Below are 72,089 nucleotides of genomic sequence, written 5' to 3' on the forward strand. Positions count from 1 at the left end.
AAACCAGGTGCACTGCCAAACAGAGCCTCAATATAGGCTGACAATCCACATAGGGGTTACTAAATGGCCAATCACAGCCCTTATTTGGGTCCCCAGGAACATTTTTCATGCTTGTGTTGCTCCCCAACTCCTTTTACTTCTGAATGTTGCTCACAGGTTCTAAAGGTTGGGGATCCCTGTGCTATAGAATACATTCAATACAATACTGCTAGCTCTCCATGGCTTCTTGTGAACCATTGCCCTTCACACAAGCATATTGTCATTAAAACAGAATGATTATTTGGTTTACTGAGCAATAACTTTTGAACTGAACATCTCATATCCCTGGGGATAAACTTGTATTACTCAACAAGAACAACCCTGACCTAAAATACTGTTCTTTTAAAGGAAATTGTCTATTTCCTTTAAAGCCAATGGAAGCCAGGCTTTGGAGTGCATAAAATAAGCACCATAGTCACCCCACCAGGAGGAACAGTGAGCATTGTAATAAATATGAATGTCAGCAGTGCTTGTGTAGGGGCTGAGTGAGATGTCATTTTAGGTGATAAAATCATATTTTATCTTGTTTGCTTTTTTTCTTTTATCTTCCTGGGGTTTTATAAATGATTTCCATCATGTTGACATGACCTTCTCCACTGAGGGAGTTATAAAAAAAGCCCATAAAAATGGCCAAAGGAAAACAAGCTATGTTTTTGCATCCGTGGATGTTCCAAATGCTCTTTCAGAGAGTTCAAGAAGCAGAAAAACAATCCTGACTGTGGGTAGGAATGAGGACTAAGCTTACAGGCATTCGCTGTGCTTGTATCCATGGAATGACTAACTCCTATATTTACACAGCTGCTTTGAAGCATTGTAGCTACTGGTCAGCTCCATGCTAAGCTCCAGTAAGAATCCCATCCTCGTGTTCTGGCCTTATGATGACTGTTTTCCTTGAACCAAACCTTCCATGACACGCAAGAAATATCCTCTGTAGTTTTGGCCTTTGCAAAGATGAACTCTGTAACAAATGTATTTATTTATTCTATTTATGTGCAAGGCCTACACATATTACTTGTTGATGATATAGTGTTTATAAACATAGCCGAGCAATGTGGGGACTTTACACAAGAATGGCCTTTTTATTTTTGCTATTAACGATTTCACCATTGAATGTTAGTCTTGTGTTACTCATGAGTTTATCAGTTTCCATTCTAAATACCTGTTACATGAAAAAGGGACACTATGCACCTACACTATATACACCTTTTGTAAACACGACCAAAATAAAAAGGTGAGGTTTTCTGCAAAATACAGAAGTAGGAAGACTTTCATGTGGGGGCCACACAAGAGGGTCAGTGGGCAGTTGGACAGCCCTGCACTAGAAGATTTTGGTTAAAAAATTGAATTTCAGCTCTCAAAGTTAATAGGGGAGGCTTTTTGTTATCCCTCGTCAAATGTCCTGTCACAGGGATTTAAGTTCCCTTTAAGTTCCCTAATAGAATTTATTAAACCCAATAAAAGCTGAAGATCTTTCTTTTGAATTAATTGTTAAGTCAATTAATTCTCATGTAATAACACCCCCTAAAATATGCAACTGTTTGTGTGAGAATGATTTTCTACTAGGACACGTCCCTAAATGACTGGCTCTGTGTGGGCACGATGCCTATTATGCATAACATACTCAGCTATAATCAGTATTACTCAGTATTCACAGCTTACAAAGTGAGCAGAAAATAATAAATGTCTTGTCAGGGAAATATATATATTTATGTCTTTATTTATATCTTGCTACACTGAAATAGTGTAATAAAGTCTGCCAGAAGGTCCCTCAATGGGGTAAATACAGTGAAACCTCAATTTTACAGTTTTCCCCTCATTTTACATCTTTTATTTTTATAGTCCTGCCAAAATATAAGGCATAATACATTTCCCTGATTTTGCATTTTCCTGGATTTTACACCATTTTTTGGTCCCCTGAAAAACGTAAAATAGGGGTTCTGCTGTATTATAATAAACTCAACAGGTTTCCTCAGGGGAAGCTGATTGGTCAGCGAAATGCGTCAGGTGGAGGTGAGGTCACTGCAAGCTGCGGGGGAGAACCACGAGAGAGAGAGAGAGACGCCGGCAAAACTTTTCTCTCTGGACTAGAATCGGGGGAAAACCTACTAAAAGACTTGCATATGGGTGACTATCCTCATGAAAACTAATGTGAGTGTAATATTTTTTTATTTTTTGTTTTATCCGTAACAATAAAACAACATTACGCTATGAGATCTATACATGCAATAAGGAAATTGCTATCTTGTAAGTAGGCAGAGTTGGTGGAGGCTTTCGGAATAGACTTACCTGCATGCTTTGGAAAAGGAAAAAGGCTTTTTAAAGGGGAACTAACACCATTTTTTTCTTGTTTTCCAACACACAGTGTCATTCAAAAAATTTCTTTTGAACATACTACACCATATTTTTGTTCTGCTGTCTGTTTTCTCTGTTGTCTTAGGCGCTGATTCGCTTTTATACCTGTGAGAATTTTTGTGTACAGCTGAGAGGCTGGAAAAGTATTGTAAGGGTTAACTAATCTAAAGGGCTATCTTTCCATATTGTTTTATATATTTTTGATATTTGGAATAGCTGTTTATTTAGGTTATATATTTACTCTGCCATTTGACATACGAACATGTGGCCTTTTGGTACAGTCAAAGGGAAAAACAGTTTGGGCCCCATTCTTTAAGGACACACAGAGCGTATGATTCCCTTCTCTTTGTTTTGTATGCAAGGAGACGGAAATTAATTATCTCCTGTGTTTAGCTCTATTGACAGGCAAAGCATTGGCCTGAGTGCAGTTACATGGAGCAAAGATCAGCCAGAAAAACACCAAAGCATGCATTAATCATCATCTGCTCTCACTTTGTAAGCTGTAAATACTGGGTGAAGATGAATGACGAAAAAAACAAATCTGCAATACTGATTATAGCTGAGTATGTTATGCATAATGGGCAATGTGCCCACACAGAGCCAGTTATATAGTAAACGTTCAAGTAGAAAATGCTTGTCAAACATTAGTAGCTATGTATGTCTGTGCCACTGGACTCATTGCTGCATCCCCTTCCAGGAATTCCAGCTGCTACCTCTGTTGCTCCCATTAGTACCGATCATTTAGAATATCGTATTCCTTATGGACAAAACAAAAATGTTGGCATCAACCACTGACATAGGAGCCAGCCTGCATGTTGGGATTGTGCACACATGAGCACATAGCAATAAAGCCTTACACATTGAGGCCACAGTCACTCTTTATTGAAATGTCATTAGCAGAATGTAGCACAGTTATATTATACATACTGCATGGATTAATACAGAACATTCAGTAGTACAAAATACACAGTTTTTACAGTACGTGTCACTCCAATGTAATGGTCTAACAAAGAGCAACCAAGAATGGTCACCTCAAAGCTATGTAAAGGCTTTCAATTCCACTGCAGATAGGGGTTCTCCTCTCCTAAACTCTACGTACACCCTCACTTTTCTGTTAGAGACAGCTTCATCATAATCATCATCATCATCATGTGACTTGATTTGGATCAATAGTTCAGTTTAATGAACCTGGGACGAAGACTGTCAGATTCAATAAGGCCATCTCGTACTGTGAGTGAGAACCAGTATGTGTGGGAATTTAAGAAACCTCAAGTCTCTGCTGAATATTAACTTTATTGAGACTTTTTGTTATATGAAACAGTCATTGGTCAAGCATCCTGATGATTTGTATAGCAATGATACATCTATATATTAGCTGCTAGCTCATTAATTCAACCCCCTGCTGGTACAGTTGTAGTACAACCAGATACGAAAGTGTCCATGAATTAAGAATTAAGACTTGTGTAACTTTGGTGCTGAAATCTTTTGTGGAGCTCTCAAAAGCCTTTCGTTGGACAGGTGAAGAGCACAGATAAATAGTGCATATAATTCCCCACTGAAGCGTACTGAGTGCAGGACCCAGCTCTTTGTACTGTTCTCTCCGCACTGTTGTACCATTACAAAGCTGCAGGAAGGAAAATGACAGAAAGAATGTGGCTCATCTGAAGACTTTACTCAGAAAAAGGGGGGAACATCCCAAGGTCAGCGAAGTCTTCAATGTTATAATTGCCAGTTCCTTGGGTGGGATCACCAGACATTGGGAGCATGTCCTGCACAGCAGAGGGAAGAGAGGCAGTTAATTACATTACACTAAATAGGACCCATTTGCAATAACTGTCCAAGTACACAAATTGTCCTCAAAGCATTGTCGTTTGTACCTTGAACCAATCATATTTGTTGTGCCTGGGAGGCACCTCTTTGTGCACCATGCGACACTGCCTACATTCTGCAACACTGCAGCATTTTTCAGACACAGAGCACCTCCTACCTTTTCTTATTAGGACCATTCTTGGTCGATGTCCAGTTCGCAGACACTTAACCTAAACTTCTCCCTAAAACTGATTATGGTGTCACTTTTGGGGAGGCAGATAGTATCAACAACATAGTCTTACCCATTAGTAACATCCCTTCCAAGATGTTATTCGGTGTTACAGGTATTTGCAAACATTTTTGCTTTATAAATCTTTATATTTCCTGCACAGAAAAGTAAAAAAAAGTTTTTTTAAAAAAAAGGACAAGCTGGAATACAGTGTTTTGGCATTTTTGACTGGCTCTTTGAGGAACAGCAGCAGTTATCATCACGTATTAATGATCTTCATTTTTATAGTTTTTTTGTATTATTTGCAGTCTTCTTCTGACTCTTTCCAGCTTTCAAATGGGGGGGGGGTCACTGACCCCATCTAAAGATAAATGCTCTGTAAGGCTACAAATTTATTGTTATTGCTATTGCAGTCTCTTATTCAAATCAGTGCATGGTTGATTTGTTTAAAATGGTTGATTCTAAGCAACTTTTTAATTGGCCTTCATTTTTTCCTTTTTATAGTTTTTGAATTATTTGCCCTCTTCTTCTGACTATTCCACCTTTCAAATGGGGGTCACTCGCACTCTGTAAGGCTACAAACGTATTGTTAGTTCTACTTTTTATTACGCATCTTTCTATTCAGGCCTCTCCCATACACATTACAGTCTCTTATTCAGATCAATGCACGGTTGCTAGGGTAATTTAGACTCTAGCAACCAGATTGCTGAAATTACAAACTGGAGAGCTGTTAAATTAAAAAGCTACATAACTCAAAAACTACAATGAATAAAAAATGAAAAACAATAGCAAATTTGCAGAATATCACTCTCTACATCATGCTAAAAGTTATCTCAAAGATGAACAACCCCTGTAACATGCTCTAAGCTGAATATGACTGGGGACTATCTTTGCTCAGGGAAGCCCATTTAAAATAAATGTCTTGGTAAAGACATCTCATTGTTGTCATGTATTACAATGATAAAAAAGAGCAATGTATACCCTTGTGAGCCCCCAAAAACATGTGTTAAACAAATAGAGCAAAGAAGTACATATAGATGATGTGGTTTTTAGGAATAGCTTGACCTCAAGTATGTGTGTTCTCCCACATTCCCCCTATGACATAGGGACATGAAAATGTAATGCATTGTGTATGCCATAATAAACAAGATGCCATGCGCAATGTTGCAATTTGATGTGATGTGGTATGTTCCATACATTTTCTACACTGTTTTTATATACTGTATATATGAACTACTCTCACTACTCAACTATGTTGCTATTACACAATCAAAATATCTATGTCTCTGGTGTGCTTCTTTATATTACAAGGCCTGGATTTGCTCAGGGAAATTTTTTTTTTTTTTCAAAACTGGATAATCCCAGTATCACAAAAATACCAGCCCCTGCCAAGTTGAAATATACCGCTATTTACTACATTATTCGTTTTAACTTGAAACTGTTGTTTCTGATAAATCCATGGAAAATTTTCTTTTAAACTGCAGTGTAAAAATTAGGAGCCACGCATACAGAATATCCAGTTGGAAGCTTAACCCATTTATCAGCTGCCAAGCAGTGCAATTAAGCAGTTTTGGAGGGGGTTGTAGTCAGACTGTTTGGCACCTAGTAAATGTGATAAGCCCTAAACTGAATAATATGTGTGTGCAAAACTCTTATTTCCATTGCATTCTGGTGCATAGTTATGCATAGTTATGCTCTGTCAGGTATTCCAGGAGCAACTACTGGTCTGTACAGCACCGGAATTATTGGGCAGGCTCCCCAAGGCCTCGCAGTCTTGGTGCCCGCTCGCTTACCCCCCCCCCCACTTATCCAGGCCTCACCACAAATCCGGGCCTTGGTCTGTACAAAGGCCAGAACTAGGGGTAGGCAGAAAAGGCACATGCCATGTCGGGGCGGGAACAAAGGGGCGGGCCGTGATGCAAAAAGGGACAGAGTGACGTCGCACGATGGCCAGAAGGCGAACAAAAGGTACGTTTGGAGCGGAGGGCCAAGGGCTTTTGTTGAGGGTATGCCGGCCCCGGCCTTGGCAGGTGTTTTACTGGCTAAGCCGGGAAAATACCGTCCGGGGTGGCAACCCTACTAATAGAGAACATGGAGTTGTAGTGGGGGAGCACAGAGGTGGTGAGTTGAGTTGCATGGAGTAGGTGTGGGGGTTAGCGATGAGCGGGTTGGACAGGCATCCTTGCCTAGGGTGCAAGTGCCTGTTGGCCAGCTTCTGGTCTGTACATTGTATATAGGAACTATTTACATTTTATAAAACCACACAGCACACATATTTTGGTTAAACGGCCTCTACTACAAAAAAATTCTGCTGAGTAGAAAGTGACGTCTTTGCCCCTCCTAGTCCCTACATCCATTTCTTTTTCTCTGGACCATACCTGGAACACCTCTGCTTGTGCTGGTTGCTGGTGAGGATGCTGTTCGCTGCTTGGTTGATTATGATGCTGACTTTGCCACTGGGACCAAACTTCAGAGGCACGGCCCTGGAACTGGCTGCTGCTCTGTCCTGTCTCTGCTGTGAGGTTCAAACACAGAGAAAAGAAGCACAACATGATTATTAGAAGGCAAGAGTAAGGAGAAACAAATGCTATATCCTATTGCTAACTTGGTTAAAGCGGACCTGTCATCTACACATAAAAATCTGTATAATAAAAGTAGTTTGCAAATTAAACATGGAACCCTAATTCTTTTTTTCATTAAAACATCCATACCCGTTATAAAGGTGTTTAAATGTCTGAGTTGTCAATCATATATTGCCTGTCCCGCCTCTATGTCTAAGGCATAGAGGTGGGACAGTCAATTACTTTCACTTTCTATTCGGCACTTCCTAGATGTTACTGCTCTCCCCACATTCCCCCTCCCTCCTAACAATCTATAATTGTGTAGGCCACTGTCTATGGGAATTCGGTCCCCCATTCTGGTGCATAAACAAGATCTTGTGCTAAACAACAGTGTCCACAAAATGGCTACTGCCTGCATGCAGTGATTGTGTAATTCCTAAGGAAACAAAATGTAAAAAATAATTGTATTGTAAGTCAATTTTATTTTGCTCAACTAACTTGACAGAAAATAATTTGGAATTATTTCCTAGGGTGACAGGTCACCTTTAAGTCTTTTTTCACATGGGAGCACATGGGGGTGTTACTGAGCACAGGAGTGCCCATACTTTACTATTGCGGGGTCTGATTTTAGTGATGTTGTCCCATTATGATCCACATCCATTAAGGTATTCTTAGCATTCTGTTCCATGGAAAATATTACTTAAATAAAGATTTATGAGAAAATGTATATTGTTATATTTTACAAACAACTATTTCTTTTGTAACCTTAATTTGATAAGCATGAAACAGAAGGGTAATTTAGACAAGCTGTTTGTTGGCAGTGTCTTGAGATCTACTGATCACCAGCTAAAGGTCTACTGGTAGATCCCGATCTACCTTTTGGGCACCCCTGACTTAGCAAGTCACTCTTGTATGCACAAATCATCACTTAGACTTTTCCCTAAAACTGATTATTGCACACATTATTGCATTCTAGAATTGCATGATAATGCCTTGTTTTGCACATGTGCATGGGGGAAAAAAATTGCAACTTTATTTGCAAAGGTGGATGCTAATTTACTCCTTCATTCAGTAATGGAACTGGGTGTCGGGCCTGGGTGCAGACCGGGTAGCTGGGCCTCCCCACTACAGAAGCGTTTTTTAGTTCTAGTGCAAACTGCCGATGGGCCCTGGTACAATTGCGCCCCTAGTTAGTTCTGCCACTGCCTTCATTAGTAAATTGTGCTTTGCAGGTGTATTATTATTATTAAACTTTAATCTTGTACAAAATCACTTTACTCTGGGTGTGAATTCCGCTGCAATCTGCATGCCTTTTTTGTGCCTACCACTTTGCATTAGTAAGTGAGCCCAATAATACATACAATAAATGATAGACTAAAATATAATCATTATCTCTATTCTAGGGCAAGGGATAGCCATAGTTGTTGTGGCTTACTGGGCTGAGGTGAATCCAGTACCTGCTGTGTCCCATGCATGTTAGACTTACTAAATGCGGCACTTCTTCCTCCTAAACTTGAATAGGCATTGCCACTGGGGGAAGATGTTGCCGGGCTGGACAGTGGGCTGTATGTGGACGGATCTGATGTATACGTGTGACTTGTTCCAATTCCAAAAGGGGATGATTGGGCTTTGCTAGTCTGAGAAGGGATTTGCTGAGAAATGTAGAAAAATTACATTTTCAAAAGACAAGTGGTGAAATATCAGTTTCCAATGCATGCACTCCAGCGATCACGTCTCTTTCACTTCAAACATATATCATGCTAATTCTCACGTTACCTGCCCTTGAAAGGGTGGGCGACTTCCCGTCCAAACCTGCCCAGCATTCATCTGCCGAGAGATTTGACTTAGAGTCTGCCCGGTGGCTGAAGGAGACTGAATTTCATTCACTCCAGTCACATGGACCACAGAAGAACTGTAAGGACACAGAGAGTTCAGAAAGGATACTACTTGATGAGTATTCCAGAATATCTGTCTTATCCAAGTACCTGAATGACTTTCCACTGTGTCCGGTCTGGAAGGGGCTGCCTGTCGAATAAAGCTGCTGAGCCCCACTGCCTGATGCTGACAACATCTTTTTCTCAGCTAAAAGAAACAGAAGAGATACAGAGACAATAAAATACCTAGATAGACATGCACAATATAAAGTATTTATACAGTGTATATCTTATACTATATAATATACTAACTGTGCTGAAATTCACTGAATTGGCATCTAAGGACACACACACATATACACACATGGATATGGGATCCGTTATCCAGAAATCCTTTATCCAGAAAACACTGAATTACAGAAAGGCTGTGTCCCATAGACATTTAAAAATGATTTCCTTTTTCTCTGTAATAATAAAACAGTACCTTGTACGTGATCCTAATTAAGATGTAATTAATCCTTATTGGAAGCAGAACCAGCCTATTGGGTTTATTTATATATGAAATAAAGTAGCACACGTTCAGTATAGTAGGGTGCACAAAAAAGTCACATACAGATTCACTAACAGACAGCGAATTTTAGCTCAAAATGCAAAGTCTTGCATTCCGTCACTGAAATCCACCGAGTTAATTCGCACTGGAGCTGACACAAGGCTTCCGGACGCAAACAGACAAGAAGATTCGGCTAGCGGTTGTGGGCTAATCAGCTTGCGGGTTGTAGAAGGCTGATTTCTGCCCTGTCTAACATTAGCCTAAAGCACATAGCCAAGAGACAACAGTTCATTTTAACTAATGCAAATAAGAGCAAAGTGCAAAATGGCACAATTTTTCATGATCTTGTTTTACTAAAATACAATATTCTTTCCCAGAATCCAAGCATACTGCTGTCACCATAAACTCTGCCAGTGCCACATTTTGCACCTGATGTGTCTGGCAAATGAGTTGTGTTGTATTCTATAAATCAGCTGCAAAATGCATTCATATATGCATTCTGGAGGATGCTCCACCACTAACATGGTTTACATGCAGTTCAGCTGGTACAAGTTGGATCTAAAATCGGCACACCATGCAAACAGAAATCTCATCTGCCTGCCCAATGCAGGTGTATAATACAAATTCACTTGCCCAAGAGTGCACTGCAAATTGTACGAAATTCTGCTAAACAGCTGCAACCAGCAAAACAGCACAGAAAGTGCCATCATGCTAGTACCACAGTCCATAGCAACTCATCAACCACTGCAGTTAGAACAACAGAAGTAGATGTCTGATTGGTGTGTATGTGGGTTAATAGATTGGCACAGATCCTCCCTGCTCCCCCTAATGATGCATTTAGTTTGCTACTCGCCTAGGACAACAATCCACATTCTCCAAGTTCCAAAGTTACAGAAATTAAACAAAAAACCCCCACCCTGCTTAGATTACAACACTGGAGCCGCAGAAGACGTCCTGTCTAATACTGTATATGACATGCAGGCACTTTTTACCCCTATAACTATACCCTTGTGGCGACAGGCAGACTAGAAAATCATTTTCATTTGTTAGAATAAAATTCCTTTCAGTGGAAGAATCTGCATTTGACCCCACCGTTTGCTCCATTTACAAACATACCTAAAGAATTATTGAAAACACATACCGAGGCTCCCTGGGGTTCATTAACTCAGCTCAATTCTCTGACCTGTCCTGATCTGAACTCTGTAGTTATCAGAGAACACGTAATTCCATCTTGGAATGTTAATGCATTTGTTGGAAGTAGGACCAAGCTAATTAAGGACTTGGTACCAGTGAACCCAGATACCCCATGTAGACAATAAAGGGATCAGGGACAGTTATTAATAATGATTCTTTGCCTGCAAAGAGCCTGCAATGTTAACGTGATGGTACATAATAACTGTTTGCAGCTGTGCCACATTAATACTAAAATCTTACAGGCAGTTATTCCAGCAAACATCTCGGCAAAACGAGGATCCCGATCCTGCGAAAAGATTGGATCTGGCTTATCAACAACAGATTTTCCTCCTTCGTGTACATTTGCTGCAAGGTTAGGAACAGGCACCTGCCAAGAGAGGTAATTATTGGACACAAGAACATAAGCTGCAACAGCACACAGCAAGATGCCACGTTGGGCGGAATATGCCTGGAATACTCACCTGCGACAAGTCATAGGAGGATAAACTATCCCTTGGATGAACTTCGAGTTCAGCCTGCTGCTGTTGAACCTGCCTAGGAACACAGAGACAGCTGCAGAAATACTGTAGGGCATAGGATTATGTGTTGTTGGAGACATAAAGAGCAAGCCCTCCCTGAGTGTCACATCTGTGCAATAGCCTCTTATATAACCAATTAATCACATACGAATATAGACAGGAGTAAATCATCTTTGCCCAGAAAGCCTTCTAATAATTTGTTCAGGCAGGATTTACATACTCACATGTCATCACTTTGCTATCACTGATGGCCCCAAAAGAAGCATCAGCTGCTATTTGCTTTTTTCACATTGGACCCATATTAAAGGAGTAGTTCTACTTAAAATTATTTATACAACAGTATCCTAAGACAATTTGCAATTATTTTTTTTAAATATATACATTTTTGTTCTGCAACAATTAGGCCTGGTGATTCAGATGCTGTATTATTGCTAGGGCCCAATGAAGTCAGAATGAAAAATGATATATACTGTATATGAATAAGAATAACATTGTCTTTTTTCAAATGGATCTACTATGTAACCATGTATGAACACACTCATTATATTAAAAGTCATCATGTGACACTTCATGGTGTCCCTTTTCACTGCTATGAATCTCGTAATGTGCCTGCATCGTAGAACACAGCTTCTATATTACTATAACTAAAACACTGAATATGCATGAAACTGCTTCTACAACCCTTGTTGTGTGCTTACTTTACATTACTGTTGGTACAAATAATATACTCAATCTCATCTGAATATGGGTTCTGGAAGGTGAAACTGCTGGTACGAAGGAGCATCCAGTCCCGAGTCTTGGTGTGGAATCGATACATAACTGATAACACCTGGCCTTTTAATTTCACCACCTGGTAACCACCAAACACAGAAGCATTAGTAAGTGTTTAGAAAAACATCTATCTTTTTTTATATAGTACCAGCTTGAAACTTTTTGTGACTATACAATCAAAAGTGAGAGCTAGAATGGATTTAGATAAATAGAAATAAACAACTGATTATCTTAATATATGTATGGCCTGCATGTAAGCTTCAGTAATGGGATAGAAATGTGGTAAAATGATGGAGTCTAGTCAAAAGGAGATTAATGACCAGTGCTGTGGAGGTCATTTTAAAGTTTATTTATGAATGTGTTTTGAAAGTTACCTGGTTTCCTCAAGAGAACTGTAAGTTATGCATTCAAGATTATAATATACATTATGGTGAGTTCTTAAAGGAGACATATATCATAACTAAAAACCCTAATCCTAATATTGTAATTAATATTGAATAATATGTGCTCTTTTCACTTTGTTTTCACTTTGGGCTAAAAGTTAATATTATCTTTAAAAATGGAGCTCCTTATAGATCTGCTACTGTCCCTGTCCATGTTTCAAATTGAGGATGGGAGTGTCCTAACAGTCCCTGCTAGAAGCACAGCAGGAGGGGGATTACCAATAACAGCCCTATCGGGTCAGTCTAGCTGCTTACTGGTTCCTATCCTCCAGCAAAGTGTGCCGCCAGTTCCCCTGCACAGCCTGGGTAAGCAGGCAGCAGGAAGTGGAACAGATGTGTGGGACTAGTAATGTTTTTGCAGGAATTTTCAACAAATCAGCACGGATACACTGCTTGTTTTTTTTACATAATATGTCTCCTTTAATGGGGAATCTCTGAGAGGAAAAGACAAAGTATAACGCTTTGAACTGGCTGTAGGAATGTGCCTACAAATTATTTATTAGATCACAACCTTTCATATCACAAAGGAAAATTTTTTTCTTGCAGGAGAAATAGTACCTGTTGAAAACTTTCACGGAGATGACTCTGGTCTTCTGGATGACAGAATTCAATTATATCTTTTCCAAGAAGGTCCTACAAGATTTTAAAAAAAATGTCCATTGTCATGTAGTATGATTCTATACTAATTCTTCAGCATTAGGAAATTGCATCCAGATGAATTATTCACCTTCCATGCTTTGCAAGGCTTACCTGGCATGCTTTTAATACCTCCAACAAAATAACACATAATCTATTAGTCTTCTCCCATTCTACATATCCAGAATTCTATATATCCAGAAAATAAATTATTTGGGGATTCTCTGGACAGACTTTGAAGCCACGACACTGACCTGTGGTTGATAACCAATGATGCTGATGCACCGGGGGTCAACAAACGTGATGACTCCTTCAGTATTGTGACGTGATAGGAATTCAGTGGGAAGAGACATTCCATTCATATCTAGGCAACCTGGAGAACTTGTCACCTGCAAGACAAAATATTATACCGGAGCCTTATATTTATAGAGACTTCCAGTTATCACTTAACAATGCTTTAGAGCCAATACATTCTGCAGAGTTGGCCATGGCCATGAGTGATGGTCACTATGTATAGTAATTTGTAAATATAAGCCCAAAAGAAAAACAGTGAGGGTTTAATGTCAAAAAGCCTACCATTAATGTTGCTTCTAGACTTACAAGTCTAAAGACCTAGCGGCAACATTAATGGTAGGCTTTCTGCTGTCAAACCCTCACTGTTTTTCCTTTGGACTTATATTTACAAATGACTATACATAATGTCCATCACTCACCCATAGCCAACTCTGCAAAAAGCTTTGTTAAAAGAGATAATTGGAAATAAATTAACATTTCATTGGGAAAGATCTAAGCACAAGTATCACTTGCAAGGATTCTCGGAAACATAACAGGTTTTTGTCTTCATGGAGAACATTCTGTCTGAGGAACACATTGTACAGAACACAGAGAAGATGGGACCAACAGAACAATGAGCATGTTGCTATGTGACCATTCCTTTTCTAAAAACACTTTCATGATGAGTTAGATGTGTTTCCTGTCATATTTCATTAGCTTTATTAATCATATTTGTATTCAAACCTGTAGTCTCCCAATTGCCACCAAACAGTATTTGCTCCCTTGGCCCACATCAGCGTCTTCTTCGGGGATCGTCATTCCTGCAACATATTATTAGACTTTCCATTATTTCTTATTGGACATATATTGTATTACTATGCCGTGCTTGTATCAGCTGATGTGGGAGATAACGTTAATTGCTACCATATTAGTGCCTAAATATAAAATTAAAAAAATATACGTTCTTCGCACACAAAAAAAAACATTTCTTTAGCAACATTCCTTTAGCGCACACATTTGCAAAACTATTTTAAGCCTCCTATTATCCCTCTGATGTGAAAACAGAGTGGATAACATACCCTTAAAAACAGCTGGCCAGCAATGCTGGTAGAATTAACTCTTAAACCACTGTATTGATGTATGCTTGCTCAGTGACACCTATAGGGTTACTTCATTCTGTAAAGCCCATAAGATCTAATCATGGCTGAAACTATAACTTTAAAGCTTGCATCTTATTGGCAATAAAGCTGACTCAGTCCCAGATCTGTTATATCATACGGAAAGCATTTGCTTCTCACTTAGTGGGTTAATGCAACCTCTGTCGTGGATATGTGAGTAGCTGATGTCCCTGGTTCCCCCCAGCTCTGCAGACACAAGGCACAAGAATGTTGTTTACTGGTAGCGATTCAGAGGCGATGGAGCACATTTGTGTCTCATTAAAGGTATTTTTATCACATGCAGTTCAGCGCTGTTTGAAGTCATCCAACTTCCTGTTATGAATTTTGGAAAAATGCGGCTGATCTTGCATGGAGATGGTTTCAGATCGTGTCCCAAGGCAGAGTTGAATGTGGCAGGATAGGCTTATCTTTAAGAGAGCTGTTTGGGACTTGCTTTTTAAAAAATATTAAGACATATAAAGCCTATTACATAAAACTGTTTGCTGCCAATCAGCCTATACTTATACCGAGATTGTCGGGAGATATATTAAAGCCTTTGTGCTTTGGAGATGGGGAAAACACATGTTCAAATGTGATATCAAATATTAATGGGTTTAACAGTAGGTGCAGTAATACATTAGGCCTTCAAGGGCTGCTTTGGGAATCCAAGATTACATGGGGCCTGGTGGGGGAAGTTTGTCTTCTCTTTAATTTTTGTTTGGGGCCCATAAGAAATTTTGCAGTGGGGTCAATTAATGTCTAATGATGCAATTAAGGTTTAATGAGAACTTCTGAAACCATAAAAGTTTGGAACTTTATCACATAAATGTCTCAGAACTTGCTTAAAGAACAATGAGTCCATGACTCTTGCTGTCCTCAGCAGCAAATGATTTTCCAAAACAACAACCCGCAGGTGTGTTTAAAAAGGGGTTAATGGAAACCGGCCGCACTTCTGCATTGTTGCTGCCAGATTTGACTTCAGTTACACTTCCCTTTTATGGGGCTTTCTTCAGGCTACTGCCGAACAGATCCAGAATGTTTAAAAGCCAATTTGATGCAAAGGATTTGGCAGGAGTAGAGCTGCTAGGAATCTAGGATTTAACACCAGGCAATGGAAAATCTACAGCTTGCTGCCTGGCGCACGCTCCTCTGCATGGGTGCCAGATAGTTGCGGTTATTGTAGTCCAAAGATGATCAGAATGTAAGAAAGGGCTTTTATAAAGGTTACTGAGAGGTTGCTTTATGACCCACCTGGAGTCATGTGCAATGGTTTACTGTTCTTAGGAAGGAAAATAAAAGGCTTTATCTAATGTAAATTATTCGCCACAAATAACATCTCACTGGACTTGAGAGATGGGCTCACAGAGGACCACAAAGCTTTGTATGCTTACTGTACATTACTTGTCATCACAGACTTTTCCCATGTTACTTACAAGGCTAGGCCTTATTTGACCCTTATTAAAATTAAAAGGGTACATTATTCACTCTGGTATTATAATATTATTTTATAATAATACAAGATTATAATACATTCCTGCAAACAAATGAAAAGCATAACTGGCAAATGTTAGATACTGAGTAGAAATACTATAATATATGGTCCTAACCCCTTCCAGTCAAAAGGAAAATGTTTGTAATGACCAATTTCTCAGAAAACACATTCTGATCTTGGCAGTGTTCTTATTGGACTTATCAAGTCAAAGGGCATATATGTTGTTAAGACACAAATTGGCCTTAGTGCCAAGACAACCAATTAGAATCATTATAACAAGTAAAACGTTTACTCCAGGTCTAGAAACCAGTAGCAGCCAATCACTGATTTTTCTGAAGTTTAAACATATAATTGGTTACTATGGGTTTCCAGACCTGCAATAAATTGTGTGCACGTTGTTACATTGCCAACTGGGTATCGCACATTTATTTTGTTGGTGTTACTGGTTTAGTGCTATCATATAGCCATCATTTGAAAGTAGCTGACCCTAATCTTGACCCTCAGCCTTTCAAAGCCCACTCAAATAATAAATATATTCAGAATGCCTTCACAGCCCAAGATTTTCAGTGAGTAGAAGGGGCATTCTCGACAAGCACTAGTATTAAACTATCATAGTTATATGATATAGGAAAGCTACTGTATATACTGTATAAATGATATATGTTCTTAAAATTCCAAAGCCTAAACTTGTCCATTGTACATAAAAAAGCAGCCTTCTGGAAGCCATGAACCATTACTCTCTAATTTAAAAGAATTTTGTAAGATGATCAAATATTCTTGAAATAGTTTCCATGTTCTGATGTGCCATATAATTTGTTTTTCAGCAGAACTGTTCACAATCTGTAGAGTCTGCTGGTAGTAACGAGGATAAGCTAATGTTTGAAAGATATAAAAAAATCTTTCACAAATACATCAAGAGGATCATAGAGGAGATAATAAAGGTATCTGTATAATTAAGGGACCTGTCTACAGCTGCCTACACTTATGATTTAAAACATACAGATTGCTGAAATTCATCACAAGCCAAAGACTTTCAGGCTCACTTTCACATGGGGGTGGCAAGTTGCAAATGGCAAATGACAGTTGTTTTTTGTATTTTAAACCTGTCACCTCCACCTCTTTGTGCAGCATAGCAAAAAAGCATCACTGAGGTTGAACATAGGTGTCCTCAGGAATGCCCCTAGTTTGTACGTCACTTAGGACATGCAAGACAGGCAAGCCATTGAAAGCACTGAAGCCCTATACCCAATGCTAGCTTATGGTTCAAGGCAGATAATGCAGATCATGCTGCACAAGGGCTAGGTTCAAGGGCTTTTCAGGTGGGGCACAAAGGCCTACTGGACTTGCACATGACCCATGGTAAATTAGCTTGTTTCTTATGAAAAGGGGTAAAGCCATCTCATTTCTTAATGAAACCATTTGCATGTCACTGGAATGTTTGTATTTTACATTTTTTCATTATGAAGTTGAGTTACTCCGTCTGGAGGTCATGTTCTTCATTACCTCCCATCTGAGGTCCCCTTCCAATCTGAACACATAAACAATCAGGAATAGCTGATCCTTTGCATGCGCTGGGACGTTCAATTCCCACCTGCCATACATAAGCGAAGGGGCTGCTTGCTGCAGGCTAAACAATTCTATATATAGGATTTTTCAAGCATAATCTCCATCCCCACAAGACAAAGAAGTGTGTGCAAGAGCTCTGGAATTTACACAGGTTAGCGAGGGGCAGCAAAAATGCGCTCACGCACATAACCATAGAGTTTCTTTAGGTCATTCATAGTGTGCATTTAGCTATCTGCTGTGGTATTTTATTTATAAAGCATCAATATTTTCCATAGCTAAAGACAAAAAAGGAATTTTAAGAACTTACAAAGCAACAAGCTAAGATAAACAAGGCTGTTGAAATGTTATGGTCTAGAGATGTTAAGGAAATATCAAAGACATAAGTAACAGGTTGGAAGGCAACACTATACAGGTACAGATGATACCAACAATGGAGATGCCTGATAGCAGAAGAACTGTGGATTTGGATAAATACAGAAAGGGAATAATCAAGGAATTGGCTCCATTAGGTTTAGCGATTAGTGATGGGCGAATTTGCGCCGTTTCGCTTCGCTGAAAAATTCTCGAATTTCGCGAAACGGCGAAAAATTCGCGAAACGGCGCCGGCGTCCCGTTTTTGACGCCGGCGTCCGTTTTTGGAAAAAAAAATTTGACGCCGGCGAATTTTTACCGCGAATTTTCGCGGGCGTTTCGCAAATTTATTCGCTGGCCGCGAATCGCGCAAATTCCCCGCGAATTCGCGCCTGGCGAATAAATTCGCCCATCACTATTAGCGATATGATTATCAGGGCCATCTAACTGAGTGCTGAAAAGGCCTTGGCTAGAGGAATATCATGACAGGTAGTTATAGTTTTTGAAAACTCTATACACCAAGATGGATGTAAAAGTTGACCCAACATGAACAGAGTTGTCAACTTTTTGAAGGCAGGCGGAAAATTTCCATGTCTGTGACATCACTGTATGTGACTGCAGCAGATGTTATGTCATGTACAATACCTCTTCTGAAGCCACAGAAATGTTCTGCGCATGTGTACCCGGAATCTTTGCCTGATATTAGTTAGAAATTGTCAGAGATGATCAGAAATCAGGGGAATGCATCAGAGGGACTGGAGATCGGGGGACAGACTGGAAAATATGTTAACCAATAAAATCGGGCAAGTTGACAGCTCTGCATGAATAATATAATAATAGCATTTAACTATTAGCTGCATTAGCTATTCCCATTCAGAGAACCATGATTACTATTCAAGAGCCATGAATATACTGTTAATTATATCCTTATAAACAGTACTTAGTGATGTCATCACCTATCTGTGCTTAGTGGTATAATTTCTGTCACACGACTCACTGGAACTTTATCATAATTAATAATGAACCGCCTGTTGTAAAATATTAAGATATTCTAAGTCCCTAAGGAGTTGCATGAGCTGTATAAAAGCACTCGGCCTTTGGCCTTCTGCTTTTATATGGTCATGGAACTACTTGGGGACTTAAATATATCTTATAGTGGGTGTACATACCTTTTATCTTTCTGTACAGATGTTATTAACGGTTCTTCGGCTTGCTAGTATTATAGATTAGAAGAACATATAGGGGTTCTTGATTTATCAGATATTAGGTATATATATATATATATATATATATATATATATATATATATATATATATATATATATATATATATCTGCAGCTGCTTGGAATCAAAATCACTTCCTTCATCATCATGCCGGGTCCCACAGCCACTGAATATGCATAGCACAGTTTGTGTGTGGGAATAGATAGGACTTTGTAAATAAACTGTATGTGGTTACATGTGTGGCGGATATATAATAAAACATAGGGAATTGGAATTAATGAAGGAATCCCTGCAGCAATGAGCTGTTTCAGTACAGTACAATTTACTTATAAATGTCCTGTTTGCTTCCAACAACCATATGTAGAATTAAAGAATGCAAATAAATATCACTTGTTACAATTAGGGATGTAGCGAACGTCGGAAAAAAAGTTCGCGAACATATTCGCGAACTTGCGCAAAAATGCGAGCGGTTCGCGAACGGTTCGCGAACCCCATAGACTTCAATGGGAAGGCGAACTTTAACATCTAGAAAAGACATTTCTGGCCAGAAAAATGATTTTAAAGTTGTTTAAAGGGTGCAACGACCTGGACAGTGGCATGCCAGAGGGGGATCAAGGGCAAAAATGTATCTGAAAAATCTGCCTGTGTGTGCTTGGAAGAGATAGTGTAGGGGGAGAGCTGTTAGTGATTTCAGGGACACCAGTCCCACTCCCCAACACTGCTAGACTAATAGCACTGGGCTCTTATAGTAGTAGTAGTAGTAGTAGTAGTAGTAGTAGTAGTAGTAGTAAAACAACAAAAAAATAAATAAAAGCAGTCCTTACAAGGACTACTGTTATTGCAGCAGTCAGCAGATGAGATCTGAAGCAGGACAGCTGCCCACTGCAGCTACATACAGAGCACTGCAGTAGAAGGTAGATTACTAGCCAGCAAAGCTACCTAAGCTTAAATGTCCCTCAAACCCCTGCAGACTTCTGTCCCTACAATAACAGAGCAGTATCAAAACGATTACTAGCCAGCAAACTTTCAACTGTCCCTGAAATCACTAACAGGCAGCAGCTCTCTCCCTACACTATCTCTTCAGCACACACAGGCAGAGTGAAAAAACGCTGCAGGGCTTCGGTTTTTATAGGGAAGGGGAGTGGTCCAGGGGAGAGCTTCCTGATTGGCTGCCATGTACCTGCTGGTCTGGGGTGAGAGGGCAAAAAAAAGCGCCAACAATGGCGAACCCAAAATGGCGAACGTCGCGCGACGTTCGCGAACTTCCGGCGAGCGCGAACACCCGATGTTCGCGCGAACAAGTTCGCCGGCGAACAGTTCGCGACATCTCTAGTTACAATGTGCTCAGAGGCATGTGACAGGCTCCCATCCCAAAAAGCATATACTTCATGGCTGCCATTGCTAAGAAAAGTCAGGATGCCAGTCTGACAGCCCTTGGCACATGCTTTATATTTCCAAGAGTACTCAAGCGCCAGATCATTTTTTATGAAAAGAGTCACTTCTCAGATTGGAGAGAGCATTACAAGCTGCCAAAATCATGTACACTGCTCATACTGAACTACAGCCTATTGTAAATAAAGACTAAATATGTTTTCCTTCTAGGCTGTAAAATGCCTTACTTACCTTGTTCTTTCAGTTCAGTACTGCCATACACAAAGCAGGACTCTCATCCTCTGTATGTTATATGTGAGGGTGGGATTCCTTATGCTGGCCTGTTTTGTCTCTGCACAAATCTATGAGACAATCAAGACCAGGCCCAACCCTGTTGATGATATTCTTACCCCCATAAAGTTAGTCCATGCCCTTGCCATAGACATGTAAAAATAATAGGCAATAGGTGGCATTAAGTAAACTTGGCACCAGCGAGACAATGGTGCTTAATTACTAACCATGGGCAAATTTACCCATAGCAGTAACCAAGCAGAGATATTTTTTTCACTACTGAACGTTCATTAGGCTGATTATGGCAAATTACTTATTACTGACTCCTAAAACTTCAATTAGACAAATACGATAGCATATTATTTTTCTTTATTCCTAGTCAAACAATGGTACTTTGGCGGCCAAGATGTTCAGTTTTTAGAAACAGTCACTTGCCAATGCAATGCTTAGCTTCTATTATTTTTTATGGCTACAAAGAGTTCAAAGTTATACTGGAATAGCTGGATGACATTTTAATTAGGTAAAATAGAGAAAAAAACAGTATGGCAGCTCTCACTGACATATATTAATTGCAAAATGCTGACCAACTGAACTTCTGGAGAGGGGTGAACTATTCCAGTGTGTTTTGCAGAAATTTTAAAGAAAATAAAGAAAATCTTAAACTAGAATATAAGTATGTTTTGCTGTTTACTGGACTATAACATTATTGCATTAAAATAATCAATTCCAATAAAATCAATTCATTAAAAGATGAAGCTTAGTTCCATCTCATTTTATCCCCAATCTTAGCCCATTATAATCTAGTGACATAAAATCATTTTACTGCCTTATAAAGTATTTTAGTTGTCTATTGGGTAACCACTTTGTTTAAATGACCCGCATTGCCCTTATGAAATAAAGCTTTCTATAAACAATATTTTGGTGATAAATGCTGTTGGAATTCCTGAACGGAGACCAATGAATTATATTAAGAATTTACTTCCTGGGTTTTGATTCTATAACTTCATACTGATAATATGAAAAGCCAAAGTGAGAGGCTTTAGAGGCACTAGCAACGCAAACTAGGCAAAGCCAAAAAACTAACCTTGCTACAACTTTTCTCTTTGGGTTCAACAGACAGATGAGGTCTTTTGTTTGTAGTGGTTTAAAATGTAAGGCACCAGATTGACTTCTCTTTTATATTGGTGTCTGGGGTTTCCTAGCTAAAGGTGGCCATACATGTAAAGATCTGTTGATGTGTCACAAATGAAATGCTGTTCAATGTATAGTACACAGACCAATGAGGTTCCTGCTGGTTCGATTTTCTACCAAGTCAACTTAACTTCCAAGGATGTGTACGTCACAAAGAAGTTCTCAATATGCATCAAGAGGATACCTCAGCTATTTCTCAACACAGAGAAATTCATTCTATAAGGGAACATACTAGTGTATAAGATACAGGGTTGCAAATAAACCATTTTTAAAGAGCTTATGGCTTGCGCCATGTGACTAATGTAATATGCCAAAAGTGGCATTGCATTAAAGATGAATTTCAGAGCTGATTAATAATTTAGTGGGGCTCATTGATAAACAGTGGGCAAATTTGTACCTGGGTAGTAACCCATGGCAACCAATCAGATGATTGCTTTCAACCTGCAGCTGAAAAAAACGAATAACTGGGTTACTGGCCAGGTGCAAATTTGCCCTTGTTTATAAATGAGCCCCAGTATTTCCTGCGTAAGAATGATGCCTTTTTCTAAGACTTGTGTCTTAAAATTTGATATGTCCTTGAATTGTCTTCAATTAAATCAATGTCCACTCATATAAAAATATGCTTCTTACCTGCTGGAGGCCAAGCTTTAATGTACCCAGTGCAGTGAACCACAGAATACTGTGCTTCTCCCTCCTTCACTGGTCCTAGGCCATTCCTGAAAAAAATAAAATGTACAGTGCTGTCCATTTTGGCAAGTTTCTCACAGCACAGGTAGAGGTATCATTTAGGGTTTTCAGAACTCTTTACCTGTATCTTTTTCTCATTGTGCTAATTCTGTTCAGAGGTAAATGATCCAGGGGAGCATTGCCACACCTGTGGGAAAACATGTCAGTTAAGCACATGAAAGGAGGCAGATTTGTGGCAGAATGAGATATATTCAATGTAATTTTCTCAGAACAAATATGGTTAATCCCAATCTTATCAATATTTGCATCAATATAATAGTATGGTGGGGGACCAGATGCAAACACCCTAGACGTTTGTTTTAATAAATGGAATAAACTGCTTCTAGCTACTCACAATTATATCCTCACATGATAGATTTATGCATTTCATGCTCTCTTAGATCCTTTGGGGCACAGAACACATCATTTTAAAACATATATTCCATTTGGCAGAACAAGTTGTGCCACCTAACCCAGTGCTGCCCTTAGGCCATTGCCCAACTGGTCCCCCCTGCAGAAAAGCAAATGCATTCTCTTTCGTCCTTCATAGTGATGGGCAAATTTGTCCTGTTTCCAGTGAAACGGGCGAAAATGTTGTGGAAATTGAATTTTGACGCGTCAAATTGGACGTCAAAGTTGACACCGGCGACAATTCGCACATTAAAGTCAATGGGCGTCTGTTAATTGTAGTCTGAGTCAAAAAACCTTTGACGACAATTTAGAGAGTTTATTCGCCGGCAGCGAAGCGCACAAATTCGAATTCGCGCCAGGCAAATAAATTCGCCCATCACTACTCCTTCAATATGAATCTCTTTTGGGGGTAAAAGTTGTAACAGATACACTTGAAATCAATGTCATTCAAATGCAGCCTCATCTTGTTATGAACCTATTGAACACCTCTTAGCATCCACTGACCTGCTGGATCCTGTAGGTCAATAACTACATGTAGGTTAGATTATAATGTCCCCACACAGGGCGTTTTGACTGTGGTCAAAATAAGGGATAGCCTGGTGTTTCATATCTCCTTCCCCTCATTAGGAAAGCAGAAAGCCTTCACAGTTCTTTTCAGCACATTTATAAGTTTAATATATTACCTTAAAACAGCCGTGACCAGCTTGGGTCTCGGCCAAAACATACTCATTATCATGACAAGCTTCTAAAGCACAACGACTGGAATTGCCAATAGCAACAAAGATATTTTAACTTACACTTATTTGCATCCACAACTTCATAGAAGATGGGGGGGGTTCTAACTGACTAATTAAGTTCATCTGCTACTACAGAAATCTTGTTAGTGTCATATCTTGGTTGAAATGCCTCCAGAAATGAGCTTCGTAAACTGATTCAGTAACACCCCTTTATGTTGTTTAGGTGTCCACACAGTGTTGCATTTTATATAACATTTCTTTTTTTAATATTGCACATACCAGGGTTATGTAAACACTTTTTAAATTTAAGGACTGTAGAGTAGGAATTGCCCTGGCCCACAAACATTGAGTGGGTGGCTATTGAGAGAAAATGCCCTGCACATGAAACAAATGCAATTTCATTACAATGTGTATTGATTGTTATTTTCCTTTTGTATATCATGGATATCAAAGTTGTAGGTAAGATGTAGATCAGCAACAAGTGAAAGACTGCTGGCTGCTCAGCTCTAACCTGCATGTCCCTTAACATTGATCTGCCAAATAACAGATAATTGTCCCTGGCCAAAATTCCTATACATATGTACCAGGCTGAAACTGTAATCGCTTTAATGGGGAGGAATTGTGATCAGCAATACTGTCATTTTTACATAAACATGATTACCTCAACCTGCAGATGAATGAGCGCCTGGAGCCCATGCACATTCGCATAGAAGACTGCTGCCCTTCCTTCTTCACTGTGCCTGTTTTAAGGTCTAGGATACGGCCTAAAATACAGAAGGTTATGACATAAAAGTAAATTCAGATTTCACTGGTTTAGCAGTGCTGTAAGAAAATAAAGGGAGTAGTCAAATGTCAAGTAAAACACTTCTATATAATGAGATGTAAGCGAGTGTTTCAAGGTCTGCAGGGAAGAAATGAACATGAAGAATCTTTTAGGTGAAAGATGGAGAAGGTTAGAGGGGATGGGAGATATATATTAGAGGTTGCACTTTGGAAGTGATATGAATTAGTGGCAGTGAAGTTTAAGGAAACCGAGTATTGTACAAGTTGATGGCAAAACAGCATTGGAAAGCAAAAGTGTGTCTCAAGTTTAGAATATTTAGATTATTTATTGCTGTATAAGTACCATACAGCTCTAGTGATGGTCCCAAATTATGTTTGCACCTACATTGGGGTGCAAAAGAGATTGACAGATGAATCACAAGGAGAGTCAAAGGTTGTAATGTAAACTCCAATCAGGAGGATGTAGATAACCAATAATGTGCAAATAAAAGGAGAGAAACTGTAATAAACTACTGTGTAGCATCTGGTGCAACCATTCAAATTTCATTAGCATTGCAGTCATATTACAGATATGTTGTTTGAAAACAAGTACATACAGGGGTTTAATTGCATTCACAATTCTTTATGCACATCTAAAAGGAAAATATTTTATATTATATGAAATAAAACTATTGCTGCCAAGATATATTCTATACGCTGATGCTGGACAAACAGTGAGTGTTTTCTTTATATCTTCTTGGAAGAATGGGCACATTTTGGTAACACTGGATAGATGGGAATTGGCAAAAGAACAGAAGAATGGAGAATTAAAAACTGATCCTTGGCAGAATGTCTTGGGCATTTAGAAACAGATTTCTACTGAAGTCAGATGTGATTTCTGAGTGTGCAGCTGTGCTGAGGGTTGACTCGCTCTCACACTGTCACTTTAATGCAACTGCACTCAGAAATAAGGCCATAGTTGCAGTATCTAGGTATAGGTACCTTGCAAGCCATCATGGTAATAACATACAGGGCACAACAGAGGCCATAAACTAATAACGAGAGTAGCCATGACATTGTGAAGAAAAGTAATAAATTGTTAATAGGAGGTGTTCTAGTGAAGTTATTCCTTCTCAACAGCACTTGAAATGAATAATCCGGCATGAATAATTCCCACCTCTTTTATTAATACTGAGTCATTCTGGATAAATCACATTGTCTCCCGCTGCCTTCAGAACTGCAAAAGGGTGGCAATAAAAACACCACCGTCCTGTTCCACCCTTTCCTCTTTGCCGAGAAGCGAAGGGACTGCAATAAGAGCAGCAGATCATTTGCTCTGGTGCTGACTGGGTGTATTTATCTAAATATGACCATATCTTAAAGGATGAAATCTACCTTATAATTACATTTTAGGTGATGAGGGACAAGCAGTGGTACACTCAGGGGGACAGAAAAATGCCCAGTCCTTTACTTCTCTGGAACCAATTTTTTGGTGTACGATCAGCCAGCTAACACCTAAGCCACGTGCCAGTAACTGCATCATTGTCATGGTGCATTCTGAGCTTTATGGCTTGTTAACTTTTATAGTCCTGTGGTGCCAATCATAGCTGCTCTGGTTACAGATGTCCTGTATCACCTTTCTCAGATTCCTCTCATTGCATTCCTGACACTTTCTTTTCTGGCCACTAAGTGAACTGCCACATCTGATTTCATTCATCTTTTCAGTAGCTGAGTTCATACAAGAGTTCAGGTCCATGTTTTCTTGATTAATTAGCAGCGGATAATAAAACCAAGGCCTGGTGACATGTGGCTGGTAGGAGCAAGTGCCAGCTCATTCCCGTTAGTTTGGAGAAAGCAAAGTGCATAGCATGGAAAGAACCATCTGTGACTTGTTAGAGGAGTTTAATGAACAGTCATTAAAAAGCTACAGTTTATGGCAGGGACTGTGCTCTATAACCAGTATCATACTGAAATAGCACACAACACTTACATGTTAACCTTCTGCAAACACTGTCAAACTCAAAATGTCCATATGTTGCAGCTTTAATACAATAAAATAGATTGAGTTGTCACTATACAGAGGTGCAAAATGAACCATTTATGCGCATTGGGCACATACATATATTGCATTCTCTGCTATTCATTAGATTAAAGATGGCAATACAAATGTACCTTTCCCTTTTTACCTGCCACTCTGGTTGTTAATAGTAAGGCTGCAGCATCCCTTAAAGGGAAACTAAAGTCTAAAATAGAATAATGTTAGAAATGCTGTATTATGTATACTAAATATAAACATGAACTTACTGCACCAGCAGCCTAATAAGACAAATGATGAGTTCTGGGAAGTAAGGTGGGGGGGCTCCCCCTGCCATTTGAAAGTATGATTGTTTACCTGCACAGCAGTTGGGGACCATCTGACAATTCCTATCCACAGCAGTAAAAGAAGGGGGAATTGCACTGCATACAGTCAGGTTTATGATAAAAACTGTAGATATATTTTAATTAAAGTATATTGGAGATAGATTTCTTTTTCATTAAAGAAAGTAAAAATGGGATTTTATATTTTTGCCTTTACATGCCCTTTAATAACTTCGAATTCCTTCTCCTACTCTAACCCACTCTGCCCCCTCCCTCAGGAATGTACTTTGGTTGTTGGCTCATGAGCATGCTCAGTTTTTCTCAGCTCAGATTAATAAACACACTCTCCAGTCTAACAGCCAATGAAAAGACAGCATTACTGGTTCCCATAGAAACTCTAGCTGTCTGATCCTGTTTTGTTTTTCTCCTAACCTCCTCTCCTGAGCTCAGCTTAACCATCAACCCCAGTAGAACTTTTAATCAAAGCATGTTGTGCCTGTGTAAGCCTGCATTCTGCACTGAATGAACTTTGCAGCATACATGTCCTGTTTGCAGATGTCAATGTTACTGATGATGTATCAGAGAGAAAATGGCCACTGGGTGAAAGCTGTCATTTGTTTTAGGAAAATGTGATGGTGCTGGCAAATAGAGGGGGTATATGCAGTACAAATGACGTGGAATGGGTGGGGAAGATATGCCCAACTTAAATACATGGTAGGAAAATGTAGCCTTTACATGTCATTTAAAGAATGAAGGGTGATTGTTTCCTCCCAGTTCAACTGGAAATCAGCCTATAAAGTGCTAAAATAGATATGTTATCCAGAATGCTCGGGACCTGGGCTTTTACAGATAATTTGGATCCCCATACCTTAATTCTACTAAAAAATCATTTAAACATTAATTAAACCCAGTAGGACTGTGATTAATTATATCTTAGTTGGGATCAAGTACAAGGCGCTGTTTTATTACAGAGAAAAAGGAATTTTTTTCAAATGTGAATTATTTGATTAAAATAGAGTCTCTGGGAGATGCCTTCCTGTAATTTAGAGCTTTCTAGATAAAAGGTTTCTAGGAGAATGGATCCCATTCCTGTACAAAAAAAGATTGTGGAAATCTACTTATGGAGACATTTGTCCTGACATTATACAATACATGCTAATGCTATTTTACTGACTGTTGGACTAATCAAATCTGCCCAGTGCCAGAGCCAGAACTAGGGGTAGGCAGAAGAGGCACGTGCCTAGGGCTCAGTGGAGGGGGCACTAGGCATGTACCTCTTCTGTTGCCTAATTCATGTCCAAGCATTTGACCCTCCACCGTCAGTACATCTTGTACGTTACACCTCTTCTTGTCAATGTTTGAGTGGGGGTAGGGGACCAGCTGAGTTGCCTAGGGCACCAAGCACTGCCCACTGCAGATATTCACAGCAACCATTAATGATTATGATTTCATTATTCTACCTAAATTAGACTGATCAAAGCTAATAGCTGATTTTAGCTAATTGCTGTATAGAGAGACTAAATTAGACTGATCAAAGCTAATAGCTGATTTTAGCTAATTGCTATAGAGAGTGGGACAAATTTGGGTACAAAATTACATCCAGCTCTTGGTACAGCTCTTGCACCGTGCCCCGAGTGCTTCTTGCACAAGGGGCAAAATTCTTATCCCCAGTCAGCCCTGTAGCTAGTAGTATAGTACAGGTATGGGACCTGTTATGCAAAGCCACTTAAGTTACATCAGTTTTCAAGATTATTACCACCATTTATTTATAGTGCCAACATATTACACAGCACTTTACAGTGATTTCAGTCTAACCCAGTTTAATTTACAATCTAAGGTCCCTGTTAGGCTGGTGGCACATAGTAAGATTCTGTGGAGATTAGGTGCCCAGTGACTAATATCCTCTTCTTCGGGCGACTAATCTCCCCAAAATGCCTTCCCGCCAGCAAGAATGTGAATCACGGTTCGGATCGCTTCGGTTTTCTGAAGTCACCCGAAATGTCCTCGGAAGGCATTTGGGGAGATTAGTCGCCCGAAGAAGAGGAGATTTGTTGCTGGGCAACTAATCTCCCGGCATCTTACCGTCTGCCTTCCACCACCCTTATATACTGCAATCAATTTCTTTACAAAGATTTGTTATCACTTTTGTACCTGCAGCAACCATAAACAGATTTCTTCTTGGTTAATATGTGTCTATATACAACAACAGCTTCTGGATGCATATTCCACCTCTGGTCTGATAATTTTTTCTTGCAAACCTCAGATCTTCAACACAATACTCTGCAGCCTTAATTCTCTGCTGTCTCTAACTGTCAGTAGTGCTAGAATGTCACAGATAATCATAATGATAAAACAAGCACTGTCTATGCTAAGCATGCCACCAATGTGCTTCTATAGCAAACAGTAATGTGAATGCACATGGCAGATTAAGGGCCTGAGCTGCAACCCCATTCAATTGCTACTTCAGTTTCTAAGAAGATGCTTTCGGGAGGTTATGATTAAGATAACTTTTCAAGTTCTGCCACCCTTTGCCCTACAGGCTGTAGTAACTCTCTTAAGGTGCACAGCCACGGTGATTTATATAACAAGTGCCTAAGTGTTGTATGGACACATTGTGCTGTGCTGATAGGACTGGTAGCATTTTGCACTTGCCCTTTTTATGGCACTGATGTCCCAGAGCTAATGGATGAGTAGGATGGACAGGGTTAAGTGGAATAGCATCCAGGTAACTGCCTGGGGAAAACTTAGTTTTAATCCATCAACAGCTTTCTGTCAATTTGTCAGCAGAGTTGTTGATGTATCTGCTACTCTTAATATGAAGTGACAGGAAAGTCCTTGTGGCCATAAATGATTGCGCAGGAGAGGTTGTAGGTCAGCAGTTTTCCAAATGGAAATTAATTCATGTCCTAAGCACAATGATTTGAGACATTTCATTCAGACCATTTGAATACAGGAAAAGTTCGGTCATTGCTTACAGAAAACCTTCCTAACAGAAAACAAAGACATGGGACAGATGAGGGCACAGGAAAACAACATGGAAAAGGAGAAGCAGTGCCCACAGCCGCACTGCCAGACTCTAGGCCAAAGCAGGTGTTTGATGTCAAGCCAGCAGTTTCTCTGGAAAGACCTCACCACTACACAAACGTTACTGAGTGATGCCAAGGCACATGCAATTTATTCTTCTCGCTAATGAGACAGACAGAATAGTAAGGAGAAATGGCAAGGGGCAAGAGAGAGGGCAGAGAGAGAGAGAAGAAAAGAGATGATGAAAGCAGAGGGAAGGAGGCAATAGGAATTAGAGAAAAGTGGTTAAATAAGGACAACAGACAATAATGGAATGAAGATGCTCGTTCAGCAGGCATTTTAAGGACATATTCGCATGCTTTTAGGACAAAGCAATGTTTCACAAAGTGCAAGGCTGCCCAGCGTCGGGTAGGTAAAGTAGTGGAAAAGGGGCCCATCCTGAAGACCAATTAAGTTGAAAATTGATACTGAATTCTTATTTACTGTATTGAATACCCTAGTAGTGCGGGAGATTTGTTGTTAAAACCATAATGTTGGAGCTAATAGGGATCCACATGCTGGACTGGAAGGGAAGCCCATGCCCTCTGAGATATATATTACAATAACAGCTGTAACTTTACAAAACCTGAAGGGCCAAATATTGCCCAACCCTTCTCACAGAGATGTCAACTAACCCCACATCTTGAGCAGTGGCATAACTAGATATTACTGGGCCCCACAGCAAATAATTTTTCAGGCACCAAAATGTTTAGCGGTTGACTTGTTTTAATAATATTTATTAAAACTGGGTTCCCCTGCAGCCGCAGGGTTTGCTTCCTCTATAGTTATGCCCCTGGTCTTGAGGGTAATAATCATCCATTTTTGAGACCATATTTCATGACATTTGGAATTCAGAGGAATTCCAGGATTGGAGCATTAGCGCTCTAATAGCATGGTGCATGACGTGTATGGGTTACATGTGGAGTACAGATATGTGGAGCACAAAGAGTCCTACTATTCTGCTTTCAGAACATCCAGCTGATAAGGAATTCTGTCCTGCCCTTCCACTCAAGCTCTGGAATTTTTCAGGGACAAGTTAAAAAAAGAATAATAAACTTAAGGTGATTTTTTTTTAAATTTTAATCTGAGAGCTCGGAAGTATTACAAGGAAAATAAAATATAGCCAGGGAAAAGTTGCTGAACTCCAAACAATTTTGAGTACCAACAATTTGGGAAGCAAAATAAGGCAGGGCGAATAAATATTTTACAGAGCAGAAAAGCAGAACTAGCTCCAGAAAAACATCTGCCATAACAAACTGCAGGAAGAAACTGAGAAACATTAAAACTGGGCTGTTGGGAACTGTCAGGAACTATCAGTTGCCAGGGACCTGCTGAGCACGGTGGGAATGAGGTGAGCATGCTGTGCCGAGGGTGTGCTCTGCTGGTATAACACACCCAGCTGAACCCCATTATTAATAACAAGGCCTTTGTCCAAGTGATAGGCCAACAGGTGTTTTGATTTGCTTGCAGATTCAGAACAGCTAATGAGTAACGGAACTCAGGTTGGAACTGTTCCAGGATGATAAAGTATCCACACATCTCATGTTTTAAAGAGATACTGTCTGTCTTTCAAGGATCATGTCACAATGCAACATTTGGGTTATGTTTTTTTTTGCTCGCATGATAAAACTATTAAACTATAATTACTGTGCATCTCCACTGATTTTTTTTTTTTGTCTATTGGTAAAAATGAACACATACCGTTTGGAACACAGCTTTTCTCATTTGACAGCATTAAGCTCATGTATTTTTCTAAGCCCCAAACCAAGAGTTCCTCAGCAAAACCAATCAGCAATTCTGAATATGAAAATGAATATGCAAGTCCAATGGCTTTTGAGTCAGCTGTTGCTTGAAACCTTGGCAGTTTACAAGTGATAATTGCCTGAAAACCCTTGCTTGTTTCCTTATGAAAATTTCTGACATACAGACAATGAGAGGTAATGTATTTCCTTGCACAGACCTGTCATGGAATTCTCTGATGTGCACAGCTGCTCTCGGAGCTTCTCAATGTCATCGGGGTGTGTGTGCTCATACAACGTACTCCCAAACCACTCTGACTGCGGTTGGTTCAATACAGGGGTGACTGAATCCGACACATAGATGACTCGGCCAGTCTCGGTAGCCACCACAAACAGGAATCCATCTGCAGCCTCCAGTATGAGATGCTTCAGCTCCTTAATAGAGATAATTAGATGGAGAGAATGATACATGTTTTCTAAAACTGAGATATCTGTGTGGATCACAATAAAATGGAACCGTTATCAATTTTTTAGTAGATGTGCCTAACATTAAGAAAAAGATAGATTCTTTAAAGGAAAGTTATGTTATTTATAAGTGAATATATGTGTTTGTATTAGTTGTATGCAAAATCTACGATAGTGCCTCAACAATGCACAATACTAGCAATAATATGGTAATGGCTCATGCGAGGAAGGCAATATGCCAGGTGCCACTCATGTGTAAAAGCAAACATGCATAGTAGTAATGTTGCATGCACGCCATATGCTATGCCTTCATAATCCATTGTTTCTTCTACTACAGGTATGGGATCTATTATCTAGAATGCTTGAGACCATAGGTTTTCCGGATTAAGTTTTTTTCCATAATTTGGATCACATTCCTTAAATCTGCTAAAAAGCAGCGATACATGAAATAAACTCAGTTTTTTTAGTCCTGCCAATATATAATGCATAATGCAATTTCCCTGAATTTACACCATTTGAAAAATATGAAATAGTGGTTCTATAATATTTGCTTAAAACTGAGTCTATGGGAGATGGCCTTCCAGTAATTGAGCTCTGGATAACGGGTTTCCGGATAAGGGATCCCATATCTGTACAAGTAAATGTAAATCAAGGCCTACTGATAAACAGGGTATAGATTCCTTTTGAAAAGCAGATCTAACTTAAGCCCACTGAGCATAATAATAATAATAATAATAATAATATGTATAATAATATATTAATATGATTTTTTTTCACTGTCAATTTTCAGCCAGAACTGCAGTCATCTATAGCAACCAATTAGCAGAAAGCATTTACTGGTTGACTGCTTAAAAGCAAACATCTTATTGGTTGCTATGGGTTACTGCACCTGGGGAAACCTGGGGGGGTTATGTAATAAAAGAAGCAAAGTTTGCTACATGTCTAATGAGCTATAATAACCAATAAGAAGGTAGTATTCACAGTTATGTGTTTAAAAGCATTTTGTTTGCAGGGGATTCCTGTACACTTATAATGACAAGTCTAGTAACAAATAGCAACCACATGTAACCCATACACTTCAGGTGTTTGTTTGCAAACTGCTAACCAGTAATCGCTACCTGCTGATTGGTTGCTATGGGTTACTAGACCAGCAAACTTGGCACCTTTTATTATTGTAAGCTCTTTGGTAAGGAGCCTCCTCTCCTTTGACATCTACACTTATCTGAATGCCTATTATTTATTTACTAACTTGAACTGTGTTATAAAGACTTACCCACTTGTTTGTATTATAAATCAATTGTTCAACTGTCCAGAGCTGCATACACAAGTAATGTAATTAATACAAATATATGCACACAATGCTTAACAGCTAACATTCAGTGGACTATTTCCCCCATTATCATCTCCATTGTCACATCCCTATCCCCTCCCTTCACCCGCATACCTTGTGCATGAGTTTGTGGGCCCTAGCTTACCCTGTGCCCTAAAACTCAACCCATGGAGTTGCCGGCAAGTGTGTGTGTGGGTTTGATTGCTCGGAGTGTGGCAGCACCTGTTCTGTTAAGAAGGAAGGCTTATAAGCTCCGTCCGTGGATTTATTTCCTGTCCCCCTCATGGACTTCATGTGGGACACAGCCATGCGCAGGATGGTGAGCTTGTCAGGTTTGCGTGCGAGGGCACTGCAGGTGGGAACCATGTCGGACAGCTCTGTGATGTACTGTGTCATCTTATTCCTCCGACGTCTTTCAATTTCACTGTGATTCTCTCTGAAAGCAGAATCAGAGCAGGAGAAAAAAACGGAAGAGTATAAGAATCAGCACCAAGCAGAGCCGTCCAGAGACACGGTCCCCGCTACCCAACACACACACACGTGTGAGGCGCAAGGAAGGACAGGATGTATGTACACAGGAGGCCATTTTGGTAGCCTGTATCTGCTCAGCTTCCATACTCTGCGATTTCTGAATTCTCTCAGGTCTAATTATTTGCTTTTCCTTGCTCAAAACACTCTCCAACTTCTGAGCGGGACTTCTTTTCAGTTTTGTTGTCAAGAGACACAAAAGTGTGTTAATTTTGTGTATGGGAAGTGGTTCATTGATTGTTTCACTGGAGAGTCAGTGCGTCGCCAAGTAGAAAAGGTTCAGCGACAGGCAACACTGCTCTGCTTTGCACCAACCTCTCTCACCAGCCGGCTACAATGCAAATACCACTGAAATAATCAGCCTGTCAAAGGGTCAGTAACAACAGAAACGTGACACAAAGAGCTCTTACAAATGAAATGGAAAATATACTACTATTTGACGCGAGCTACCTTATGTAAAAAAGGTGCATAAACACTATCTGAACTTCCAGAAATAAATATAAATGTCTTTTTACCCAGACATACCTGATTTCACAGACTGAAAGGAAACCATGACAATCAGTTCTGACTTGCAGGCACCGTTTTCCCCACTCCTCCTTAGGTTGTTATTCATTACCTTGTTCCATGTTGATGTGATGGATTCTGGGATTTGAAATCCCTCTGCTTTCCATAGTGGGTGATGCATAGACTTTCTGTAAAGCAGAAGGACTGCAAGTCTCACTATCATGGTTTCTTCTCAATCTGAGGTATTAGGTATATCTGTAAAAATATATATATTTCTGGAAGTTCAAATAGTGTTCATGCACCTTTTCTACATAATCACAACTGAATGCGATCATGTCAAAAAGTATATATTTTCCCTTTAAAGTAAAGGCATTAGGGGTCACTTACATTTCACCAGGACGCAACTGCCAGAGGGCTAAGGGGCGCCGGAGCAGCCTGGGGAAACCTGTACTCTGCTTCTTGCACTGGATTAAAAATCCGGCGTAAGGAGTAGAGCATCTGAATGATGCGTAAGTAAGAGGATGGGTAGGGGGCAGAATACCCTTTTGAAAATAGCTCTGCCTAATGCAGGTAGATTGCAGCTTCTTTTTGCATTTTGCAAACTGCTTTCTGCAAAGTAAATTACCCCCTACTGATAATTAAAAATATCATGATTTAATGAAATAATGCAGAATTTAAAAATGCAGACTCAATTACTAAAAAGACTTTTTATATAAGGCATGTAAAATGATTTACGTTAAAAGAAGGCATAAACGGTTGTATAAAAGAAATGGCACATTTATAAAGCTTCACTGATGTCCTTCTGCATGAAGTAACACTATGCATCATGACTGAGGAAACCATCCAATACAAAACAACTGATTGCTGTATTTAATAATTGTGTGATTTATTTCACGCCAGACTAACACTGACATTTATGCCATTATTTAGATCTCAGGTCTGACGTAACCCATTCACATCACTGGGACTAATTCAAGCAGTAAGGAATTAACGGAATAAGAAAAGTAGTGACCAGAACTGCTTTTATACAAGCTAACAGTAATAATATTTTTGTAGGTTTCAGTTTGAGGGTTCAGTAGACTTTAAGACTGGACACAACTATTGTGGTTATAGAAGATTCCTGCTGGCTTATTTGCATTTATTAACAGCAAACATAGGGCCAGATTCAATTCAATGAGAAAAATGTTTATCACATGAAAACTCAAGGACAAGATTCAATGTGAGATGCAATTCATTTCATAGAAACTTATCTTACTGTTTCACTCGAAAACTCTATTGACGTCTATGGGGAAAACATTGGAACTGAATTTGGAGAAAAGTTTTTTCTTCTTGAATTGAATCTCGTCCATGGGTTTTCACCTGATAAACCATGAGATAACTTTTTCGCACTGAATTGAATCTGGCCCATAATGTGTTGTACAAACACATGGCTGGAAGCTGCTTCTCGTCTGCTGAATTCCAGAAGTCATTAAATTAAATAAAGAAGTCATTAAAGGCAGAACCAATTCAAATAACTTGGTTTGGTTAACACTTATATCATCCCTACCTCTTCACTCCATTTATATATATAGTAGTGCCATACTACAAGGATGATTCCCCTCTAACTTTAATTGAACCACCTATGAAAGATATACTGTAGTTACCAGATCATGTGAAAAAGCAGGGTCACTCAAAAAAATCAGGCCAGAAGGACTGCACTGATCACATTTCATTTAAACACAATTATTTTGAAATCAATGCAGCCCAGAAATTAGATTTTTTCAAAAGTGTCCTTGAATTATCAAGTGATTTGGTAACCAAGGGGGTGTATTTATTTGCAATGTATGGAGAAATCTTCTCTAAAGTAAACAGCATATTTATAAATAGGGAATGGACACCATGTGTGCATAACTGGTTATAACCCCATCACCTTCTACTGACATTTATTTAAATGTGTTCTATGTAGATTAATCAGAGCACATTCCAGCCAACCTCATTAAATAAAAATGGAAGTGATTATACTGAATCTGGAATGGCAGAAGTCCATTCTCCAGCGACACTATATATCCTTACATATGACAGGGTGCTAGGTCCTAATATGAGTGCATGCTGCAGAGCTAATCAGGTGCTGATGGTGTAGTGCATTTTAGGGAAATTAACAAATTAGCATTTGGGTACAGCATTCAGCAGTACCAGACCATTATTAAATGGAGCCTGACATCTTATTAAGCCTTAATCCTTCCAATTTTCTGCAGAGCATTCCTTTTCAGAGATGTTCATTCTGAGAAGACCTGAGAAGACCTGTGAACATCAATCTGTTAGAGCTCTGACAGTGGAATGCAGGGCCACACTAAATGAACAGTTAACTGGTTAAAAGATCTACAGATCAGTGAATGATGATCAGATGAGAATCTAACTCCTACATGCCAAGTCACAAGGTTACAATTCTTGTCAGACCCTGTTTGGTCCAGTGCAGAACCAGTCAGTGCCATGCTGGGTGGAAAAGGTATCCATTGTTTGGAACACCAGAGAACACCAGAGACATCTGCTGGTGAATGCAACAGAAATACCACATGAGGCCTCCAAGGACATTTGTCGCATAATAAACGCCTCTCTCAAATGGAACCTTATGAATTTGAACGACACTACTAGAAAACTCATTGGCAAGGGGCTGCATTGGTTACATTTTATTTAAATGCAATCAGTTTGCAATCAGTGCAGCTCAGCCACCTTTAGTTATTAAAGGGTCCCTAATTTTTTAATTAAATTGAATTGAATTGAATCTTTGCTACCCAAAGCAAATGGTCATATATGTTGTTACCCTTGGGTATTATTATGGGAGATTTGTACATAACATAATGCTAATGATAATCTATACTAAGGTAACCGGATTATGTGCAAAATCAGGGACACTTCTAAAATTCCAGTAGCGCTGCACTGATTGCACTCAATTTAAGTGCAATCACTGTGCAATCAGTGCAACACAGCAAATTCTATTAACAGTGTCCCTGATTTTTTTAGTTATATGGTAATCTTATTGCAAGTGATACTCACACTCAGTGGTCTTGAATAGATACTTATGTATTATTGGAAACCCTGAATTGACTTGTATTTGCAAAAGCAGAAAACACAACAGTTGGTTGTGTAACAACTGTGTGTCAGTGTGGTGCAAAATACACTGACCACATCACCACTTTAACCAGAGACACTTAAAAAAATACATCCTGCAGGATAGGAATGCCCAATGTTAAGGTAGGACTCCACAAGCAATTTTGTCACGATCCGACGCGATACGACAAATCGCATGCGACAAAAATAAGGCAACAGATAGAATTGTCGCATGGTGTAGCAGCGTTGATCCGACGTGACACGACTGTCGAATGCAGACGCTGCGCCCTGCGTTTGCATCCGACAGTCGTGTCGGATCAACGCTGCTACACCATGCGACAATTCTATCTCTTACCTTATTTTTGTCGCATGCGTTTTGTCGCAGCGCATTGGATCGCAACAAAATCACTCGTGGAGTCCTAGGGGTTGATCTGTTGCAGAAATGCCTAATGTAGAAAAATATCTATAAGCCATAAAGCATTCTATAGACAGATGGTATAGGTTATGTACAAATGTGTCCTGTACTTCCCCATTGTGTTATTAATGAACCAAAATATGGAAACTTACTCTGATGCCTCCACATGCTGATTACCTGATATAAATAGCATCATATTCAGCCTATACCTCCTATCTCACAATTCCAAATCATACCTTTATTCTTGTAACACAGGGATGCTTAAAGGGGCAGTATACACCTATATACAAATTCTTTCAGCGTGAGCTAATTAAATAGAAAGGAACATACATTCTGCCTATTATTTTAATGAAAAAAGAAACATATTTTTTATTATGACGCAGTAAAGGTGCATTATTTTGATTTTATACTTCTGATTTTCCCTGAATTTAGTGTTACTTAGTTTAACCAAAGATACTGAGCTCTGTATAAATAAACCCCTCCCTTGATCCATTTGTTGTTTTAACTTACAGTTAGGCGTGCCAGCCGGATGGTATTTTATCAGCCAGTAAATCTCCACCTAAGGCCAGGCCATTATTACAGTTTTACTGCCAATTACATAGTTGGTAAGTTTGTAATTCCCCAGTACTTCCACTGCGTCCAGTCTTCTTAACATGCAGCTCTCTGCCCACCTGACATTATTGCCCTGCCCCTGTGATGTCACTGCTCACCTTCCTCACCTTGCTTCATCGCTTGCTGGTAAATTTCGACAATAAAGTTGGCAACCCAACTTACAGATAAGTAGAAGTACATCATGCAGGGGATAGATCTGTGTACAAGTAATCTGATTATCTACCTCACAAGAAATAGGAAGTAACTTTCTTAGTTTGCCCAAAGATATTGCAAAATGTATAGACTTTTTGTGATTAAAACAATAGGCAAAAATATACACTGCTTAAGCCCTATTTATTCCAGCCGTGCTGAATAAGGGGTATACTGCCCTTTCAGGTCATGCTGTGTTTTGTGGGATGACCTTTTTTGTCCAGTCAAGAAGAAAATCTTTTGTCCTACCTGTTCAGATGGTCTGCCCCCAACATCCACTGGTACAATCCAAGCTGGCATCAGGAAGCCAGCACTCTTAGCCAGGCCCAGAAGGCTACTGTTTGGCTGAGATGTGTGCACCAGTTCCTACCTTACACTTGGTAGTCTGGAACATGTCACCATACCTACAGAGTTGGAAAAAAGACTGTTACGATCTGCTGAATCTATGCAGGCAAAAGAAAGGGAAGTCAAGGTGTACTGTATACAATCACTAGCACTAACCTTGAAAATTTACTTGGCCCCTCACCATCTTCATCATCAAAATCCATTCTGCGAGAAACAAGAGCTTAGTGAGTGGTAAATCTTGATCAGGAAAAACCATTATTACCATGACTTTTTTAGTGAAACATAATAAGGGTCCACTCAGACCACCCTCACTAACGTTTTACTTATTCTCCCTAAACATGTGCTGGACCCCAGGACATGTGGATGATGCATTGTCATCAACGGGCTTCCAAAACTGAAATGTCAATATATTTTTATCTTTTGGTATTCTCAGTTTTATCTTTTCTTAGTTGCTAAAACACTTTCAATGTTGGTATAAGGGGCTCTGATCTACAGTCTAAAGTGGGAAAATATTTCTTGCAGCCGGAGACTCGTTGGACTTGAACTAACACACAAGGCCAATTCATGTGCCAGAGCCCTACGTTTTCTCACCCTTCTGATCCAGGAAACAGGAAATAAAGAGGAGATGTGAGGCATGGTCCCACTTAAAACAAACACGCACGCCTCTATTATTGCTGATAACCAGCTGATTCTGCACTCACACGGAAGGGAGGAGACCTCTCCCGTCCCTTGGGTATCGTTCCAAGGTAGAAAGTGTTTGACAGCTCACATCCTACTCATCGCCACCAGAAAAGCAATTCCATTGTTCCTCTGCAGATCACTCCAGCGGGGACCTGCTTCTCTCCTTTATTATCTCACACTAAGACATAGAAGCAGGGCGGAGAGGGCATTTGCCTTGGGCCTCTAACCTCAGAGTGATCTCCACTGCATGGATATGTCCTTTGAAATGTTTAATTCATCGATAAATGTCAATATGCAGCAACTCAGAAGTATTGAAATATAACTTCCAGCAGCCATTGCCATGCACTCACTGACGGCTAATTCAGTGGAGTAACTAGGGGACTTTTTTACTGAAACTTGAATTAGTCAAATTTTTTTATGAAAACAAAGCCAACCAAACTCCCTTCCACAAATTGAACTCATTTATCAATAATATTTCTTAAAAAAATCAGAGCGGCAAAACATTGTAACAGAATCGAGCTTCAATTCATATCGTACAGTTGACATCCCGAAAACTCGACTTTTTTGTATTATCGGAAGAATACCCTGACTTTTTGGGATTATTCAGAGCAGATCACTATATCAAGAAACAACTTGTATTTCCAAATTCAGATTTTTAGCAGCAAATTTGAGTTTTCCACCTAAAAACCTCCACCAGAAAGAAATTTAGGTTTAATAAATAGATGTTACTGTGCTCCACAGCAAATTAAATTTAGGGCCCAAAGCATTGGTAAGTTGGCTTAAGGTGGCCATCAACACACCGATAATGTGTGTTATAATTGTACAAAACCATATTTGGTGCATGTATGGTGGGAGACTTAGATATCGTCAGCTCTTCGATTGAGCCATCTGGAAAATTTTGATCAGGCTCCTTTACTGCTGAATCATCAGATACAGGTAAAAATCTATTGTTTCTAGCTGTATATCTAACCATTCAGCTCTGACTGAAAGCCAACAATGGTTGCAGGAAATATCGTAATTGTTACATCTATGGCCACTTTTATTCAACCAAGATATATTGAAACTGCTTATTAATTACATCTTTACTGGCTCCACTGCACTCCTGGGTCCCTCTGCAATTGCAGGGTCTGCTTCCTCTGTAGATAAGTCCGAATTCTGAAAGTTGGCAGAGTCCCGAGTCGGACATTACTGTCTTCCCCCATTGCCCTGACACCCACCCCACCTAGAAAATATTTTACTTGAAAATACTGATGTTGTCAATCTTTTATGAAAACAACAGGACTTTAATGTCCATGAGATCTGGAATTTATAACATTTGCTATTTAAAGATTGCATTGTCACTTGTACTGCCATTCTCTCTCTTTAGGCCAAGATGAAAACCCTTTCATGCGACTTTATCTTTGCGTCTTTGACCAGCTTATGGTAGTGAAATAATATCCACAGACAAATGAATAGAACAACAGAATCAATGCTGAGCAGGAAAATATTCATCCATGGTGCATTGGCGTCCTCTAGTGGCAAAAGGGGCATAATGGTTATTTTGCCTCCAAATTGTTCTTAATTAAAAAGACAAAAGGGCTCATTTTTCAAAGAAGGGGCAAGGCGCACCACCCTAAACTCCCAAAATATCACATAGAAGAAATCCCCAGTGTGAACATTAGTTCATTTTCTTGAGCGCCATACTGAAGCAGGCACTGCCTTAATCTGGCTTCTCACTCATCCCAGCACACAACTTTTAGTTCTTTAAGGATTATGGCACACCGATTTATTTTGCCACAGTCCACATGAATGAAATTACACTGCTTTCTATTTATTTCTATGGGATTTTGAAAAGTGTATTTATGAAAAGGAAAACTCTCATTTGCACCCATTGATAGACTGATCTTTAAAAATAACATTCAAATGAATGAATGAATGAGTGCATCAAATGTTCACTATGGCTGACTGTCTAGCTCTGATTTCACTCATTTCAGTCTATGGCAAATGCCAGAAGGGCTACTGTAAGATCCCATAGATCAGTGATCTCAAATCAGTGGCTCAGGAGCAACATGTTGCTCACCAAAACATTGGATGTTGCTTCAAGTGGCCTCAAAGCAGGTGCTTATTTTTGAATTCCTGACATGAAGGCAAGTTTTGGTCACATAAAAAACAAATGTACTGCCAAACAGAGCATGCTGGCCTAAATTAAAAAAATATTGATATAATTATTTTCCATTTAAACAGTGCAAGTCATATAAAACTTTCTGTACCATCTAATCAGATCAGGGCCTCCCAAACCTGTGTTTGTGCTCCTGCTTGTCCACACTACGTTAATCAGTTACTACAACTACAACTCATTTAGATGTCCTGAATGCATACATTCTCAGGCATATTTATTATGCTGTGTAAAACTAAATTTCCAGAAAAAACGTTGTAAAAAGCTGTGTAAAATAAATGGTGAATTTTTTAAGGTGTGTGTAATGTTATGCCATGTGAATGTAATATTTGTCACCGTTATTTTACATTGCTTCCGTCAGCAGTCACTCTAAGAAAAAAAAAATTCACGCCATTTTTTATGCTGTTGTATACACGGACAAGACTGGTGATGTGTGGTGTTTTTTACACAGCATAAAAACTATGCCCCTCTGTATTGTGCCTCCTGTGCTACATCCAGGTTTGCTGCTTTGCACTTAGTAGGTAACCTTAAAGGACCAGTAACATCAATTTAAAAAAAATCGTTAGTATAAAACCAAAAAAAAACAACAAAGACAAATAAACCTTTTAAATTGCTAAGTCTTTATTAAGAAATAACTTACCGAAACTCGGCTTGCGCTCCTCTTCAGAAAAGGCGATCCGGCATCCATCGTGCGGCGCTCAATTTCTCCTCCCTGCCTTCCTTATAGGAGATAGCCAGGGAGGAGAAATCGAGCGCCACGTGATGGATCAGCGCCGTATTGCCTTTTCTGAAGAGGAGCGCAAGCAAAGTTTTGGTAAGTTATTTCTTAATAAAGACTTAGTGATTTAAAAGGTTTTTTTTCCTTCTATACTAACAATGTTTTTTTTTTTTTTTAAATTTGATGTTACTTTAAGTGCATCAGAGAATAAAAAGGCAAGAAGAGATGTTAATACTCAGTAATGCTGTATAGAAAATAAATCTATATTCCATATTGTTCATAGATCCACCTTTTCGTGTATTGTTAAGCTTATGTCTATTAGGAACATTCTACTTACCCTGACCGTCGTTTTCCTCCACGTGCCGGCATAGGTCCTGCCATTCTCACCTGTCCTGCGGCCATTGGAGCCCCGGGTAAATTCACTGATCCTGGGATATCTGTTGTCATTTCTGTGGGCAAGAAAAAAAAAGTGACATTTTACAGTGGAATAGGATGCCTCAGAGATAATATGACAACTAGTTATCTGATCAGTAAACTGTTTCTTGGCATTTGCCAACTCTTGCACCTCTTATACTACTGGGCACTGGACTGCTAACAAATAATAATTAAAGAAAGCCAAGTACCCTGAAACAACCCATCTGCACCCTTAATATGGCCCCTTTCAAAGGGCTGGAACAATGAAAATTCCATCTATCTGTAGCAAGAACTGATGAGGACCAACAAGGTATGATCATTTCTTTACTTCCCACATCTGGCTCTCAAAGAAATATCTGTCACAAGCAAACTCTCTTGATATGTACATGGCATGCTGACTGGCGAATCTGCTCCTAATTGCCTCAAGATGAAAGCCCAAAAGCGTGCCGAGAAGAGGAAGATGTCTTTCAAGATATGTGTCTTTTGTTGTTGCAATTGGCATCTGATAGCAATTAATGTAGAATTGTTAAAATAAAATACGCCGACCATCTGATGATGCCAAGCAGTTCTCGCTGTGACTGATCTCATTCTCATCTATTTAGTCACCCCAACACAAAGACTATGATCCCAAAAATCCCCCAGCCCCCCAAACACACACTAGCATAAAAGCTACATTTAAACAACATCCTGCCCGTGGGCCCCCAGCACCATGAAAAATCTTCATTTTTACCTTTTTACCAATTGTAAACGAATCCAAGTCGGATGCTAGAGTTCCTCTCTAAGAGAAAAGCATCTATTGAGACAGAAGCATAATCAGTATGCAAGAGACCTGCCAGAATGGCTGAGATGGAGGAGGGGGCGAGCATTTGTATTCAGCTCAGAACAAGACAACATCCCTATATGCCTCTATTGAGGAGGGTGTGTGATTCAGTCTCTTGTATGGGGAACAATCACAGCCAAGGATCCTTCTTTCTAAATGAGCCGTTTAAGGCCAGTCCTAATTTGGACAGATTGTACAGACATCTATGGACAACAGATTCAATTAATAGAGGAATCACTATTTTATAAATTTGGGTAATTAAATAACAAATCTGTACACCCAGCTCCAAAAGCTCATTGTACCAGTGGAGGGGGCACCAATGAACTCTATAGTCACCTAGTTATTAAGGCTCATCAAAGAAATGAGACATCAAGATTAACTCTGCACAAAACCCCCTTTGTGATTATTGCTGCAGGGGAAGACAAAAAACAAAATGCTTGTGGCTCTCAACAATTTTTCCATTAGCACTCTAATTATGTCTTTCACTGACCAAGTGTTAATATAGAGCCCCTCTTTGAACTTTGAAGCCAATAATTGTTACAAACTGCATCCAATTGAAGGGTTTCAACAGCATAATGTACATTTTGTTGTTAACTAACCATTGCAAAATGTTATTGCCGAATTTTCAACTGGTTTTTGTACTTACAGTTAAAATCTGGAAAATGTACTGTATGTTAAACACTGCAGCTTTTTGTATTTCTGTACTTCTGATTTGATTCTGATCTATTAGATAATAAGGCCCATACCTGTGTCTGATCTGCATTTTTTAGTGCATACACTTAATCAATAGAGTGCAAGCACACTGTGCACAGTTTCACCAAGTTTTTACCCACAATATCCCAGAATTCTAATTTCCTTTTTGCCTTCTGCAATCAGGGACATGGCATTGCACTAGGCCGTATGTGTGAGATACATGCACTTCAGGTTTATATGCCCTTCAGCTGCAGGCAGTTGAGGTGGCACAACAGTGTGCCCCTATATGTGCAACTAATAAATAGACCTTGTATGTATATTCATAGATGGATGCACATACTGTAGATGCACAGGCATTGTCTGTAGAATCGGTGCATTTATTACAACATGGTACCAAGAGAGTGCAAATAAGCCAATGTTTCCTTCAGCTGAGAACTGGAAAACAAATGAAAATCTATCCTACATCTGTTCTGCCATAACAAGAGCTGCCTTGTTGTTAGTAACACGTTGACAACTGCGCCACCTACAGCAGATATGGGAAATCTGCAGCTCTCCAGCATTTCTGATTTACCATCAATTCCAGCCTGAAATTTGTAGGTTATAAAAGTTAAAAAAACAAGAGGTCTCAACTGAAAGCAATATTCCGTGTTAATCTTGCACCCAACAATGACCTGTGTCAGCAGAGATCCTTAGAACTTGATTTGCTTCCCACCTACCCTGCACCAAGAGGGAAAGGTGGATGGGATCTGGTTACCATTTAACCAAGCAATTTATTGTACATTAACCATCATTTTTAGATAATATGTTCACAATATCCCCCACATAATCCAGACACAAATATCCCTAGGGAGCCCCACAAGTTAAATGATGTTTAAAAGAGTGAAAAGAGCAGGGTATTGAGGGTGGAGAGGGTGCAATCATTTGTATCATCTTTAACCTTTCCCTTTAGGTTAAAGGGGTGGTTCACCTTCACCTTCAATCTATTTGTTTTCAGATAGATCACCAGAAATAACGACTTTTTCCACTTACTTTCTATTTTCTATGTGTCACTGTTTTTCTAATATTGAAGTGTAAAGTGTCATTTTTCATCTACTAAAGCAGCTCTGGGGGGGTCGTCGACCCCCAAGACTGTAAATTGATACATTTAATGGATACATTTCTTATCTTTGTCTCTGCTGAGCAGAATCTCTGGGTTTCATTACAGGCAGCTGTTACAATTGATACAATAGTTATTAATACCCCAGAGATGTTGCTAAGAAATGTATCAACTAAATGTATCAAATTGTCACAGTTTAGCGTCTGCACCTGAATCACTGAGCTGTCAGACTCAAAGACCAGAGACAGGAACATTCAACTTTAAACTTAGATTTTGGAAAAACAGTAAAAAAATAAATAATGGAAAGTATTGAAAAAAGTCTTTTTTTCTGGGGAACAATTGAACTGAAAAAAGTGTTTGGACGGTGAACAAGCCCTTTAACTGAAAACATAGCGCTTTCATAGAGTTTGATTACAGAGCTCCTAAAAGCACATGGTGTAGCATTTGAAGTCGCCCAAAACTGCAATAAAAACACTAAGCGAGTCATAAAAAGCAAAAAAATTGCCAAATACATTCAAGTCAATGGGCAGTTAGTCATAGACATTTTTCAAACTGCACAACTTTTTTTTTTAAATGATACATTAGTCTATGGGTGTTTTTCATGGCAAAACACAGCAAAATATTTTGCCTATCCCTAATAATGCTCTGCACTGAGGGCAAGCACTATATGTGTAATGCATGCTGATGGGTGCAAAAAGGCTTATGGCAGACAGTGAGATTTGTCATTGCCATTAAATTTGCACTACTGAGGGTGACTTATCTCCAGAAAATGCTTTCCCACCAGTAATAAATGAAATTGCCGGTGGAAAAGCATACACAGTGCGTCGTTTACAGAAGCTGCCTGAAGTGCAAGCAGTCATTAAATTTAATGGCAAGTACCCAGTTTTGGATTGGGCCTCTGGGACACCAGGAAAAACCTGGGCTCTGGACTTCAAGGGCCTTGTGGCCCAGCCTGATTCTTTGTCTGGAATGTAGCCTCTTGTGTTGTGTCCCCCACCTGGATGCTGTAACGGCAAATTGAGCAGGTAAGTGCCGCACATGCACATGGGTTTGGGTGAGAGGCTCTAGGTTGGATATCAGGTGCAGGGAATGCCCTTCCCTCACAGTACTAGTGACCCACTGGACAGCCAAGTCCAACCCTGCAAGTACCAGTCACTGTGCACATAAGGTGGATTTTGGCCAGAAAAATTGTGCATGCCATTTTCTGACCAAAATCCACCCTGTGTGTGTTTGGCATTAAAATCAAGGGCTGTCACTACACACCATGTCCAGAGCAGTGTCTGTCTTTTCTCCACCAGCAGGGATGCTGCGCCAATGAAGCGAGTTGAAAAAATGACCTCAGGCTGTAGCACCTCACTAGTTACCAGGGGCAGCAAAAATACCCTCCTGGTAACTTTAAGAGTCGAATTTGAAAAACAGAAATGTGGCTCTTCTAATGCAGACGAGTGCAATTGCGCTCTCTGCACTAGTATCCTGGACCCCTCCTCCGACATTGTGGATCCCCCCTTAACGGTGAGCGCACAGAGGGGGGTGCAGCAGCAAGCTGCCTTAGGAGGCGGAAGAGCCAGGATTGCCCCTGTCCCTCAGGGTGACATTGGCCTTATACAGTGGAACTTGCACCCTTGCATGTAAAGTATTAAAGGCATTTATTGTATCTGACTTTTAATAAACACCCATAATCCAGTGGATTTCTGGGGCAAGTAGAGTGCTACATGATGAAATAAAGTGCAATGAAAATGATGAAAATGAAAATGCCCCTTCTGATCAAAAGAAGGGTAATATTTTATTTATCTTGAACTATAGCACAACTGGAATAGAGGATTTGTTGTTTATCTGAAAGGCTAAAAACAAAAATGAATGTTTCTAACATCATCCATAATAGGCCACTAACACAGGCTGAAAAATCCAGTGCCCCACAGACAGGTAACCTGCTGATTGTACCATTTCACCTTGGCAAAGAGAAGGAAATGACATACTCACCGCTGGGATTTACTGCCGTGGGAGTTGCCATTATTTAAAATCAGCAGCATGGAGATTAGACCTGGAAATAATTAACAAATGTAAACACTAATAATCAAAAGGAAAGGGAAAGCAACAGAGCAGTAAAGTGGTTCTCCATGGGCGCCTGGGAACTAATTAAATCTTATGATTTATGAGCGGATGTGAAAGAGTAAAGTGAAGGGGGCTGCTGGGGAAGGTGTATTGGGCATGTGATGATATAAACTGGGGTGGGAGGGCAATGGCATTGGTACAGTGCTGTCAGCTCCGCTTAACACTCTTGCCTTGCTCACCAATAAGACTGACCAATAACTTCTCCACAGTATTATCACTTGCATTTTTCTGTGATTACCCAATTCAAATGTTTTACTTGTGACCAACAAAATGGTATTTTTGGGAACTTTGTGCCTGTGGGGAACACAATTTCCCCCCGGGTGACAAAGCACCCCGTGTTCCATCACCCTAACAGTATGATTAATGAAACAACAGCAGGAACTGTGGGGGGGGGGGGGGACAAAGGCTATAAATCAATGATCAGAAATGAGAAAATTGGTCTGGCAGAGGGTGAAGCTGTTTAGATGGGAATCATTAACCCTTTCATTGGCAGCATTTTTTCTGTAGCATAACCTTAAACTGAGAAATAGAGATTCTATATTGTTGGCAGAGAAATATTTTATGGATCAAGGCTGCAGCAATGGGGTTGCATAATATGGGTGGGTATGAAAAGGGATTGCAATGATTTATTAGATGTTAATGTGGGGTGACAGGTACCTGCAGTTTAGGAATGGCTTGGCCTTAGATTGGCACCCTGGTTTGACAGGTACCTGTACTGTAGGAACAGCATGGCTAAGGGAGTGGAAGTAGATGTAGTCACTGTACAGCATAACAAAGGCAAATTTACTAACCTTACCACTTTGTTTTCACTGGAGCCTGTGTCCTCCCCACTGTCCACTCTCTTTGTGCAGCCGGTGTCCAGAACTCACAGGGGGAGATACCGCGAGAGCTGCTAATCTCTTTAAGGGGGGGGTTAAAATGGGGGAAGAAACTGCAGTGTTACCATAGCAACAAGTGAGAGGCTGACAAAGGAAGGGGCGCTGCTATGGCAACTCTGACAGAGTGAGTGAAGGACAGAAGAGAATGTTTATAAACACTGACACAATGTACCTGCTATTGTGCCAATGAAAGTGTCGTGCCCTGAGAGACTATGCTAAATGATGTTGTGCCACACTGGAAACATGCAGGGCTCTATTAAACAATATACATATAAGAAAGATTAACTAAGTTGCTCAGTGCTAGGGACCTAACACACAAATATTGGGGTAGCTCAGGATGGCAGGAAAAGACACCAGAGATGAAGTAGAGCAGGAATACCAGTGGTGTAAGTACCAGGGATAAGGGGATGCGTTTGCCTCGGGCCCACACCCCCTTGGGGCCTGACTAAGCCACAGAAAAGGTCATTTGCAGGCGGGAGGGCTGGTGAATTTCAGCGCAAGGGGCAAGTGCACATCCTGCATGTGGGTTTCTTTAGTTAGAGGAAAGGATGTAAGGGCCTGAACTGCAACTCTCAAACTTAAATGTGACTGGATGTCAGTGACTAATGATCAAATGAAAGCTATTGAACGGCAGTATAAGAACTTCCTGAATACAAGAAGTAGTTCCACGCTGGATATTACTAGCACCACACGTGCCTACATGTACCAAAATGTCTCCAAAGATCACACTGAGATTTCCCTGAGGAACTACTCATTTGAGTCCCTACACTTAAGCGAGCTATACATAGAGAAATATGCTTGTTTGGCCACATCTCCACTAGCAGATCCGAACTCTCCGATTATGGTCACCTTGAGGTGGGCGATAATCTGATCAGATACCTGTGAAAGTGTCTTCTGCCTACCCCTAGTCCATATTCGCTCCCTCGGATCCCCTACAAGTTTTCTTATAAATACTACACATTGGTGCCAACAATAAATAGTGTCGTTTTTTATGCACTTGTGGATGGGCTGCTGAACACTTTTCTGGGCACAAAAGTTATATTAACTCTGCACAAAAGAAAAATAATGCAAAGTAGAAATTATTTTCATTGAACATATTGTTCCCTTTAACAGCTTTTATTACATTCCCCCATTGGAACGGTTGTAACATCTGTAGGAGCCATTCCTGCTCTTTGATCTTATACACACAAGCACTGACCTTTATGCAAGCATTGTCACCCACTGAATACACAGGGGCTTTTTTTAGTATCAGCATTGGCTTCCATGGGGTGTATGGAAATATACAAAGATATATATATCTAGTGGAAGCACATTTTTAAGCCATTGCCACTCTGTTACATATGTTAAACATACTTTTGCACAATCTGGTTTTCTTTTGTATTCTGTGTTGTTTTCAATATCTCATCTCATAATTTGGGAAAGAATTTAATAAAAAAATCAAAGTGAAAACTAAACTTCATATTTTAGAAGTTGTTTATTGTTAGGTATAATTTGGTGCAGAACTCTTTGAACACCCGCACACAATTCATTCTGCACATCTGCCCTTATTTAAGGCACATAATCCTGCATGCAATGATTTACTTTTAATATATTTGTGCTAAGTTTCCATGAGATGTTGTCAGATTTTCTCAGGAGCTGTAGGGGGGTTAAGGGTACTCCTTCTTCTGGGTTAAATTGAAAGTGTCTGTCTCCTGATGTAAACTCCAGGGAAGGTGTTTCTAAACAAGCTTGGGACATGGAAGCTGGAGTGTTCTAAAAGGAATAAGCAAGTGAGATGCTCCATTTCACATGACATGTTGGATCAGATTGCCCACCTCCAATGAGATGGAGCACATGGTGCCTTCCCCTTATAAAGACTAAGAAAGACTGACACCTCCTGGCCAATAAAGAAACTGCTGGAAGAGGGTTCTAAAGTCAAAAAATAAAAGCTTATTTTTTAGGTTCTTCACGTAACAAGAAATATCTTCAATATACTTTGACAGCAGCCAGTTGCGCTACATGAAAATGATCAACACTGATAGGCATGGAAGCAGAGTGCAGGGTTGTTTCTCACTTAGATTAGCCTTACTGTGAAACAAACACATGAACCAACTCTGCACGCTCATACCCTGATTTTGAGTTTGTCAAAGGTCACAGTGAAATTGCTGCTCATCCATGACCCCTTTTTCAGGCCCCTTGTATAGAGGGAGTCATGCCATCCCCCAAGCAGCAGGGTTTGCTTTTTCATTGCATTAGTGCTTGCCCCATTTGAGTTTATAATCTATGCTCCTATCATATTCATACAAAGTAGAATCAATTTTATTGGGTGGAAACTGGATCCGATTGTTAGATCTCATTAGATCATAACCGAGGCCTATGGAGACTATTCGGACAAGGACTAAATGTTCAAACCTGCCCAAGAGAAATCTGGCTGATATTAAGCAAGGGATTGGTTGTATAGAGCACTGGAGTGGGGTGATAAGTGCAGCACTAGGTGCTAAGGAGCCCTGTACATATTCACCTTTGATCTCTGGTTAAAGGTAAAATACATCCCACTTTTTGACATGAACTCATTCAGTTGGGATTATGTAGAAAAAAGTACAGATATGGGATCTATTATCTGGAAACCCATTATCCACAAAGCTCTGAATTACAGAAAGGCTGCCTCCCATAGACTACATTATAATTAAATAATCCAAATTTTAAAAAATGTTTTTATTTTTCTCTGTAATAATAAAAGAGTATCCTGTAGTTGATCCAAACTAAAATATAATTAACCCTTATTGGAAGCAAAACCAGCCTATTGACAGCCTATTTAATGTTTACATGATTTTCTATTAGACTTATCCGGAAAACCCCTGAGCATTCTGGATAACAGGTCCCATTCCTGTACATAAACACTATCTGATTTACCAAATATAAATGATTTTTTTTTTTCACACAGACATACCGGATCTCACCAATTGAAAGGAAACCATGACACTCCATTTTCCAATGTCCCTAAAGCTGGCCACTAATTGGCAGATTATGTTGGACAAACGATTGTCCGGTCCAATCTTCCGACCTGCAACTAACCATTCAGACTAAAATAAAGAGAACAAGTCACACAATGCACGGGTCATTAATTGACAGACAGCAATCGTATGACAGCTACTGACAAATCTGACAAATATTAGCGACAATCTCCCATTGATATAGTCAGATAAGCATTACATGCAGAGATATTATCATTAGCCGACAGAAATCTGCTAACCTGTCTGATCGAAACGACTGATCGACATGGTACAAAAAATGTTGGGACAATTCACACACTGTCTGAAAATCGTATGAAAAGAAGATTCGTACAACTTTATCTTTGAGTCTATGGCCAGCTTTAGTGTATCTTCCCTCGCCTGGTACTTAAAATCCCTCTGCTTTTCATAGTAGGTGGTGCATAGATTCTCTAAAAATCAGATGGACCTCAGGTCCTAAAATCTATTACTTCACAATTAAACAAGGTGAGGAAGGGGTAAGGAGGATGGGATGTGGTGCAAGGGGAGGGGGAAGTACAGGCCAAACTGGGTAGCAGTTGCATTTAAATAAACTTGACTAAAGCATATGGAATTATCTGTGGTGGGATCAATAGCTGCTTATCTGAAAAGCTCATTTCCATTTGCAGCACTATTGGCTTTAGATGATTGTTACAGATTTAATAAGGAGATTACAAGAGAAGGTTGGCTGAGGCAGTGTGTAAACAAAAATCACTGAATATTAAATGCTATCTCCTAAATTGTATTTGTATAAAAGTGCATATGTGGGCACAAGTTATTGCCCTGTATTAGAGACTGCCTATCAACTTTCCCTCGGTAAAACAGTAGGCTTGGGAAGACAGGGGTAATATATTGGTTGGGAAGGGTAGAATAACATTTCAAATTGAATTTACATAACAGATCCAAGGTAATTCAATTGACTTTTGACACAAACTATCTATTAACATCAGTAACTGCATTAGCATTATTTAGTACGTTATGCAGCAGTTGTGGCTGTGAATATGGAAAATGGAATCTTTTGTAACTGGGTGATGCCCAGGTTACTTGGAATCAACAGTCCAGTGACCTGCCTGCCAACAGTGAGAGTTGGGTAGTGCCAGTAGGGTTGCAGAAAAGGACCACCAGCTATAAAATATGGTGATTAGCTTGCTGCCACAATACCAACAGTTTTTGTAGGTTGGTAGGCATATACATCTAATAAAGATTTTATGGTTTGTTCATGTGATTTGGTGTATAGTGACATTTTGTGGGTTAGAAAGAAAAAAACTCTTATTTTGTTCAAAGGTTTCCAGAAATCCCACTCCCATGTGACTTTATAACGTATAGGCAAGAGGGTACTCAAGTAGTATGCAATATATATAATTATTAAATGACCTTTGATTGGAGAGTTGGCACTATGCTCATGTCTTCAAAGGGTAGAGGAAATAGTAAAATAAATACAGTATAGTGGTCCCAAATATTTACCTGCTGTCATATTTTTCATTGGCTGTCACCTCCAGGCATGGTTGTATTGTCTTCTTACCAAAGCATTAGTCTTGCAGGCTAAAACCAAACCCCCTCCCATTTTTTATAGGGACATATCTCCAAGACCAACACTCATTACAAAACATTGGACATTCCATGCCCTGTTTTTTTTTTAAAGTTATTATTTACAAATGCATAATTTTTATCAGTTTATGATTATGAAGTTGCAAAGCCACCATACCCACACCAAGTTAAAATGTAAACCCCATTTGGCGTTCCTAAATATTTAACTATTCAACAAGTGAGCTATGTATTGGGTGGGCCTAAGCATTACTGAATTATAATTATTATTATTATTATGTGATGTGACTACAAGCAAATGCCACAGCTCACTTGAATAAACTTTATACTGTAATTGATGTAGCAAACTTTCTTATATTACGTGTGTGCATAGAAACTCCTCTGTGGGCTCTGCTATTGTTTGCAGCAATATCTGGTACCGTCTGACATGCAGATAGGCAGATATTGAATTAATAATAATAGTCTTGCTCCAAAATGATGGGACTGGGGTATCTATACTCACAAACAACATCACATGACTAGCACCTTGCTCCCCAGACCTTAATGGTTACTGTTTGTCCATGTCCCTGACACTAATACTGGTAAAAAGGCAGCTCTTAATGACACAATACTGATATTAATCCAAATTACTCCCAAGCAACCTTATTGTGTTCAAACTTCACATTTACATTTGGATCATAAATGAGTATACGCAGGGCTCATTTGCTAGCATAGGTGCAACTTTGCACAACCCATAACAACCTCAGCAATCCCAGCACATGTCTTTTATTGGTCTAGTCCAGTAAGATGATTTCTGGTATTGCTATATGGATAGTCTATACAAAATGACATTGCTTGGAGTAAAACTGCTTGTGTCACTATTTCCCTTGACCCAGGAACCAAATCATCTCTGAATGTTGCTGGACCCCGCCACCCATCATGCAGTTTAGCACAGAAGTTGGCTAAGTATGCTGGGAGCTGTAGTTGCAAATGATAAAACCTTTAGTTTGGTACCAAAAAAAAGGGTCAATGGAAATAAATATATTAGACTGGGCTTTAAAAAAACATACATATCTTTAATAAATAAATATAGTAGAAGTATAATACAATATTTACAAATGGAAACATACAATATGCAGTACTGAAGAGACAGGAAAATAGATATTCTGAAAATAAATAAGAATTCATATATAGTTAATTGCTAATATAATTACATGAATACTTTGTCCAATGTGCCTTTCCATCTCTGTATGCCCAGGACTGTCCTGTGAATAATGTATGGCTGGGGGCCAATAGAGCACATACTGAGTATGTTCAGTATGTTTGCTGGGTTATTGAAATGTTTGGTCCATCTGAGCCTGAAGCTGTTCCCTTCTCCATACATCTGCCAGGTTATAGTAGTCGTTACAGTGAATCTGCCAAAGAGAACCAAAAAGAGTACATTAATATCAGTGCATTGGGATATATGCAAATGTTTAGTAACGTGCAGCAAGAACATATGAAAAAATAACAGCATGGAAGTGTTTATCCTCATACATACTGAACAATCAATCATCTTCAGGATAAAAGTACTATTTAATAATATGCAGGGTTTATTAATAGGGGTGTTCTAGTGATGCAATAAGGCTGGGGCCCTACTATGTATATCTCAGGATAGCAGGTCTGTGCCTCTCCATTAGAAACAGAGATATGTAGTTTAACCGCAGCAGGCTGAACCAGGAAAGTTCTGAAGCCCCCACATAAATTACTTGCAAAACTTCATTAACCAGAAAACGATTGGCATGAGGCAGTACGGAAAATAATACGTTTCAATGCAAATATTTAAAAGCTGTGGGTTTTACAAGTGTGCATACATTTACCTTAGACTGTAAGCTCTATGGGCCAGTAGCCTCTCTTCCTCTTTTTAACACTTAGCACTAAATCTTTTTAACTGTATTTTGTATTTATTAATATTTTATTGTATTGACCCTATCTGTAATATAGTATATGGCTACATGGCAACAGCCATGTATATCCTGTAAATTATATCCATATATGATGTAATGATATGATGTAATCTGTCACATGACTCACTGAAACTTGTGTATTACAATAAATAACGTACCCCCTGTCGCAAAATATGAGGACAATAGAAGTCAACTTGGAGTTCCATGACCTGTGTAAAAACTATCAGTCTCCGGCCTCATGCTTTTATATGGTCATGGAACTCCTTGGTAACTTATAATATCCTTATATTTTACTTTATTAAATTGATATATAATTTGATATACCGTTTTTTTCGGTTTCCCACTAGCTATATATATGTGTGTATATATATATATATATATATATATATATATATATATATATATATATATATATATATATATATATATATATATACACACATATATATAGCTAGTGGGAAACCGAAAAAAACGACCGCTCCAGCTCGCCGCTCTTCCCTTTAACCAGGTGCTCAATCAACAGTGTCCCCACTGTAAATACATCAAGAACGCCACCGGCAGACGGCACATCTGGATATTATTTAAACTGCCTAACGCGTTTCGGGATTGTATCCCTTAATCATAGGCTATGCTTAAGGGATACAATATATATCTATATTAGAAATTGTGTGTTATACGTACATGGCATTTTCATTTTCATTTGCAGCCCTCCCTTATACTAAAATACTGTAGGATGTGAGGAGAGCAGAAGAAAATGCTGCCCCCCAGTGCATTTTAGTGATGTTGCTGCTTCATGGCAAGTGTAATAAAAGGTCCTGAATGGAGGGTTTAGTGTTAGGTAAAAAACAGAAAATTCAAAGGGAAATTATTTTTCTTTTATAAAAAAGCTGAGCACTCACCGTGTGTTGGAGCCCTGTCACATACTGTTGACTGACAGGCGTAGCTACTGTGCTATTGTACTGTGGGGAGGTCATGTCCTGCTTTAATAGCTGGGGTGTCTCACAGGACTGCTGGCACACTGCATCTCTACCCTGGTACTCAGGTTCTTGAAAACATCTTGCTTCAGAGAAAGGCACGGAAGGGGTAGTGGCATGGTTGAAATGATCTTCCTCAGGTCTTGTGCAAAGTCTATGAGTTGAGTCCATGCAGCAGCTTAGGCCACTGGGGCATATGTTAGTCCTCTGGATTTCGGCTAGCCTTCTTTGTGTCAGGATTTCCTCAGTAAGCCCCAACTGTGCAGACAAATGAGAAATGTAGCTCATTGTCAGCTGAAGAGTTTCAATTTTGGTTAGAGTCTTATCTATAGGGGCTACTGAAGGAGGCAGGTATCTTCTGAGGTTCTGGAGAGCTTTGGAGAGGTTTCTCATCCTGAGTTTCTCCCTCTCGCTTGCACTTTGCCGCTGACTATATGGTAGCTTGCCTGTGTTCTTCTTTCCCCTTTTTGCTGTACCATGTCTTAAGCCACTTCTTTGGCAAGATGTCTGGGCATAAGCTGCAGGAATATTCCCAAATATTTCTTGAGAAGCATTATATGGCATGTAAGGGGGTGATTGTCCACTGGAGTCAGATGAAGAAGCTGGAGAAAGGCTACTGTATCCTTCTGAACTTGGGTAGCCACATTGGTACAAAGTGGCACAGTGCTGGTTCAGGGTACAGTCCTGTTGGTGGTGAGCCACTGAGATACTATCCATGTCTTGTTTATTCCTAGTTTGCTTTGGGACTGCTGAGAACTGCTGACAAGCCTTAGACTTTATCCAGATTCTGGAGGTGTGAATTGTCACCTTCACCAGCATCATCAACACTTCAAAGCTTCATGGAGTAGAGCAAAACAAAGCAGGGGGTCTCTGGGAAGAAGGTTCAGGAAAGGAACAGAAGTGAGCATTTTCACCCCTCCAGGAAAGAATTTCAGTCTGCTCAAGTATTTTGAAATATGTTTCCAAAGGCCGGGGGAACTTCTCTGAGAAAAGTCAGAAATGTTCCCTCTCAGCTAAAATTTAGGAACGTGATGGGAAATGCACCTTTGTGTTTTCATTTAATCTGTCCCCAGTCCAAACTTGTGAGAAGCAACCCTTCTGGTGTAGATTTTACTGATGGTCCAACGATATTTGGAGAAAAGATAACCCTTCAGTAAACTTTGCCTTTCTCTTGCATGATATTGGTGGAAGAAATAACACAAGTTTTCAACAACAACAAAAAAAATACACACACACAATATATAAACACAGATGTTTGTGGAACTGTGGCATTATACACGTGTGGCTATTCAGAACTGTAGCTCCTAACATCCAGGCCCAGACTGGCAATCTGTGGGTCCTGGCAAATGCCAGAGTGGCTGCTATAAGGTGCCGCAGAAAGTCAGTATTTAGTGGGCTGGTGGGGGCTGTTTTGGCCTCTGTCTGGGCTGATTGGGCCTCTGTGAACCTTAATTGGCAGGGCCTATTTAAATTCTCAGTCCTGACCTGCTAGCATCCTTATTGGGTCATAGGTATATAGACCCAGGGCAGCTCACCTCATTTTACACAGTTTTTTTATGATCTCACCAATACAAAATGCATTTTGCTAATTGTCCATTTTCCTGGATTTTACACCATTTTTTCCTGGTCTCTATTCTGCTGTATAGTATGTGTATAGAGAAAATTCTTGATAAAAAATGCAAAGTATTTCCCTTTGCTCAATGGCCTGTACATGGCCCATAAGTATGGCACATGAGTATGGAACATGAGCAGAATCACTATATAATATAGAGTTTTCAGATTTAACCCTGTGCAGAGCTGTGTTAAAGGGACGGTTCACTTTTAAGTTAACGTTTAGTGTTATAGAATGGCTAATTCTAAGCAACTTCTCAAATGGCCTTAGTTTTTTCTTTTTCATAGTTTTTAAATGATTTGCCTTCTTCGTCTGACCCCCATCTAAAAACAAATGCTTTGTAAGGCTACAGACTTGTTGTGATTGCTAGCTTTATCACTCGTTTTTGTATTCAGGCCCTCAGCTATTCATATTGTAGTCTCATATTCAAATCAATGCATGGTTGCTTGGGTAAGTTGGAGCCCGGTACCTAGACCGCTGAAATATCAAACTGGGGAGCTGCTGAACAAAAAGCTAAATAACGTAAAAACTACAAATAAACCAATTACAATCTGTCTCAGAATATCCCACCGTTAAGGGTTCTTATACTCATGTGGGGTTTTTTTGTGCATTTACATATACATATTTAATTTAAATGTTTTTTTTTTTAAAGTGCATTTTAGGGGGTTCCAAATTGAACTCTCTATACTGTGGGTCAAGTACAAGAAAATGCAGCAAGTTCTGTCTAAAACAATGCAATGAAAGTGAACGCAATAAAACATAACATTGACTGCTCATGAGAACAACTACTCTATGTAGAATACAATGGAATCAATTAGTTGATGCATTTAGATGCTTCCCTATGCTTATACTGTACTGCCCTTTTCTCCTGCACAAATACAGTTAATTATTGGAGAGTTCTATGAGAATTGCCACTTATTCTTTTAAGCAACACTTATACAATACAAATTAATATAGGAGCCTGAACTGTTAGAAAGCTGGTCCTGCTCCCAAAAGCTAACGGTGGCTATACACAGGGTGATATAAACTGCTATATCAGCATCTTCAGACCAGGGCAGTAGCCTGTATGTATGTTGGCCAAATATCTAAAATGCAGGTTAAAAAAGTGCCATTGGAGGAACATCATTTTGGCATGATCATGTAGGCCTCTCCCCATGGGTCAAATAATCAGATCACCCCTATTGTCCCAGTGCATTTTGGACAAATGGGGTAAAGATTCTCGAATCTGGGGACCTCACCAAACAAGCAGGCACTACAGTATATGCCAAGCTTAACTTTACAGAAGAAATGGAACCAGAATCAAAGAGGATAAGGTCAAGTCATTGCAGGAACAATGATGGTGCAAAAGGCCCTACAACTCAATGGAGCAAACTTGAGGGCAATCTAGAAATAGACATACAAATTATAATGTTGTGTGTCCTCTGTAAAAAAATAAAAAAACAGTTGTGTTTGTAGCCATAGAGATGTTTTGCCACTTGCTTATCCATATCTGGCACGGCAGTGGCTCTGCACTTCTAAGGTCCCTGAAAAGGGACTAAAGCTGGCCATAGATGCAAAGATCCGATCGTACGAATCATCGTACGATCGGACTTCCCCATCTCCAGACCTGCCACTAACCATTCAGATCAAAGTCTTACTAGTCAGGTCAAATAAAGTAGTTAAGGAACAGATCAGCCGATGTTCTGCCCCTGACAGCAATCGTATGATATCTATGCCCGACAAAGCTAGTGACAGTCTCCCACTGAAAATGGTACGATCAGCCGACAGAAATGTTTTATCCTGTCCGATCGTCCAAACGACCGTTCTCCGCTGGACTAAAAATGTCAGGACTCTCCACACACGGTCCGAAAATCGTACGAATCCTCAATTCGTATGATCGGATCTTTGCGTCTATGGCCATCTTAACTGCTATATATTCCACCAACTTAGATTGCAAGCTCTTCAGGACAGGGTGCTCCTTTATACTGTGTTTCATATGACATTATTTAATCTCTGTATATTTATACTTATTTATTAAATACTTGTCCTCCCTTTGTTTTCTTTTGTATATTATACAATTGTACAGTGCTGGGTTTCCTTGTAGTGCTTTATAAATAAAATGATACATATTCATAAATGTATGTGCACTGTTCGCACTCTTAACAGATCACAAGTCGATTGCGGGTGCAGGGTCAAAATTGTATCACATAATATTACAGAGGGACCTGCGCTCCATTTGTAATCAATCAAACATGTTTACTTGAGAAAGGCCCTAACGTAGGCCGAAACGTTGGATATGCAACATTAAATAAACACGTTTGCGTTTGCGGGTCCCTCTGCGATAATATGTATATATATATATATATATATATATATATATATATATATATATATATATATATATAACCCACTATGGTTTTTTAATAAAGCAATCTTATTAACATATGTGTTTGTATATAAAAGAAAGAAATTGTCATCAACCAAGGCAGGCTGGGAAATTAGTCTCAGGGCTATCTCTTTTATTTACAGCTGCTATATGTTGGTTTTCAAGGGAACTGGGACATTCCCACACGAGAGGCACCAAAAGGTGACAGAGTTTGCCACCTTTGGTGACAGATGCCTTGGAAAGCTGTAAAACCTCAAGCACCATTACTGATTTTCTCAAGCTCAGAACTGATTTCTATATTTTTATTTGTCCCTTTTTCCTTTAGGAGAAAAAAAATTGAACTCAAGCAAGTCGTCGATGAAGGGGCTCCCGTGCTGCGGCCCCGCTCGTTCAGCAGAAAAGGGGTTAACGTAGCTAACACAAGCAGCCCACCACCAAGCAGGATTTCAACTAGACAGGAACCACTTATCTGTGTGTCTCTAAATGAGCAGGGGCCAGGGAGATCAGAGAGAGCTGCTGGAACATCAAATACAAGGTTACACAAGATCACACAGAGATGCTTGCATTTCAAACATTGGAAGGCACCAAGTGACAGGAATTAAAGTTATTAGCAGCTTATTTCACAGATAACTGCTGCTCATTAGCTTCCCTCAGTTCATTTCCATATCCTCCCTTGACCCCTGTACAGTACACAGTACCTAGTTAATTGTGTATTGGCATCCTAGTGCAAATTCCCATTGACACCTTGGCTTTTATGCCAAGTCTTAGAGGGTGAGCCCCAGCCAGTTAAGGCTAGTCTCCAATACACACAGCCTTGTGTAGTGCCAGTCCCCCAAGTTTAGTTCAAGGATATCCAAAGCCATAGATCTTTTGTGACTGGTTAATTCCTTGGAGTCAGCTAACATTTTATTATTCAAAGTTGTGTTTATTTCTGTGGCCTTAATGGCTTGTGTTGTGCAAAAGGAGTTGGTGGCATTCAGCTGCATTTGTATGGATGTGCCAATACACACATGCAGACTGTGCTCCTGTCTATGCATGTTATCATTATTTATACAGCTCTGTGCATATGCATAAAGTAGACTAGAGTCGCGGGTTTGAGCAAACATTACACCACAGGGCGCTGATAAAGGCATCATTCGAATATCAAATTTTGTCTCCCAGGAGCTTGCAGTCTAGATAGTGATAATGAAAACCTGACATAAATAAAATTACTAAGTTACGTGACTGGGCCCAGAGGAATATTTGTGTATATTAATAAACCTTCCCAGCTATAGTCAGGTGATCCCACTGGTGTCTAATAAAAGGGCAGCCAAGTTTGGGAGTTTTACTTTGAAAGCAGCTAGTTAGTTGCAGGTAAAGCTTAGTCCCTTTGTAAAATGTATAATTAAGCAATTGAATTCTTAATGAATCAGATGAAAAATAAGCATAGGACTGGCCAGATATGGGATGACTTTGACGTAGTTGGCCAGCTTAAATATATTGCAATATATGGACAAACAATCCCTGTTTTGTTTAAAGGGTAAGGCATTTTTCAGTAGCAGTATGCACAAAATGCCTCTGTCTTAAATATATTGATAATGGGTTGAGTGCAGAGGACTCTTGTATTTGTCTATATGTATTTTGTGGTCACAGCCTCATTGCGCCCCCGCTAATTGTTTTAAAAATTAGTGGTGAGCACAACTTTCCCTTGTTTTATACATATATTTACAGCAATGAATTTATTCAACATTTCGGCTCGTCCACTTGATCGACTCAAGTGGACGAGCCAAAACTTTGAGTACATTTTTCACTTTTTTCAGCAAGACCCGTTGGTGCGGTTATTTGTTGTTGTAAATGGAAATTCTGCTCTAGTGCAGTGAGCGCATTAGCGCTCACTGCACCAGCGATGCGGCCTCTACTCTACCCGCTCTGATGCTAGAAGTTAAAGCGGGAGGGGGGCAGCTTTGAAACGTGCTTACATCTTACAGTAGCCCCTCTGCCATTTGCCAGAATCCAAATGATTAGTACTGGTAGATGCTGTGGTACAGGCACAGGCAGGACAGAAGAAGTGTGTGTGGAAGTGGAAGTCCTTACTGATCCTAAGTTCCCCTGTGGTGTTGGGTTTGTTGTAAGGTAGTTACACCACTACTGTATATATTGTATACACACACACACACACACACAAATATATGTATATAGGTCTATGCCAAATGTATTGTGCAGCCTGATGCCACTGTACAACACTTGAAACACAAATGTAAACAATCCTGGCACCCATTTAGGTAATTTGCATTGGTCCTTGTGAGGGGTCCCTGCATGAGATTTTTGAACAGTCACCCCGATAGTTGTTCAGGGCCCAGTAGCTTTGATTAGCACAATCTAGTCATCCATCCAACTGGAATTCCCAGAAATCAGCCACCTTAATTTATATTGACTTTGGATTCTGGGGACTGTAGTTCACAATAGTTTATTCTGTGGATACAGAGCTGCAATAGTAGAATAATATATTAGTCTTGCTCAATAAATTGCACGAGCTATTAAAATAAAGGGGAACTCCATCCTAATGATTAAGAATAACCAGGGGTGCAACACCAATGAGGCAAGTTGAAAAACTCACCTCAGGCAGCAGCACCCCTCAGGTTATCAGGGGCGGCAAAAAGCCACTCCTGGTACCTTTGAAAGCCAAATTTTCTTTAAACCAGAAATTTGGTTCTTCTATTGCGAGATAGCACAATTGCGCTCTCCGCACTAGAGATGAAGGCAACCTCGCTGGAGCAGGAAAGGGGGCGGCATTGAAGGAGCCACTGAGAATAACATTTAAAAGAATATGTAATTCTACACAATATACACTGGCAAATAAATCTAAAGGATTTTAAAGTTGTTTTTACATTTTATGTAGTTGTAATGATTAATCATAGAATTTTTGCTGGAAGTTGGTTGAGCTGACATTCAACATTCAGGAGAAACAGTGCAGAGAGCAGAAAGAAAACACAAGGGGGCGATGTTACATAGTAATTTGAATACATAATCATTGCCTGACTAGTGTGCACACACAGACACTTTACTGAAGGTATCCCTGCTGCCCATTAACCTAAATATTGTCTCCGTAGCTACTATTTCTTGTTGCTACTGATTGCTGAAAGATCTCATTATTCCACAAAGCAAATAAAAAGTAAACTGGTGGGAGAAAACACATTGCAACATAATCATTCTGCAATATGTTGTTACTAAATCACTGCACTTTTTCAATATTCAGACTTGGCCGTCTTCCTACTATTTAGTAGAATCGGAGCATTGATGTCATTTGACTGTAAAATGTCAGACAAACATAACCCATACATTTTTGTTCAGGAATGATGGATTTTAATTTAGTCTGGCCCCTGGCCCTCCAACATATAATTGCCCCACTACCTGTAATAAATTGGACAGCACTGCCTTAGGTCAATAAAACATGTGATAATTTAATGCCCACTATCAGAAAGTGTGTGTGGTGTGGAACAAAACATTGATTGATATGTTATGCTATTGCTTGGATATAAAGCATACCTTTTCAATTCAGAGATTGGGGAATTTATATGGAGATTTCCTTCCTATCCCCCCCTACTTGTGAGATGTAAGCTTGAACGAGGCCCAAAGTCATATTTGTATGCATCTTTCTATCATACAGTGCTGCAGAATATGTTAATAATAAATAAAAATGCCCTCTCTTTCTTCCCTTGCCTAAAGCTCCCCATAGGCGCAGCGATTCTTCTTGCAGAACGACCGATTTTAGGGAAGCCCGACCAATCCTTCGAAATTATCTTGAACGATCGTACATCTTACGATTTTTGGCCGACATCTGTCAGGAAATTGATCGGCCAGGTCAAAAAATCTTTGTCGGTCCCAGTGCAATGTATCTATGTTTGCAGGGCCAAGCAGGCAGCTCCCCTTTGTTTTCCTGGCAAATTGGTCTTTTTTGTTGATGGTAAATTCGTACGATCGTTCTGAGAAGATCGTGGTCTCGCGATCAGGATCTGATCTTTTAAAAATCTCAACATCTATGGCCAGCTTTAGATCAAGCCCAGAGCTCTGCAGTGATGACCTGGGTTCACATTTTAGTAAGTGTCACACAGAACAAGGCAGGGGCAGAGAGTACAGGGACACCATAATAAATGGGACCCACCATGTTCCCAAAGTCAGTTCACTATCTAGATCTTACTGAAAGTGTGACCATTTCACACCTAGGCCTCATGTTTGCACAAGTGCCTGAAAGCCGGTCCCCTGCCAGACTGAGGTGTTAACTTGGGAATCTTTAGATAGAATAACACTGTATCAACATGACCCACAACACATCATTCCCAAGCACTCCCTGACCTCAGGGCATGGAAAAATCATAAGAATGGCAGCGCAGAAAACAGCTGTTTCTAGCCATACAGGCCTACATTTCATCTGCCCAATTTATACCATACTAATTAGCTACCTGGGCATGTATGACAAGTAAGGAGGCCGTTTTGAGTATTATCTATCCTGTCGTAAATGAAACTTTCTGTGGTTTGGCCGACTAAGTGAAGAAAAGCCACAGCTTCTCCATTTCATGCTGTTGTGATCATTTGGGTAGTCAGTAGATAAGGAGTCACTCATGTGATATCCAGCTGTATGACCAGCAGGCCAATCAGTCAGGTAGTGTGTAAGGGGAATTTCTCAACACAGGCCCCCAACATAAGAAAGTCGAGAACAGTTTTACATACAAGTGTATTAGTCGGCCCATGTATGGCCACCTTTGGTCTCACTAACATACAGAAAATAACATTAATGTCTAAGTCTGAACTAAGTGATGCTTCACATGTCCCTCTGTAAATATTTTGAGTGAATAACACTGTGGCATTATGGCCCTAGTTATTCAGTTGGGTTATATGTGACCCTCCTGTTTCTGAAAGTTGCATCCCGAAATGGGGGCGCTGTTGTATTGATGCCTATAGAAATGCTGGCTGCTTGAAAAATGGTGGCACAAAAACACACCTACTAAAAAGCGGCAGTTCACCTTCAGATTAACTTTTAGTATGTTAAAGGAACAGTTCAGTGTAAAAATAAAAAACTGGGTAAATAGATAGGCTGTGCAAAATAAAAAATGTTTCTAATATAGTTAGTTAGGCAAAAATGTAATGTATAAAGACTGGAGTGACTGGATGTCTAACATCAAAACATTACTTCCTGCTTTTCAGCTCTCTAACTCTGAGTTAGTCAGGGACTTGGGGGCCCACATGGGACATAACAAAGCAGGAAGTAGTGCTCTGTTCTGTTCAGTCACTCCAGCCTTTATAAATTTTTGGCTAACTAACTATATTACAAAAATTTTTATTTTGCACAACCTATCATTAACCCAGTTTTTATTTTTATATTGAACATTTCCTTTAAAGAATGGCCTGCCTCTCAGCAACTTCTTAATTGATATTCATTTTTATAGCGTTTGATTTATTGCTTTTCCTTGCTGCCTCTTTCCAGCTTTCAAATGGGGTCACTGACCCTGCATATATATAACTAGTGTTCTATGAGGTCATCATTTTATACTTATTTTTACCATTCATAACTTATCTTTCTATTGACGCCCTCTACTATTCCATTCTGTCATTCTAATCACGGCTAGGTTGCTGTGGTAAATTGGACCATAGCAACCAGATTGCTGCTGAAATTCCAAACTGGAAATAAATAAAATAGAAAATAATTAAAGATAAATAATTAAAATACCACAACAGATAAAAATAAAGACCAATTGCAAATTGTCTCAGAATATCACTGCATCATAGTAAAAAAAAGTGTATGCATTCACACGGTTAGGTAAGAAGGGCTGCTGCAATATAGGACTAACAACTGCTGCTTTATATAAGGAAGTACAACCTGCAGCTTTACAACTATTGTTAAACTACAGCTCTCAACGCCCCCCAACCATATGCAGCTGTTATCCAGAATGCTTGGGACCTGGGGTTTTCTGGATAAAGTATCTTTGTGTAATTTGGATCGCCATAGGCTCAGATTTGTGGAAAGGCCACAAAGGTCTGGGCCTAGGGCAGCAAGATTTTAGGGGAGCATCTAAATTGCTGCATCTAAATTGGGTTCCGAAGCACTGGAGACGCGCAGGTGATTTGATTTGTTTTTTAAATCTCCTGCGTGCCAATCCCCAGAGCCGTGTAGCCTATGATGGAAATTTGCACATGCGTGTGAAGGGAGGGGGCGGTCACGACAAGTCAGTGGCAGGGTCCTAGGGGCGCCAGCTAGTTAAATCATTGGATCTCCATACCTTAAGTGTACCAATAATTCATTTAAACATTAATTAAACCCGATAGAGCTGTTTTGCCTCCATTGAGAATTAATTCTATCTTAGTTGGGATAAAGTAGAAGGCACTTTTTTATTATTGCAGAGAAAAAAGGAATAGTTTTTTGAATTATTTGATTAAAATTGAGACTATGGGAGAAGGCCTTCCCCTGATTCAGAGCTTTCTGGAAAAAGGGTTTTCAGATAAGGAAACCCATACTTGTAATGCATTGCTTTGAATCACACCTCTGTAGATTTGACGATCCAAAGCAATGCCTTCCCCCTAATTCAGAGATTTCTTGAAAAAGGATTTTTAGATAACAGACCCCATACTGGTAATGCATTTTTGGATGCACAGCTCTGTAGATTCAATGATCCACGGCACTAAAAGAGTTAAAATTGGAGCAAAGCATTATAGATAAGTATTTTGTTTATCAGCAGTTAACATATCCAATATGAATGTTACAATCCTTTCCTAGGCCTCTTACACTGCCTGTGCCTCAACCATTTGGTGACTGTCCATGTTATGACATGTATACAGCATGGCTCTATCAATCTGAGTGACGGAAAGCTTTTCTTTCCACTGTGCTGAATGGCCAAGGTGTTAACCTGGAAATGGGAAAACAGTAGGTTATTGGCCAAACATACAACCATTTGCTCAGATTCCCCATAATCAACTGGAAAGATTCCTTTTTTCTTCTGCACCCACACATACAGTACATTATAATAGTGTGCAGGTGCCATATAAAGGGTATCATTTGCAGAAAAGTTTGGCATTTGAAACCCGCTGGTTCATTTACCAAGTAGAGTAGGGTGCAAAAAATTGGCACAAACTGCCATGTTCTTTGCACACTTATAACCCTGCTCTTTATTGAACGGCTGCAGGTCTCCTGGATCCTGGGATCCACATAGAATAATATATTACCTAGAAATGTAGAATATACTGTATGTCACTTGGTTGGTAGCATTTAAATTAGAGCTGATAATATTGTACCTGCCTTGTTGAAAGTGGTCTTTCAGCCACAGGCTGGAAAAGTGTGCATTTTGGTTTTAGAAGCTGATCTGCATTGCTGGCAGCAGGGGGCACAACAAGTTTTAAACTAATTCCATATTTCTTTCTGTGTAATTCTGTAATTGCATGGGTAATTCTGTTCCCAGGACGAGTTCATTGATAATTCAGAGTGTATATGTATGTCTTTATTAATATAGCAGTAAAATATATATACAGCTATGAAGATTTAATGACACATGTTAAACAAATAACTGGTGCAAAATGCCATCCCCAGGACTCAATGGGATATATTGTTTTGCTAAAATGTTCAAAGCTAGAGCAGTTGGAAAATACAGCTCTGACACTCCTCCAATAACCAGAAGTTATTATTCTTCAGTGGAACAACCTGTATTCCATGAAGAGTCAGGGTTGTATTTTCAGGCTGATCTATCTCCAAAAATACAGCAATTTCTGCAAAAACAAATTGCCATTGCCAGGACATTGGGTTCTAGGAACAGTTCTGCATGAGCATGAGGAGTGTCAGTATCAAGGTAATAACGCAATTCATGTTAGAAACTAGAAAAAAAATGTTTTTGTCTTTATAAGAACAACTTGATATGCCCCATAGGTATCTTCAGTAATATTTTCAAAACTGTAATAATGCAAATAGAGTAAAGAATTATTCCAGTCAATTACTGTAAACCCCCCATTTTAAATTTGTCAGGGGACTAGGAAATAATAATGTAAAATCCAGGAAATGTAAAATCAGGGAAATGTGCAAAAGCAAAATATTCTTCAAGTACTCAAGTGGGGGGTCACTTTTACTTTGTATTACAATATTTACTGTGTTGATAACAAGGGTTAAGCATTGCAGAGTTAATGTTACACTATGGGTACATGTGCAAGACCTCTCTGACAGTCACATACACAACCTAAAGCAATAAGTGATTGGTGCAGGACTTTAAAGCTGGCCATACACACAGGGCTGTATTTAGGTCTGATGCCTCCCTAGGATTCGCTCATTTCGCGAGGTCGCCAAACGAGCATATTTTTCCCCGAAATGCCCACCAATGGCAGAGCGATATTGGGTTAATCTATCGATATAGGGCCAAACGAATGGATTATATGAAGGAAATGGGCGCCAACAGGTCATAGAACCGCATGAACTAGTCGATGCGTTCCTCGATCACAGGAGAAATAAAACCTGCCCAATCGATATCTGGATGATTTTTGGCAGATAAGATGCCAAATTGGTCTAAAGGACCGATATTGGCAGTTTTAATCTGCCCATGTATGGCAACCCTAAGAGCTGAAGACTAATTGGGATTGACTATTCATAGACAGAACCATGGCAAAATATGCATCTGATTAGTATTTCAAACCTCTTAATTTCACTAATAATAACAATCACAGAGGACAAACAGTCATTCTTAGGAACATCAGGACAACATTTTGGTGTAAAATCCAGAAAAACATTATGTAAAATCAGGGAAAAACACTAATTGAAAAGCGTTATAAATTGGTGGGACTACACAAAAATAGTGTAAGTTACAGTTATGGTGGAACCAGGTACTTGCTGTCTCCGGTTACCCCAACACTGTCTATTATTATTATTATTATTATTGTTAACATGTATTTATATAGCGCCAACATATTTCATATTGCTGTAAAGTATATGTGTTTATACAAGTAAATCACATGAATTACATACATAGAACATATGGAGTTACATACATCACAATCAATACCGGTACACAAGGTGTGGGAGTGGGCAAGATCAGAATTAAGTGGTTGAGAGATGTGGTACTGTATGTGGTATTGCAATTGGTAGTTAAAAGTGAGGGTAGCATTTTCTAAAAAAAGTGCGTTTTAAGAGATTTCTTAAAAGCAGGAAATTTGGGAGAAAGTCGGACAGACCATCGGAGAGAATGACAGAGGAGGGGTGCAGCCCTTGCAAAGTCTTGAATGTGAGTATGTGAGGAGGTAATGAGAGAAGAGTTGAGTAACAGGTCAGTAGAGGAGTGTAGTAAATGGTTTGGTGAGTATATAGAGATGAGTAGGGTGGGGCAGAGTTATGAAGTACTTTGAATATCAGGTTCATTATTTTGAATTTAATTCTGGAGAGTAGTTAAAGCCAGTGCAGGGATTGGCAGAATGGCATGGCAGAGGAGGAGCGGTTGCTGAGGTGTATAAGCCTTGCGGCAGTGTTCATTATGGACTGGAGAGGTGACAGTCTCTGGTGGGGAAGACCAATTAAGGCAAGACAGTTACAGTAGTCTAGATGTGATATGACAAGAGAGTAAATAAGAATTTTGGCAGCATCTTGGGTGATAAATGATCGTATTTTATATGTTCCTTAGGTGGAAGTGACATGATTTAATAAGTGACTGGATATGAGGAGTGAATGACAGTGCAGAATCTAGAATAATCCTAAGGCACCGGGCCTGGGAAGATGGGGTTATAGTGGAATTGTTAACTATGATGGATACTTCTGGGATGTTACTGGTGTTAGTTGGAGGAAAGAGAACCATTTCAGTTTTAGAGAGGTTTAATTTAAGGTAGCGTTGCGACATCCAGGTAGAGATAGCGGACAGGCAGGAGGAGACGCGAGTTAGGAGTTGTGGGTTGAGATCAGGAGAGAAGAGATAGATCTGAGTATCGTCAGCATAGAGGCGGTAGTGGAAACCATACGAGCTGATTAATTTGTCAAGGGAGGAAGTATAGAGGGAGAATAGTAATGGTCCCAGGACAGAGCCTTGAGGAACTCCAACAGAATGAGGTAGAGGAGAAGATGATACTCCGTTGTAGGAGACACTGAAGGAGCGATTGGTGATGTAAGAAGAGAACCAGGACAGGGCTGTGTCACGAAGGCTAAGTGAATGGAGGGACTGGAGAAGAAGAGGGTGATCTACAGTGTGAATCTACTGTGCGGAAGTGTGCTACTACTGTGCCCTGATTTCATTCAGTAACTACACTGGGCAGGACACTGTGGCAGGTTTTAACTGGCCCCTTTTTCTGGGTACAAGTTCATATAATAAAACTATTTCTCTATAGTCCAATCTAGACAATTGGTTTAATTTCTTCAGATTGTTTTGATTCTTCACACTTCAAATGAAATTTTGCTGAATAAGTTCACTGTTCAAAGTTTCTTTGCAAATTGTTTCTTATTTGTAAATAATTTATACATCATTTCTGAAAAAATGTGGATGAAAATGTTGACTTTTTGTCTTTTTTATTGGTTAAAATCTATTTCTTCCTGATGGAGTTTGAAGAACTTCTCAAAAAATTTGGGGGAAAATGTTTCTGCACATCGATGGTTTTGTAAGTCAGTAAAATACTATGTAGAAATGGTGGGGTTTCTCTAACATTTTCCTTTGCTGTAATTTGTTTTTTAAATTTTACATTTCTGTTTTGATCAATGTTTTGACTGAAATATCAAGAGACATGTACTTCTTCTGAAAGTTGTAGAAATGCGTTGACATAGCCTCTAATATTTAAATTGGGTTCATTCAGACTGTGCAGAACATTAAAAGCAGAATGAATATTGTTTTCTTTAATGAGCACTGCCAGAAGCTTTCACTATACAAAAAGTCTGAGATTAATACTGTAACCCTTGGGAACTCACTGATCTCTGCCTGAACCAAGGCATCACACAGTCCCTTTCTTTTTGTTGTTTCCCATGTACTCCATCAGCCCCTGACCTCTCCAGGCCTGGCCTTAGGTGTGAAGAATTCTCACTTTTGCTGGCTGTGTGTTTGGACAAGTGCAGGAATCCTCACACTTTATGATTCTATCTGGCACATTTCTTGTTCTTCGTTATTTCTTTGAATGATAACCTGGGAACCTGTAGGCTAAGGCAGACCCACACAGTGACACAAGACTAATCTAGACAGATCCAGTCATAGGTCTAAGTAAGCTAATAATGAACATTACTCAAAGGTCAGCTATTGCAAACTCAATAATATTAAAGCAAATCAGCAGCATTGGGATTGCCAAAAGACCCAACATGCTATTTTTAATCTAAAATAATTTTATCTTATTTACCAGGAATTAATTTGGGTGCTTCGTCATTTGCGTTAGAAGAACTAGCTACCAGTTCTATCGCCAATGCACATTTGTGCCACATAATGCTGATATTTATATATATATATATATGTTTGGAGCGCCCGCACCTCTGACAATAATTGGAGATGCTTGATCAATTGGTGAGTCATATAGGAATAAAGGATCAGCACACTCCTATTTTTTCAATAGTGAGTGAATGCTTTAATTTTTGCATCTTATCCGACGTTTCGGTCCCACTTGGGAACCTTTTTCAAGGATGAAATCGAATTCCCGCGATTCATTGCTGGCGACTAAATTTGCAAAACCGCCGTGAAAATTCGCCAAAAAAAGGACGCCGGCATCAAAAACGGATGCCGGCATCAAAAACAAGACGCCGGCACAGTTTCGTGATTTTTTCACCTTTTTTGCGAATTTCGCTGGAAATTCGAAAAGAAACGCCCCAAATTCGCCCATCACTATTGTTTATTAGATCAACGTTTTGTTCCACGTAGGGACCTTTATCAAGATGATAAAGGTCTCTGCGTGGATCAAAATGTAGATCTAATAATCAAGCTTCAATTTGAAAAATCTTCTTCAGCATTCTTCTATGGAGAAACATTTTTATC

The 72,089-nt window shown here is 39.6% G+C and overlaps 2 protein-coding genes across 7 annotated transcripts; both read right to left on the minus strand.

Annotated features, from left to right (window-relative positions):
* Nucleotides 1-3,251: 3,251 nt before the first annotated feature.
* Nucleotides 3,252-48,751, minus strand: arnt2.L (aryl hydrocarbon receptor nuclear translocator 2 L homeolog). Of its 6 annotated transcripts, none has more exons than XM_018250579.2 (20): nucleotides 48,650-48,751; nucleotides 47,722-47,782; nucleotides 43,056-43,167; nucleotides 39,321-39,368; nucleotides 33,707-33,920; nucleotides 31,911-32,124; nucleotides 24,429-24,531; nucleotides 22,702-22,767; nucleotides 22,524-22,609; nucleotides 13,994-14,070; nucleotides 13,231-13,365; nucleotides 12,899-12,973; nucleotides 11,825-11,976; nucleotides 11,070-11,142; nucleotides 10,849-10,975; nucleotides 8,976-9,072; nucleotides 8,767-8,902; nucleotides 8,477-8,642; nucleotides 6,808-6,944; nucleotides 3,252-4,160 (listed from the first exon to the last, which is right to left on the minus strand). In XM_018250579.2, exons 2-20 carry the CDS (start codon nucleotides 47,750-47,752, stop codon nucleotides 4,062-4,064), a joined length of 2,148 nt encoding a protein of 715 aa, XP_018106068.1. In that variant the 5' UTR covers nucleotides 47,753-47,782; nucleotides 48,650-48,751; the 3' UTR covers nucleotides 3,252-4,061.
* Nucleotides 48,752-54,321: 5,570 nt separating this feature from the next.
* Nucleotides 54,322-56,922, minus strand: mespb.L (mesoderm posterior homolog B L homeolog). The gene is made up of 2 exons (NM_001135226.1): nucleotides 56,109-56,922; nucleotides 54,322-54,678 (listed from the first exon to the last, which is right to left on the minus strand). The coding sequence occupies exons 1-2, from the start codon at nucleotides 56,898-56,900 to the stop codon at nucleotides 54,595-54,597; spliced, it is 876 nt and encodes a 291-aa protein (NP_001128698.1). The 5' UTR covers nucleotides 56,901-56,922; the 3' UTR covers nucleotides 54,322-54,594.
* Between the last annotated feature and the right edge of the window lie 15,167 nt (nucleotides 56,923-72,089).

The sequence above is a fragment of the Xenopus laevis genome, chromosome 3L (assembly GCF_017654675.1).
Source record: "Xenopus laevis strain J_2021 chromosome 3L, Xenopus_laevis_v10.1, whole genome shotgun sequence".
Taxonomy (NCBI): domain Eukaryota; kingdom Metazoa; phylum Chordata; class Amphibia; order Anura; family Pipidae; genus Xenopus; species Xenopus laevis.

Coding starts and splice junctions, on each gene's coding strand:
- arnt2.L (XM_041584825.1), bottom strand. CDS start 43,408: ATGGAATTTTCATTGTTCCAGCCCTTTGAAAGGGGCCATATTAAGGGT. Junction 8,643..8,766: donor GCCCACCCTTTCAAGGGCAG/GTAACGTGAGAA, acceptor TACATTTCTCAG/CAAATCCCTTCTCAGACTAG. Junction 4,161..6,807: donor CACAAGCAGAGGTGTTCCAG/GTATGGTCCAGA, acceptor TCTGCTGTGCAG/GACATGCTCCCAATGTCTGG.
- mespb.L (NM_001135226.1), bottom strand. CDS start 56,900: ATGGATAGTATCTCAGTGGCTCACCACCAACAGGACTGTACCCTGAAC. Junction 54,679..56,108: donor TGACAGGGCTCCAACACACG/GTGAGTGCTCAG, acceptor TCTCTTTGGCAG/ATTCACTGTAACGACTACTA.